Genomic DNA, 72,089 nt, shown 5'->3' with positions numbered 1-72,089 from the left:
GTCCCTTAAGGTTGAGGGCGGCCTTTATTAACATTCATCGAACTGTTTTCACACTAAGGACCTTTTATATCCAAGTAAGTATAGCCTATGTGAGATGGTGTCTAGGAAGGGGACAACGTTCATAACGGGTTCTGGATTCAGAAGTGCTTACAAATGGGTGTAAACCTCAATGAGGGAGTAGCCTATGCCAAAATGGATCCTACCTCTTATGTTCGCCCTCCCCTACCTGGCCATTTCAGTAAGGTTGCCCAAAGGATGTAGGAGGGACTTTGTGTCTAGGCGACTATACTTGGGCCGCACGTCCACTTGATTTACCACTTGGAATTAGATTTGATATCAATAATATTTATTACAAAAGAAAATGTAACAAAATGTTGTGATACACTAAGGTAAAAAAAAAAAAAAAAAACATTTGTGTAAATATTTTTCATGTTTTTTTTTCTCACTTGTGTACCTAACTTGTGTCTTGTGTACAATGTACTTGTTAATTATTTGTAGTTTGTAATTCTTAGTTACTTGTTTTTATACATTGTATTTGTTTGTTAATTATAATCACTAACTTTATTTAATGGAGGTACCGTCTGGCTGAAAGACGTTAAATTTAAGCGCTGCTTGGGAGGCAACCCAATTCAGAAGTAGCTGTGAAGGAGTCTACCTACACAGATTTGCTTTCTCTTTCCCTATTTCTTTTTATTTTTCATTTTTTTTTCTCTTTCGTTTTTCTTTTAGAATTTATTTTCATAAATGCCTTCTATCTATGCTTACTTGTTTCATTGCATGCTTATTCTTGATTACATTGAGGACAATGCAATATTTAAGTGTGGGGGAAGAGATTTATACTTTTGTCTTGAGTCATATATTGAAAAATACAAAAAAAATCAAAAAATGTCAAAAAAAAAAAAAAAAATTTCGTTGCTTTTCTTTTCATTTGAGTCATAGGATGCCCTTTCAACTGTCTAGGATGATTCTATATCTCTGAAATTATGACTAAAAGAGGATCACAACATTGAGATGATTTTAACATGGTATTCTTTGGTTAATTGAGATATATGAAAAATGTATGCATGTGTAGTGGATATGGATTGCATAACCTAGGTACAGAATATGAGCATGTTAAGATGAGTTTTGATTCATAAAGCCCATGTGAGATAATTGAGCCATGTCCCTTTTTCTTGGAGTGAAATGAAAAAAATATATACTCTTAATTTCTTGGCGATGTTTTGATGATCTCATTATTCTTTCATCTTGATTGACTGCTTGCCATAGATTAAATTTAATGGACTAGAGAATGCTAGAATTCGCTCTTGTGCTTGTTGAGACGTGATATCAATACATGGCCCTGATTCTGGAAGGGATGGAGGCACCCTAGGAATTACCACCATTGCCAAATAAACTTGTGTCCCTATTTGTGCCCGTCGTGGGACCCCCCTAGATAAACCCCTTTGAGCCTACATTAAGCCTTTTCGTTCATCACCCTAAAATCCTTAACCATTAAGCTTAGTATAGTTACAACCCTACCCTTTGTCCTAAGAACTTAGTGGAGCTATCTTTTGAGACATACTACATGGGTTTGGTGCTAAGGATGAAAATTGAGAAGAGGTGAAAGTTCAAGTGTGGGGGTAGACTTGTCCATAAAGAAAAAAATATGTGAAAGCCGTGAAAAATGAAAAGAAAAAAAAAATTGTGTACGGCTAGGAAAAAAAAAATATATATGTTCATGGATTTCATTCCCCCATACTTAGTGATCTTGGAGTTTATTTTGAATTGAAGGCCCACTACAGAAAAATTTGGCCTTTGTCCATTTCACTAGAGTTCAAGGGAAAGTTTACAATGAAGATTGGGCCCAACATGAAGACATTAGGCCCTTTTATGGTACCTCTAGGGAAAGTGACGTTTTTGCAATGCCTTGGTGGAATATTTCGAGGTCTCTACATTTATATGAGCTCTGCTAGGTTTTTAGGACACTTTGATAAATCCTTTCCATTCGTTTCTTTAAACCTTGAGCCTTGGCCCCATTACAACCTTTGAGAAGACCTTCTTGATCCTTAAGATGGGACAGTCCTTGATGTGGAGATGAGTTACAAGAGTTGAACCTATGGCAGTCCATTCGTGCAAGTAGTTGATATCCTTCATGAGATCTTTAAAAAGAATAAATATATGTGCTTTCGTTTCTATATATATGTGATACACTTTGTTTATCTTTCACATATACTTGAGTGAATAAGCTTTTAAGCATTGCCATGATCTGAGAGAAGAAAGAGTGGATATACCTTGTGAGGATTTGAATCATACTTGTCTGAAACATGCTAAGCTTAACCCCATCACCATTGTTACAACCAAGTCCTACTTGTGCATGTGCGGATTATATGTTTTAATTAACCCTTGAATGCTTAAACATTGATTCTTGGTTGAGTGCTAATCTTGGTGTTGTGAAAGTAAGAGATTGCTGAGACAAAAAGTTGAAGGGCAATAGAGTCTTTATATTTGTTTGAGTCTTTAAAATTTTCGTTGAGTCTTAGTGTGTGTCTTTGTGTGATTTTGCTAAGGGACTAGCAAAAGCTAAGTGTGGGGGAATTTGATAGGAGCATTTTAATGCGACGTTTTAACTGCATTTCCCTACATTTTCTGCGTTATTTCCTTAATAAAACTCTGTTTAGGAAAGTTTCCATTCTTTGATTGGGAAAGTTCCTATTTGTAGAAAGTTTCTATTTTGTAGTTTCTATTTTTCATTTTTGGAAAGTTTCCATTTTCTGTTTAGGAAAGTTGCCATTTTTGATTTTAGGAAAGTTTCTATTTTTCTTACCAGTTTCTATTTTCAGGTACTTGGAATAAATGAGCTGAAATGAGCTCATAAATGGAAAGAGGAGCTTGCGAACATCAAGACGAACGAATATGAGAGAAAACGGCCCACACAATTGAGCAGAAATGAAGAAATGAAGCTTTCCTGGTCCAACCAGGAAATCCTGTTCGAAAGAGGAAACTGTGTGAAGCAAAACTCTAAAGCCCATTGAGATGTGTGACCGAAATTATGATGGACATGACGTTGGAGACATCAAGGCTTGAAGAGGACGCAAGAAGGCCCAAGAATTATCAAGCAAGATGGACTTTCGGCAAAAGTGGATAAAGCCCATGTAAACTAGGGTTTTGTGATGTCAAGAGAAAAATGTGGAGACTTAAGAGTTTTGCCGTCCAAAGCAAGAGGAAATCAAGGAAGAGTTTTTAAAAAGGAAAATATATTTTCCTTGGGGATTAAATTTGCCGTGTAATACTTAAGGAGAAAAACAAGGTGACAACATGGGAATTAAAGATGATTGATTGAGGATTTCAAGGAGAGATTTTCTTGGGAGACTTTTATGGGAAGGAAATATTGTTGGAGGAATAATTTGGTGTGATTGCCAACGTGAAAATCAGAAATAATCAAGGAGATGACGCCAAGAGAGATTCAAGGGAGAAATAAAAGGAAAGAGAAAAAGGTGGAGACCAAGAAAAGCTGAAAACGTGTCTAGGTGCATCCCTAAATTCCCTAAAGGAATATTAGCCAAAATTCATGAAGAAAATCAGAATAATTCCAAGGAAATTCGGCAATTAAATATTAGGGAGGTATTTTAGAGAATTTTGAATGGTTGGAACACATCACACGGATTACTTGGCATTCTATGATTGGTTGGACTACATCACAAAGCTTACTTGGCGAATTCTCATTGGTGGAAGCTATGTGGAAATTTCTGATTGCTTTGTGAACCCTAGCCGTGCTCCTATATATACCTACCTCTTTGACGTTGAAAGGAGTTCGACATCCCTTAGAAAAATTCAGAAAAATTATATTGTTGTCGTGAGCTTCTCTCATTTTCTCTCCATCCTCTAAAGCAAGCCACGGAGTTCAAGCAAGGCCGATGGGAGAAGAAGGAGCCGTGACTATTCCTCCACCATCCACCATTGAAGACTTGCTTTCAAGCTTCAAGGATCACAACGAAAATCATTCATCCTCATCTTCCATCCACGGTGTAATTCGACCTCTACTTTGTAACCTTTGTTTGAATTTCGTTGGTTTGCTTTAGTTGACATTCATGATTGAACGAAGTTATTATTTCTGGAATTTTTATGATTAATTGAGAATTTTCAGATTCATATATATTGTGATTCGAAAGTTGCTTATGTGAGTTTGGTTAATTAAATTTGCGTTATGGATATCTTTTGTATTTTAATCTTATGTGGTTGCAAACACTTAGGGTTTTCATATGAATGTTGCTAGGTTTAAGAACATGAAATCGACTTTTCGTTTTGTGTAAACTTGAATCAAAGTAGTAAAGGTTTTGTACAAAGATCGAATTTAATTAACGAGGATTGCAATTAGGTGGACTTTTCCATACTAAGTTGTACACTTGAGTTGATAGCCTTTCTCTATGCGTAATGCGTTGAACATGACATGATTGACTAGCTTTCTAGGGCTTGATTACATGTTTGATAGGATTAATCTAGGTGCTTTCGCTTAGGTTAATTAGCATTGAAAAGTAAAAAATGGGAATTCATTTGCTTTTGAATGTTTCACATGATCAACTCCTTTCTCATGACTTAGATGAGCAATATTAGGGTTTGAATCGATTTTAATCATATGTTTCAGTTTTTGATCTTTGTTCTCTCATCCCATTTGTATTTTTATGTTTTTGCATTTTAATTGTTTTAATTACTTAGTTTTATTTTCAAAAACCAAAAACAAAATCCCCCCCTTTAATTTCGTGTAAAATGTATATAATTTGTTTATTTTTGTAAATATTATACTTTGTGTTTTTATTAACTCTTTAATTGTTTGACAATGACAGGTGTACCCTCAATCCCCGGAATAGAACGATCCCTATTTGCTTATACTACTAACGATATTTTCAGGGTTAAATTGCGCGCTTACTTTTAGCGTATCAGGTATATGCCTTGAATAGTGACCAGATACATCCCTTATTCCTCTCCTTTGAATTGCACTAATTTCTTCTTCCAATTGTGCACACAATGAACTCCTATAATCAAAAAAATCAGAAATTAATTAGAGTCTATAATCAATATGAAATAAGATAATTAAGATAATTAGGATAAATATTGAATATAACACTCCCCTTTTATCTACACAAAATAAGAAGAATTTATGTGAATAAAACTCCTTGAATTCGTCCTGATTTATGCAAGTTTTCTTCTCTTTTAAGTTTTCCTTGATTTCATCAATCAAGAGTTCTTAATGGGATGGACTCTCTTTAAAACAAGAAAATCAGAAATAGGAAAGTTCAAATGAAGAAAGTTCCATAAAACAAAATAGGAAATATTTCCTAAAATGAAAGAGGAAAGTTTCTAAAATGACTTGTCCTTAATTTACGCTCATTTCTGCTCTTTTTCACCTCTTTTCTCCATTTCCGACCTTGATGTACCTAAAAACATAAAGTATATTATAATTAGTAATTTTAAGAGAATAACTTAGCCAAATGAGGGAAAATACATATTAAAACGTCACACTTTATGCTCTTATCAGTTCAGCAGTGTGATAGTGGTGCAGCCAGATAGGTCCTCGTGGACCTTTACGATGTTATGTCTTCGAAGGGCAAAGAAGGGTGCATGTGGAGTATGTCAAGCCGAAGCAGCAATGATAATGGATCAAAAGGTAATTGGCAGGGAACTAGGGAACGGGGAATGGACAAGATGACTAGCAAAAGAGGGCTAGAATGATTGATTTTGGGTGGGAATTAATTCATATAGATGAATATTTGGAGTCACCTTCATGGTAAAATACATGGTATGGGATATGTAAGCTTAGTATATTCTGTTATGTGGATTATCGAGATTAGACAATAGTTACATCCATACATTAATGCTATCTCTAATCTTTGTTATTTGAAGAGGTTTTAGCCTCCTATTGGGCTGTTTATGTTCACCCCTTTAAACATTTTGCAGGTGATGAAAATAGTGTGAAGTTAATTTTTCTTCAGAGATGCTATAAATATTGTGATATATGTGTGTGTTGTTGGTCATATTTTGTTTCCTAGAATAAGATTTGGAGTATAGATAGTCTATTTTTGTAACTTTTGGTATAAGACCCTCATGTAATAAAGGTTGTTTTTTAGTTTTGTATTCATGTCAATTATCGTTATTTTCTAAATTTTTTCATACTTTAATTACAGAAATTTTATTTCTATATTTGGAGTATGAGTCACACCTCAAAAAAAAATGCCAAAAATCAAGGTGTGACAAGGCGAAGCAAAGCGAAGGTAGCTTGGTGGTCGATGAGAAGAGCTAGAACCCTTTTTGATAGCGTTGATAGAGAATGGAGATTTTGTAGGTGTGGATGGCAGGTTTTCAGAGGTGTGTTGAATCTGCCTTGGCAACAAATCGAGTCTGGGGTGTGGAAAGGGTGGATGTTGGTGATGGTAAAGGTGGAGATTTTGACTCTGCTCATTGTAGCTCAAGTTTGGGTTGGTCTGGGGTGGTACAAACTAGGGGCAGCAACACCGTGAGTGTTGTTGGTGCGACAGTGATGATGGCGTCGGGTGAAACGGTGGTATTGGTGTTGGGCTTATTGTAGTACCATAGTTGGGCTTATTTTAGTTTCTTATTGGGTTGGGTTGTGGTTCCCGAGTGGTGGGTGTTTGGCTCCAGTCAGGCCAAAATGCTCATTTTGGGTTCAAACAGTGGGCTTGATATCAAACCTTCCCTGGCATTAAAGATGGGTGGGTGGTGGCTCTTGCTTGGAGTGGTGACCGAGTAGATCAGAGAATGGCATAATTGGGCTCTAGATGATGGGCTTGGAACTGGCCTGGCTGCGATCATTTGCTCCATTACTCCATTGGTTTGGCTCTACTACTACTTGAGATTTGACCATGTCTATCTGTTTTGAGTGTTAACTATGCTATACTCCGATCTATCGAACATATCGATAGTTGTATCCTAGTAGTTAGACGCCTAACGAACTACGTACAAGCACTGAGTAGGGGCCAAATTTTGTGTAAAGGACATTGCCAATCTGCAAGCCTCTACTGAATCACAAGATAGTCTTCTTGCAATTACAAGTCCTTTATTTTCATTCACATTTTGTGTGTTGTAATCTATATATTATTGAATAAATTGTCGTTGTACTTACTTATATATCGCTATAAGTATATTTTAACTCATTGATACTTATCCAACATAGAGAGCGACGATTCATCACAGGCAAGTCTATACTTCCAAGCCATGACTAAACTAGAAGCTTTGACATACCCCAGATCCTGACCCTTTGATTGAAAGTCAGTGTTGTGAAGATTTTGAAAATCTATGAATTGAAACTTCAGAGAGAGAGGGAGAGAGAGAGAGAGAGCCAAAAATATCAACAACAAAAAAAATACTTAATTACCCTTCGAAAAATTAAGAATGGCACTGAGAGTTGACGACGTTATTGACGGTATATCCTAGTTTTGATTCGTGAGGTATCAATATTCATAGTGGTTTTTTGTTCAGGTACTGCTTCTGAAATTTTCTCTTATATATATATATATATATATATATATATATATATATATATATATATATATATATTTCTTTTTAGAATTTTATAACTTATAAATTAAGAATATTAAACAAGGATAGAAAGTAAGAACTTATAACTTTTTTGTCATTATCGAAACATAGTTTTAAAGGAGGCCGGTAATGACAATGAGCTAGCAAAAGAAAAAGAACATTCATAGAGGAGTGTTGTAGATGCGGTAACCTATCAAATGGGTTATAGTCTGATGTCAAGAGTGGCCTAGACATGCACATGGAGGCATAACAAAATGTGATGGTGATGTTTTAACTTTTAATCAAAACAAAAATATTCAAACTCCAAAGATTAATGTTATTAAAGAAAAAAAAAAGATTAAAGAAAGGACCGCCACATGAATTCATGAAATTCATAATTTATAACACACATTATATTATATTTGAAGTGCTTTGTCTTGCCTTTGCCTGTAACTTGCTGTAATATTTTCTGGTTGTTTCATGTTAGCTCGATTGCCTACATTCTATGTTGTTCCTTGAAGAAAATGCTTGTTCAGATTCAAAGAGTTTAAAGTCCAAACTGTCTTTAACTAAGGTGTATGATTCATTCTTAAATTGAACATAATATCAATATTGTCCCCACTTAACAACCTTAACATCGATAAGTGTGTAGAATAGCTGTAAATCTTATGTAATTATGATTCTTATTTATTTAGGTTATCATGTAATTATAGGAAAGATTGTTTCCTATTAGGGTTAGACTACTCCTCTTGTCCTTGTATATATACCCCTTTGTGGGATGAATAGAATTATTATTGAAAACCCTAAATCAAAGTATTCTTTTCTACTTGGTATCAGAGCAGGTTCAATCCTTTGAACTTGCCTGCATCCTTTGAATCCTGAATCCTGAATCCCAAAGCACACTACAAACCGCTGCGTACCACCACCATTAAAATCAAGCCATCCCTGGATTTTTTGAAACCCTAGAAAAACCAAACCTGAGAAAAAAAAAAAAAAAAAAAAAAAAACCCCAAGTTCCTCAATGGCCGTTCAACGCCGACCAGGTCCTCCTCCAGGCTTCTCAAGTCCTTCTCCACGCCGTCCTCATGACAAACCAAACCCATACGCAAACAAAAAATGTGTTGTCTGTGGGGAAGTTGGTCATACCAAGGAGCGGTGCTATGAAGTGATTGGCTACCCTGATTGGTGGGACTTCACCAGGAAATCGCGAAAGAATCCGAGCAAGGCGGCTATTGCTACTACAGAGGAAGAGCATCTGACAATGCCTCCGCTAATGTAGCGCAGTCAGGTATGAAGGGTAAGGCTACTTTGAATAATACATGGATAATTGATACAGATGCATCTGACCATATGACCAATGACCCAAGTCTTGTGAAAAACCTTAGACATTCCCCTCAAGACGTTGTCTCTACTGCTGATGGTACTCCAACTCCGGTCACCGGAGAAGGTTCTATTGCTTTATCTGATACCTTAACCCTTGAATCTGTCTTAGTTGTTCCATCACTAGCTTATAATCTCCTGTCTGTTGGTCAAGTTATTTTAGCTCTTGCATGTATTGTGACCTTCTATCCGTCTTTCTGTGTGTTTCAGGACATTCTGACTCGACGGATTCTTGGTTATGGTGTTAGAAGGGGGAAATTATACTATCTGGATCTGACAGAGACTGGAAAGAAACATAAGCATCTTTTGGGACAAGCTAATCAGATCAACGGGGTAGAGAATGCGAAGGAAGCTGTATGGTTATGGCATCGCCGTTTAGGTCATCTATCCTTTCGTTATCTTAAGAAGCTGCAACCTCAATTGTTTTCAGTTGTTAGTGATTTGGATTTCCACTGTGACATCTGTGAACTGGCCAAGAGTCACCGTATTTCATATTCACCAAGTCTTAATAAAAGTCCTGTTCCTTTTATGAAGATTCACTCCGATGTCTGGGGTCCTGCGAAAATTCCTTCTCTTTCTGGAGCTCGGTATTTTGTAACATTTATTGATGATTGCACTCGCATGACATGGGTGTCATTACTGAAGAATAAGAGTGATGTATTTGGAATGTTTACCGAATTTCACAAAATGGTGGCAACTCAGTATCAACAATCCATCAGAGTGTTTCAGTCTGACAATGGTGGAGAGTTTGTGAATGGCCCTATGATTGAGTTTTGCCGGTCACATGGAATTCGTCATCAAACCTCCAATTCTTATACTCCTCAACAGAATGGTTTAGCAGAACGGAAGAACAGGCAGTTGATGGAAGTTGTTCGTGCTTCCTTGTTTGGCATGAATGTACCTCGGTCCTATTAGGGCGAAGCAGTGAAATCAGCAGCATATCTTATCAACCGTACTCCTTCCCGGGTGATTGAGTTTCAGAATCCTCATCAGAAGCTTCATACACTTTTGACCATCCCTTCTATGCCTAATTTGGAGCCCCGGGTGTTTGGGTGCACAACTTATGTTCATATTCCCAAGCCTCAACGTAGCAAACTTGATCCCCGTGCCCGTAAGTGTATATTTGTTGGTTATGCTGACTTCCAGAAGGGTTATCGATGTTATGATCCTCTTACTGGCACTATACATATATCTCTTGATGTCTCATTCCGTGAATCAGAGCCATATTACTCAGGAGGAACTTCTCAGTCTTCCCTTCAAGGGGAGAGAGGTTATGAAGGGAATCCTTGTTCTATTATTGATTTTGATGTCTTTGAAGACTTGGAATATTTGGAGGAACGATTTGAAGGTAGAAATTCCGAAACAAGGAATGCGACTGCCGAACAGAGTGTTGTAAATTCCGAAACAAGGAATGCGACTGCCGAACAGAGTGTTGTAAATTCCGAAACAGAAAATGCGACTGCCGAACGGAGTGTTGTGAATTCCGAAACAAGGAATGCGACTGCCGAACAGAGTGTTGTGAATTCCGAAACAGAGAATGCAACTGCTGAAACTGCTGAACAGAGCGTTGTGAATTCCGAGACAGAAGAGACGACTTTTCTGGATAATTTGAAACAAAATCAAGACGTATCTGAAGCTCACACACAAGATATTCCCCCTTCTGCCTCACCAACTGAAGATCCCAGTCAGAATGATCCACCTCAGGTACCCCTAAACTTTAATGAGTCTTCTGGGTTAGAAAGTGTCGAACCTAGGAAATCACAAAGGGTTACTAAGGGAATTCTTAAGAAACAATATGAACCAGATATCAAAGCCAAAGCTAAATACCCTATAGCTAATTTTATGTCTAACCATAGGATTTCTGGGTCACATGCACTTGTTGTTGATCAATTATCTACTGTATCTATTCCTAGTAACGTACAGGATGCATTGACGAATCCAAAATGGACCAAGGCGATGAATGAAGAATTGGAAGCTCTTCAGAAAAATGCAACATGGGAGCTAGTACCTATGCCGGTTGGAAAGAAGACTGTAGGATGTCGTTGGGTATTTACTGTGAAGCTTAATGCAGATGGAACTATTAATAGATACAAAGCGAGGTTGGTTGCCAAAGGATATACACAACGCTATGGGATTGATTATGAGGAGACTTTTGCACCTGTGGCAAAGATTAGTACTGTCCGGATTCTAATCTCACTTGCAGCAAACAAAGATTGGCCCTTGCACCAGTTTGACGTGAAGAATGCGTTTCTTAATGGGAATTTGGAGGAAGAAGTGTACATGGATATGCCCCTAGGTGTTAAGAATTACCCAAGTGATGTTGGCAAGGTGTGTAAATTGAAGAAGTCTTTGTATGGCCTAAAGCAGTCTCCAAGAGCTTGGTTTGGAAGATTTTCAAAGTCCATGAAAGCCTTTGGATATAGACAGAGCAATTCTGACCATACCTTGTTCATCAAGCGCAAGAATAGTAAGATTACAGCTCTTATTGTGTATGTTGATGACATGATTGTTACAGGGGATGATCCAAAAGAGATGAATGAGTTGCAAACGTATCTGTCAAAGGAGTTTGAAATGAAGGATCTGGGGCAACTGAAGTATTTTCTGGGTATTGAAGTTGCGAGGTCTAAGAAGGGAATTTCACTGTCACAGAGGAAGTATGTTCTTGACTTACTTGCTGAAACGGGGATGTTGGACTGCAGTCCAATTGAGACACCCATTGAGATGAATCATAGACTTGCCATTTATCCTGATCAAGTTCCAACTGATAAAGGAAGGTATCAATGTCTTGTAGGAAGGTTGATTTATCTTTCACATACTAGACCTGATATTGCTTATGCTGTGAGTGTTGTCATTCAGTTTATGCATTGTCCTAGTGAAGAACATATGGATGCAGTTTTTCGGATTTTGAGGTATTTGAAGATGGCGCCAGGTAAAGGATTACTGTTTGAGAAAAAGGATGAATTGGAAGTTGTGGGATACACAGATGCAGATTGGGCTGGTGATAAAACTGACAGGCGTTCTACATCTGGGTACTTCACTTTTGTAGGAGGGAACCTTGTCACTTGGCGTAGCAAGAAACAGAAAGTTGTGGCCAGATCAAGTGCAGAAGCAGAATTTCAAGGTATGGCACATGGAGTCTGTGAAATGTTATGGATTCATAATGTCCTGAAAGATCTAGGTTACAAGCTTAAACAACCTATGGATTTGCATTGTGATAATAAAGCTGCAATTGAGATTGCACATAATCCAGTTCAGCATGATAGGACAAAGCATGTGGAGGTTGACCGTCATTTTATTAAAGAAAATCTTGACAGAAAGGTTATTCGTTTTCCATTTGTAAACTCAGAAGAGCAGTTAGCTGATGTTCTTACTAAAGGAGTGTCCAGGAAGATATTCGACAGCTCAGTTGACAAGTTGGGCATGATAGATATCTATGCACCAACTTGAGGGGGAGTGTAGAATAGCTGTAAATCTTATGTAATTATGATTCTTATTTATTTAGGTTATCATGTAATTATAGGAAAGATTGTTTCCTATTAGGGTTAGACTACTCCTCTTGTCCTTGTATATATACCCCTTTGTGGGATGAATAGAATTATTATTGAAAACCCTAAATCAAAGTATTCTTTTCTACTAAGTGTAAGTGTTTTTTTCAAAGATATCAGTATTATTAGAAAATAATCCAACCACTTTTATCCTTTAAGAAACGGAGGCAATACTCTGAACAAAACCCAGGACCAGGGTCTAATGATAGAAATCGTAACATAAATATATTAGCAGAATGTTATTAGCATACTTATATTATTTTAACAACCAATAGTTGATTGGGAAGAGTGGCCAAGCGGGTCTACGAGGTTAATTAAAGCCATATTTCCACTCAATACCCATCATCTTGGAGCTATCATCATGTCACTATTTGTTTTTAAACTATAAAAACAGAGTCATGTGAAATTTGTATAGTTTGGCTACTTTTATGTATTTGGTTATATCACAATAATCACATTATCAATCATGTAGTTCCCTATTGAGATTACGTCACTACAACAACAGGAATGCAGTGAAGCAAAACGCCTTAGAACTTAGAAGTAGTCTTTTCTCATTTGTTTTTTTTCTTTGGTCAACCTCAGGTTTGTTAGTTAGGTCCAGTATTCCCTCGCAATCAATAAGAAACTTCCCCCTGGCAAGGGAAGGACAGCCAAAATCCAATAAAACACCTATTCAACTTTGGATGACCATATTTTTGAAAATACAAGCAGGTTTTCTCAACGTTCATAATGAATATGGAAACCATTGCATCATTATCATTTATCAAACAGCAGTGAAGATCTCGATAAAAAAATTAAAAAAAAAAACTTTCTTTAGTGAGATTTGTCCATTAATTCATGAAGTTAAGAGTTTTATTTAGTAATTATTAGTCCATTAGTTGGAATTACGGCCCTAAAATTTGTAATAAAGTCGCCCATAATAGCGTAGCTTATCCGCTTTGAATCTACAATTTACAACTTTTGGATTTATAATTGTTTGTATTGTGTAGGGACTAATTTTTACTCACTTAGAATAGATTTTTTTAATAAAGCCACAATACATCCCCTTGATTTTCAATAATGATATTCATCTCGCCGATCAAAGAAAGAATGTCCCCTACTAACTTTGGGTGATCCCTTGAATAACTCTGGCTCTTTTGATTTCTGTCACTATTACCGGGTGGCAGCTTTCTCGTGCACTCAAATTTTGGAACCAAAAAAAGAAGAAGAAGAAAGTAAGAGTTCTATAGTTTCAGCTGAAAACGAGAATCTGTCAAATGAAATGGACTACAATAAGAGATTCCAATTAACTTTCTAGTGCAATATACTTGATATTGGGAGTTTACAAGTAGATAAACTACCTAACCTTTGATGACTATACTAAAACAACTATAGCTTCAGAAATATTTTAAGCCTGGCTACCTGATGGATTAGGAAAGCACGCTTGTGACTTGCAACAACTTGACCGGTCGCAATGGCCATATCCCATAGCTTTGACTAGTATGTGTAGAGCACACACCCGCTGTTGATAAGAGAATACAGCCGAATGGCAACCAACATAACAAATCTACTCAACTTCCATGTTTGATCTGCAATTTTGAAGTTGAATTTTGGCACGGAAAATGTAAGCGATTGTCAATTTTATCCTAGTTTCAAGCCAGGGACTTCTTCCAAGGGAGTGACTGTCCCTGATTCTGTATGGAATTTCAAACACTTGCCTTCATTGTTGGTTTCAGAAATGCTTCATTCCTTCTCTGCAATCACCACAAATACATCCTTCACCGACCACCTCCGTCTCTCACTTTTAGCAGGGGGGTTGATGACAGCTCTCTCAGCATCAGCTAAGCGATAACCAATCATGACCTCTCTCCTTTGTCGGGCACGCAAGAGTACTTCATAGAAGCTTAACTCCTCACCTTCATGGAGATACAGATCTCCTTGCCTTATTTGCAATTCGTTACCCTGAATAAAAGATACGACGTAAGGTTTTGAAATAAGAAACTAGACAAGTACAAAAAGAAATTGAACCATGAATCGGGAATTAAATAGCTATCAATAGCATAGGATTCTTTTATCTGAAGAAACAAATATGAGCGAACAGCAATGAAGATATAACAATGAATAATGGTTGGTTTTTGATCATAAATAATATGCACTTTAACTCCAAAATATGTGAGTCGAACCATTTTTTTCTTTTCCTTTTTTTCTGTTAAAAAAAAAAAAGTCTAGTCTTAAAACAAGACAGAAGTGAAGTCCAACCACTTTTACAAATACTCTAGCTTTCAGGATGGCAAAAACACTTCTTTCAAGAACCTCAACACATGATGACAACCATCTAACAGAATGATCTGCACACGTTCCGGATTATGTAAGGCTGTTGTGTTCCAAATGTCCCAAGATGAATATTGACAATTTCTTAAGTTAGTATAAAAGATGTTGCACCCTTCCCAATTTCCTGAGAGAAAGTTCTATCATGGCATGTAACATTTAGTATTAGAGCAGTGTGTACAACCCAACTCTACTGTGTACAACCCAACTCTACTGGACATAGGTGAGTGAAAGCACCATCAAGGGGAGGAAAGAACAAAAAAAACAAAAAAACAAAAAACACAACAACAACAACAACAATCTAGAAAAGATAAAGGCAAGGCTATCTATCATCAGCAAAGTGCCAGGAGAAGCTGATGATCATTCACCATCTTTTATTGTTCTAATTAAAACCTGGAATTGCTAAGAATATGAGTGCATTATGCATTATGAAAAAACTTTCATCAAAGGGAAGAATACCTCCTCTGCAAACAGCTCTTCCAATACATCATTTATTTGCCGATCCTCTGCTACCATAGCCAGTGCCATGCTGACAAGCTCATTCGATAGCACATAGTCGCTGATCTTTGACATGGATAATAAATTTTTAGTCCTTGGGTCCAGAATTTCACTAATTATAACCGATTTATCTGAAGCTTGCTGCATTTCCCCTATCCATGAACTTTGTGAAAAGCTTCCTCTATCAACATGTGTTACCATAGGGAGACGCTTAGCCTGAAATAATCAAAAATGTATTTTGGTGAAAGTAGATAAGATATGGACCATGGAAAATCAAATCATCTTCACACAGTCCTAGATACATTCATTACTGTGTGGTGAATAAGAAAAAAGCTTGATTAATACGAGGAAGAAGTAAAGTCATTGTTGTTACATGACTACTCATCTACGAAAACTAAAAAGTACAAAAACCAACCATCCATCCTCTACATTAATAACAAGATGAATATACTTAAAATACTCCAGGCTAATAATAAAAGCTGAGTTTTATAGAAAAGCAAATAGGGTGAAACCAGTAAACAATATACAAACCGCAAAAGTAAGAATCTTTGACCAAAATAATGAAAACAGCTTCCTATAGAAAATATATAATGTCCAAGACATTACAGCACAGAAGAATCGTTTATAATAATTCAAGTTCTTCCATACATTCATGGTGTAGTAAAAGGTCAGATTGCAAAGTACCTGAATATCACGAATCAAAAGCAATGTGGCAAGAGATCTTGAATCAGCTTGAATTGCTGAGTCTTCCACAGACTCATCGGCCAAAATTAAGATCTACATATATGAATTGGAGCATGTTTAACCAATGAAGGGGAAGATACATGCTTAATTATCATAAACAACATCCAAAAAACACCCTACAGGCCAACTATCAATGTGAGAGAGAACCTAATCCATTCTTGTCACTAATTGGTCTACCGCATTCTGGATGGTAAAATATAATTCCGGCATGCAGACACGGTACACCAATAAGTTAGTAACAAGCAGCCATCAGGTTCTTTCCCAATACAGGCCTTGTTGATGTTGAATTATTTCACATGCAGCATGGGTCCTTTTCCTGTGTATGATTTTCAATACAGATTTTTGTATAGTGTAGGCCAATTAATTGCTCACCGAATCAAAAGATTGCAAAGGAAGACTTTCTAAATGACGGCGTATGACAGCATTTCCCTCACGGTCAACTAAAGTTATATTTACTAAACGACTGATTTCAAGACCTCCATCAGTGAGCTTCTTTTTCCTCTCATTCTCAGCAACGTCATTGAACATCCAGAGCTCGGAACCTGGGGCCAGAAAGGCATCCAACACCTAAAAATCATAAATGCAAGGACGTAATTTTCTAAAAAGGTAAAACTAATAATCATGTAATCACATCAATGTAGATGCTGCAAGTGGAGCTTCAGAATTTTAAACTAAAGTCCAAAAATGTAATCCAATTTGCAGCTGCAGAGGAAAACAGGATGATTATCATCAGTTAATATGTTGTATACTAGAACTGCACCCCAAGTACTAGGAGCATGATTGCAGACATCGTGTGGCATTACCATAATCATATCCTCCATATCTCGCCGCCAACCACATAAAAGTATCCTTTCTGCAGACTTTGGAACAACAAAGTCTTTGGGTAGACTTCCTCTCCATACCTGCAGCATTGAGGCGAAGAAAAAGAAAAATTAGGGGCATCAATAGAAAGAACTTACCACAAGCATATCATCTATGTCCCTCCTCCATCCACAAAGTAGAATCTTCTGTGGCTTTCTTGCTGTTCGGGAAATTTGAATGAAAGATGCCTCTTTGACCTGAATGATCAAAGTGATTATAGTTTTGTGAGTTTTAATTATGGCATCTTCCCTTCGCTAAAACTCCATGGGCTTCATCCTAATTTGGACTAGAAGAACTTATACTTTAAGAGATTGACCTCTAACCCTATTTCTGCAGCTGTAGTTTTCTTTAATTGCAGTTTCATTTGTTCATTTTCACTTTGATTACACTATCATATGCATAGAGAAAAGATCCTTTTACAGCATTACATATTATGCAATAGTTGCAAGGGAGGTAGGAGAAGGGAAGGGTTGGGGAAGAACAGAAGAAAGCATGTGATTGCATCAAAGGGATGACTTGTGGCAACCGTCAAAAAGAATAGTAACAGCCATACATGTTGACAGCAAACCCTTAACCATCTAAGTGCATAACCGAGGAGATATTTTCTGTGAGACAGTTACAAATTTATAACAAACAGGCATCAAGAATGAGAGTTATGATATTTTAAACTTTGATACTTCTAGTTTTCCAGCTATACAAAAGTAAATTAGATGTTCAAAACACATAGGTAAACCTTAAAGTTATGAACAGTTAACTATGTTGAAGGATTCACGGCAATTCTAATGTTGTGATAGATCTTGATTAACATCTAAAGATTCCATTTGACATGACAAATGGTTCTGAAACTTCCTTATTTAAAGAAAATTTAATTTAAGCACTTTTCAAGCAAATCAATGAAATTATCCACCAACAAATACTGGAAAATAGTCCTTCCTTGATACCTAGGATTCAGCATATACATTGAAATATTCGCTTCTATGCTAAAGAAATAAAAATGAATGGCCCAAGCCCTGATTTGATATTAGAAGATATGGTGTTTCTGCTTGTATTGACTGCTTTAGTATTGTTTTGAGGACTTCTTGTCATCTAATTTTTTCTACTAAAATTCTGTTTCTTCGCCACCCCCACCCAAAAAAAATTAAAAAGGATAATAAATCTAGTCGCCAGAAATTTTTCTTTTTTAATGCAAATTGTTTTGCTATATCTGTCATTTATTTAGTCTTTTGTTTGCTGTCACCCACCTGACTATGTGAGCCTAAATCCCGCATGACTCAGACAAGAAGCAAACAATGTCCCCGAGAACTAATTTACCTTCAATATGCTTCTTTCAGATAACAAGGGATAGAAGCTACTCTTGACCTAGTATGGACAACACAACAAGAAGAGACAAATGTCCCTGAGAACTAATCTCTCTTCAATATGCTTCAATATGCTTCTTTCAGTAAAAAGGATGGAACAAATTGGCAAAAAGACCAAGCAAATATTTTGAAATCTATATGCTTTAGAGAAATTTGAAATCACCATAGGCAATGCTGCAGGAGCATAGGTATCGTCATCCTCTGCTATGACAAGTACTTCATCGCCTTCTTGTAGAACATAAGAGTCATCCGGGTTCAAAATAATTCTACCACCCAATGATGCAACCTTGACTCCACAAGGAATGGCATCAGGAAAACTGATCAGTACATCCTCAAAATGCATGCCATCCAACTGTGGCCATCTTTTGATATAGAACTCGCAATTTTCAAATCCAAGGATATCTTCCCAGATCTGTTATAGCCCATTAATGAAAAGGGATTACCCAATTGACATACAAAAATCAATCAGAGCTTCAAATTAAAAGAAAATCATCAATATGTATAAAACAAGATGCTGTCACCCCCACCCAAACAATGCTAACAGCATAACAGAAATTGACCTGTGCAAGTCCGGGCTGCCTAGCACATTGAATCATCAGACGACCAATTACATCATGAGCCACAACAGTTTCAACAAGATCTCCACCAACAAGTTTAACAAGAACCTCATTGTCAAGATCACTTAGTTCAACTACAATATGTCCCCTCAGCCCCTCTTTCACTCCGGTTAGACTTAAAACAGTTCTCAATGCACGGGCATCACTCTGCACCAACCAACATGTAATGAACAATATAGTATGCTTGTAAGGTACCAAATATTTAAGCAAAATTTGTTAGTGAAGTAGAGCCAAGGGAAATAAGCATAAATACCCCAAATAAATATTCCAAACCCAAAACTTAAACAACACAAAAGCATAAATACAAATTTTGCATTGATTGGTAAAGTATACCTGATCAGCATTTCCGTCTTCAGCAAGGACAATTATTGCACGTGCCTTGGAGACAGATACCTGCAAACGATGGTATAAGAAATCACATGGATAGGCTTACAAAATCCATCTAATAGTGTTAAAACTAGTCATTGGATGCAACAGAAAACATATATATCCTTGTACCTCTGAGATTTGAAGAGATTTTTGGTGCAGAATATAAACATTTGGAAAGATATAAGCATGCATGTAACAAAGTATTAGAGACTCGATACCGGAATCCAGCAAGCCAAGATTACAAAGCTGTAGAACATCTTGGAAATTTATTTCTTTTAAAGATAAAACTTAATAAATAAATAAATAAAAACAATGAAATATATATCTTAATTTGAATTTAACAGAAGATAGAAGAAAATTTGATGCCTAACATTCCAATGAATGAAGCCGGAAAAAAATCAGAGAACTAGAATTGTTAAAATAAATAAATTAATTAATAAAAGAAGAACCGTGTATATGTCACTCGCAAGTTAGATTGCAAAGTGAGCTCCATGAACATCTTCCAATGCTTACAAACACTTAAGAAAGGGAATCCAAATGCTTCAGGAAAGTTAACAAACCTCCCCTATTATTGATGAAAGTATGAGTTAAAAGTAAGAAAACAAGATATTTTTGAGATATCACATGATCAAAAATCTCATTCGGTATCACGTGCCAAGCTATACAAGTCTTTCTAATGTACCACAAATGGAATAAAATGTAGAAAGGTTAGAAACTATGAGATTCACACCAGTAGGGTCCTAAGACTCGCTCTTACAGAGAAATTAAAACAATTCCGGCTTTGCACCAACATTTGGCACCACACCAAAGGTGTATCAGAAATCACTCCAAGTAACCCATGTTCACACACAAGCAGAAACTCATAAGAAATAACTCATAAGAAATTTTCCTCAAGAACTATAGAGTCATACATGAATCACTGACATCCCTCAAACTAATGCACTTAGGAATTGAATGAGTTAATTTTATATAATTTGAACTTGGCTCCCACATCATTTTCTTTATTCTACTATATGTACAGATTAGTCTATTTATTTTTTAGGTAATTTAAGTCTCTTAGGTTACTTAAGCTCAGGCTTATCAAGCCTAATGGTGTTAGGGTTAGTAAAATGTATTTTATTGTTAAGAATTCTAGAATTCATCAGTTTTTGATTTTATAGAGGCAATCGTTATTTATCAGACTTCATGGAAGATTCTGACCAAAAAAAAAAAAACTTCATGAAAGATTAAAACATCCTTACATCAGTCTTCGCGAACACCCCTCTAATATTGTTTTTGTTGTCTCCCTAGTCTGTCTTTTCCTTTGGCCCAACTCTTCTGTTTCTCCTCTCCAAACCTAATTTCCTCTACTCTTCTCAATCACTCTAAAGTATGAATTATATCCCAATTGGTGCTATATCTTCCCATCACATGCACTGCTGCTCCATTTATCTAGACCATTCTAGAATGTTCCTCACCTATAAAAACCCCACATGAAAAGCAAGGCTGCAGTGCCACACATTTCTGTTGACAAACCTAGACACCTCTAGTTGCACCACCGTCATCTCCCAGATCTACACAGCTCATCCAGTTGTGCTGTCCGCCACCATGGGTTGCCTCCCAGTCGTTGTCTTCTACTCAGCCTACCAATTGTAAACATCATAACTGAACTCCCTTATGGTCTTAAATGTACTCTCATATGGGTGTTTCAATTCCTCAGCTCCCTTGCAAGGAGTGGGTTCTTGTCACCCGGGGGATGATACAGTATAGTCAAATTATTATTCAAGTATTTTAGGCTATTTATACTTGGACTTTATTTATTAGGATTTCTAATGCTAGGGTTAGTAAAGGTAATTTGTTGTCAGGGTTCTCGAATAATATTTAGCTTCTTTAAATAGAGGCATTGCTATCATTACTTCTTAGACATCGTGAATGGATATATATATATATATATATATATATATATATATACATACATACATACTTGAATCTCGACTATCTCTCCTGTAATATTGGTCTTGTTGTCTCCCCAGTCTATCCTTCCATTATCCCTAATTCTTCTACTTCTCTTCCTCTCTAAAGTCTGAATGATATCCCAATTAGTGCTACATCAACTACTTAACTAGTCCTTGATGATTTGTGTGCAGTTCCTCGATCTATGAATACTGTAACAGCTTCTTAAGCTGCTTTGCTTTTGGGTCTTTTAGGTCCCATACATAAAAGAAAAAAAGAAAGAAAAAAAAAACTAATTAACTAATTCGTTTCAATGAGCCAACTGAGGTAGATGATAAAAGTCTGGATATATATATTGTGAAGTGCCCTCCTCTCCTGAGGGACGTCCCACACAAATTGTGACGGACATCAAAGAGGAGAACATTCTTCTAAATTTTTATGTTAAAGTAACAAGAAAGCAAACTGTCCTACCTTTTTCAGGTCAGCAAGAATAAGAGGGCTCCCACTTCTGCATATTACAGATGTTCCCTTGAAATCAAACTCCATTTTACCAATGTCAAGTTCCATTTCCTCTTTGTCTCGCTCAGCCATAACTACAACAATCCCTCCACCCAAACTCTCATTAGCTATTGCAATCTGGTTCAATAATGATCCCTGAATTCACAATGGCATTCAGTCAAATCACTTTTCATTAAGAGACACTGTAACCTTACCTCATATATTCGCACAGCAAATGATGAAAGGAAATTAGCAATACAATCAAAAATTACCAATTTATCGCTCCAACCGAGAATTAAAGTATGGTTTTGCTCCACTACCTCACTTCTTCCTTTCCTCAATGAGTCAAACTTCTCCGAAATTGCATCAGAAACAAGTCCAAGCATCATTGCAAATATGAGCATCCCACCAAAGCTAATGGAAACTGAAACAAGCCTTTCGCCAATTTTTTCAGAGTCAGTATGGTTGCCAGAATCAGCTACATACGTCCACGATAACCAAAGACATTCCGCCAAGCTATCATCTTTCACTCCAAACAATGCTAACCCCCCAAGACAAATAAGTAACAGTGTTGCAACCAACAATGCCAGTGGCTTAGAATACGGGTGGACTGATAAAAACAAATCGACACGGTACGCTAGCTGTTTGTTTAGAGATTCTTCTTCAGAGATGTTCTCCGGTGACCGTGATCTCGAGACATAGTCAATGTACTTGAAAACCACAAGAGGGATTGATAAAAACATGAGGGAGACCATAAGCGCTAATCGTTTCAAGCTTCTGTTAGGAAGATCATCATCCTCCAGCCCAGAAGAAGCGATGAGCTCCATAGATTCTAACGAATTGTAGGCTTGTAATCTCAATTCAAGCTTGGAAATATAATCCTGCAACTCATTGACTTGGCTATGTAAACAGAAGTTTTGGTACACCACTGATGACAAAACCGTCATCAAAATCTGATATGCACAAACAAAACTATGAGCTCCAATCACAATCAAGCTATCAAACCCTAGAATTATGAGAGAGAGAGAGGGGTACCGCTACTGAAAAAGCCATTTTCCACCGGAGTTTGAAGCCGAGTCCGGAAAAGCTAATAACCTTCTCGCCGGAGACGGCGGCGGAAGCCTCCGATCGTTTTTTGGAGAGGCCGTCGGGGACGCCGGAAACGGGCTGGTTGACATCGTTTCGCGGAGGCTTCTCCCGCCGACGGGGGAAGTCAACTCTCCGGCGGGGCCTGTCATGGCTGAAAGTTCTCGGAGGGGCGGAGCTGGAGGACGAAACGGCGCGAAACGGCGTCGCCGGACCAAATGGCGGCTGAGAATCGGTTGGGAGGGGTGGGGATGGTCTGGGGTTTGTGGAGAATCTTCGGTGGTATTTTGGGGATTTCGCTGCGTGGATGAAGGGCGGTGAGGGAAAGTACCAGTCTCTGCTGGAGGAAGGGACTGCTGAGTCGGAGTCGAGGGACATGTTGGCGATAATCCTAAAAGTTTAGGTACGTTTTGGGCATTCAAGTGCCTCTTATTTCTGGTAACGTGGGTGGATTAAGAGCTGCTAATGCTGGCAAGTTTGGAATTTGAAAATGGTTGCTGCTTAAGATATATGGGTTAAGGAGTTGATCAGTACCTCTTCCTTAATTAAATTGGGGTCGCGACGAAATGCGTTGACCTGAATATGACAACTTTAATTTGTTTTTATGCACCCTAGAATTATGACTTGGATTCGTCCCTTAAAATGAAGGGTGTAGAATATAGAGACAATTGGATTTCTTATAAGCTCATGTTTGCATTGTTTTACAAAGACTCAAAAGCGTTTTTAAATTAATTAAAAAATTATTTTAAATAATAACAAATTACCACAAGATACATAATCTAGGATATAATGCCCATGTGCAGGCCTTATTTTTTGGAGACCCATGCAGACAATAAATTGGTCCACGCGGAAAGCCCAAATCCATGCGGGCTAATTTCTAATTATTTTTCCAAACTTTCTGTTAATTAGGAAATGACAAGAACACTCCTTAATTAGGAAATGACATATAATTATATAAATATTACAGACAACCTAAGAATTCACGAAACCTAAAATTTCAATGTCCTCAAACTTTTGTTGCATGTGCATTTGGCTAATCAAACCATTTTGTTTAGTCATCAGCTAGCCTTTGTTATGAAAAGTTCTAGATTCCAGGTGTAAGACATGATGATAAAGTGAACTAACAGGTGAACAGGCCTGTTCTGCATCATATGGTTACGAAGTGCATGCTACTAACAAGGCTATCTAAATATACAATACAAACTACGATACCATCTCCATTATAGGAATTTGATGATTTCCATTCACTCTACACTCCAAAATAATAGCAAAAACAAAATTTTCACAATTAACTGATCCATAAACTTCATAAAATCGCTTCTACAATAGAAAAATGCATTACCCAGCTCAATATAGAGTATCAGTGAAAATATCTGAAATTAATAACAACAACAATACATAGCACCTACAATTCTGGGCTAATACTTTATTATCTGAGGCCTTAAATACTTATATTTAGAATTGAATCCATATAAAGAAAACTGATTGGGAGTCCTTCTAATGAGGACCTAGGCCTGGGCATTTTAGCCCGAAAACCCGGACCGGATCGGTTCGGACCATCAAGTCCAGGCTGGGCTTTGAGAGAAAAAATAGACAAAAAAAAAAGCCCTGACCGTTTGAGTTTTAATGGTCCGGTCCCGAGCCCTGATATCCATAACCCCAAAGACCCGAAGAAAAGCCCGATTGAATATGTCTCTTTGACTTTCCACACTTCTACTAGTCTTTGTCTCAAGACTGAAGACTTTCAATCAACATTTAACCCTCAGCCGCAACACTCAAATTGTTTGGCCTAATCATTAGTCAACATTCAAGTGGCCTACATTCAACAACTCTCAAGACCAAAAGAAAAAAATTAGCTAGTGAATCCTTTCTCACTACCTTGAGTACCTGCTCCTTCCAAAGCCGATTCCTAGCAGCCAAATTGTGACTGCAGCTCTGAAGGAAATACATATTTTCTTTCAATTGGGAGGAACCTAGATTTCCTTCGAAGCTCGAAGCGATTGGGAAGAACCGAAGAACCCAGATTCCCTTCAAAGCCCTTAATCCCCTTCGAAGAACAATGATTTCCAGATCTCGAACAAGTAGAAAGAAACCCAGATTTCGAACAAACTCATATTTGTGTACATAGTCTGTTCAATTTTTAGTTCATTTTGTGTAGATCTCATGTCCTTTTGCAATTTCGTTTGACGTAAAAGTTTGCAACGAGTAAGGAAAAAGAGCTTCATCAAGTAATGTTGAAGAACCATTTGAATGTGGTGCTTATGTGCTATTAACCACTTGGTAGCATCACACTTTCAGGAAGCATAAAAACGATTTTATACATTAAAGAAGGCTGATGGGTTGTTGCAGCTTTTGAGGGCATTAGACAGAGACTGGCCAACTCTCTGTTTTTAATTCTCATTTTTATTTTCTGTTGGCCTTGATTTTATTTTATTGGCAAATCTTGGTTATGTTAATGAAATTTTCAGTGTTGTTGTTGGGCCCGAAAAACCCATAGGACAGGCCCGTTTAATAACAATCCGGGCCCTAGTGGTCCTTGAAAATGAAAAACTAAATTTGAGCCCGACCTGAGATATTTGGGCTCGGCCCGTGCCCAGGCCTATGAGGACCTCTTATTTGAGGACTTGTTGAGGACTTTTAATTTCCACCATCTGATTACGTTGATGGTTCATATTTTAAAGAACAAAATAAAACTGACCTCACCTAACCAAACAATCACTTTCACACCTTTTGCTTCTCTCACTGAAATCCACCAAAAATTCCAGCGCCAACCTCTTTGTCAAAGTTTATCTCTTGACTCTCCTCCTTCTAGAGGTCCAGAAACTTTGCAGCATAGCTCCCTCTCCAGGTAAGAAATTATGAATCTCTTTCAATTGTTTTTCTTTTTTTCTTCTGTTTTTCTTTTATCTTGACATGATTTACTACTGTATCATTCTCCTACACCTTTGTGTTTAGATGGAATTGCTTAGGTCTATCTAATACAAGTTTGTTTGCTAACATATTTAATTGCTATTTAGGATATGCTAGTACTGTATGATTTGATTTTGTCCATTATTTCGTGTTTGAAACTCTTATTGTGTATTTAGATTTGGTTGACTAGTATTGAACATATGGGTTGGTGTGAAATTGGCTAATTTTTGTTAATTTGTTATTCAGAGCAATATCCATGTTTTTTGTTGTTGAAATGGATGAGGACGTTGAAATTGGAAATCCTTACGATGCATTCATGGTAGATGCAAATGAAATTGGTTATAACTGTGTTTACACCCCTGAAGTAGCAGAGGAATATGTACCAAAAGTTGACAAGATATTTGAGTCACTTCAAGAAGTATATGACTTCTACAACAACTATGCAAAGATGGTAGGTTTTGGTATTCGGAGTCATTCTCAGAAAAGATATAGAGGTTCAGATGACATCTGTAGAAAAGAATATATGTGTTATAAACAAGGAAAGTTTGAGAAAAAAGTGGATGTTGAAAGTAAAAGGAGTCGAGGGGTAGTACAATGTGAATGTTAGGCTAGAATTGCAGTTTTGCAGGTTGGATAGAGTACAATATACATAATCTCTAACTTTGTGGAGAAGCACAACCATGTCTTGTCAATCCTTGAAGAAGTACATATATTGAGATCACACTGCAAGATTTCTAAAGCTAAAATTATATTGACACAAAAGCTTGGGTTGCTTAATATACCCACACATAAACAATTTAGTATCTTGGAGGTGCAAGCAGGAGGAATACAAAATATTGGTAGTACAAAGGATATGCGGAGAGAGTACAAGGTTCATGATGCAAAGGTGCTGAATGAGCACTTTCTTTGTGAGCAATCAAAAAATGATTCCTTTGTTTTGAAGATGGAGGCAATTGCTAATGATAAACTTACACACTGCTTTTGGGCAGATGCAAAATTAAGACGTGCTTATAAGTTTTATGGTGATGCGGTTGTATTTGATACCACATACAACACTAACGGGTATGATATGACATTCGCACCACTATTAGGGGTTAATAACCATGGTCAAACCATTGTATTTGGTTGTGGTTTCTTAAACAATGAGACCACAGAGTCTTCATTTGGTTGTTCGAGCAATTTTAAAAAGCTATGCCAGTTGATCCGCCAAATTTTTTTATAACTGATCAAGATCCTGCAATCGGAAAGACTATTTCTTAAGTTTTTCATGGTACGTTTCACAGATATTGTTTTTAGCATATTATGAATAAATTATCTGAGAAGATAGGTGTTTGAGGTGTATGGGATTCAGACACCAAGGAAGAGTTTAATGCATGGTGGATGAAGGTGATTGATAGAGGTAGACTAAATAACAATGATTGGTTCTCTTCAATCTATGAAATGCGTTCAAGATGTGTGCCAGCATATGTGAAACATGTATTCTCAGCAAGAATTTCAGCAAGCTCACGAGCTGATGGTAACCATGCATTTTTCAAAACTTATGTTTCAAAAGATAATACATTAATGGATTTCATACTCGATTTAATAGGGGGCTTGCTCACCAGCGTCATGAAGAGTTAATTGCTAACCATGTTGATGTCAACTAGAGAACTATGTTCAAAACGCCAATGATGATGGAGAGGCAAATGGCTAAGATTTATACTAGCAAAATTTTCAAGAAGTTTCAAGTTCAGTTATGGTTATCTTAGGGATGTGTACTTCAAGTTACAATTGATAATAATAGTATGTGTGTTTACAAGGCAACATAGAGGAGAAAAGTGGAAGTTAGAAGGTACGAGAAGTTACATTTGATAAGGTTGTGGATAAGGTTGCATGTAGTTACAAAAAATTTTGAATTTGAAGGAATCTTGTGCAGGCATGTATTGGCATATATGAAATGGAAACAAATAGAGTATTTACCAAATCAATACATTTTAAAGAGGTGAACAAGAGAAACTAATTCAGATTTGGTACTTGAAGAGCATGGTAAGAATATAAGGGCCTGTTTGGATAGGGTGATTTGGACTTGAGGATTTGGATTTCGGAGGCTCAAATACAAATAAGCCCATTTGGCACAAGTTTTTCATTAGGTATTTGGATTTGATGAAATCAGCCCAATGATTTGATTAACAAAATCTGCAGATTCTAAATAACTAGGGTACCCTAGTTATTTGAAATCTCATCCTCTCTCACTTTCGAGACGCCATAGCCCGATTTCAAAGCACGCAGAGCTCGCTTTCTCTCTACTCGTGTTCTCCACAAATCGCAGAGGTTGGGCTAGAGTTGGTGTGAGATTTGGTGAAGGTGGTCTCTCTTTCTTCTCTTAATTTGATCGCTCATCTCCTAATTTGATTGTTCATAGTGATAGTGAAGGTTGGGCTCTATGATGTGCAGCTTGATTTCGTAGTATATGTGAAATTTTACCAAAGAATGTTTGAGTTTGATTTGTAATTTGCTTGATTGAGTTTGATTCGTAATCAAAGTTCTTTGCTCAAATATCTGTAGTCTAGTAACTTTCAGCAGCTTGATTTGGTGTTTACTTGTACATATTTGTGATATCTGATTCATATTCTGTGATATATATATATATATATATATATATATATATATATATATATATATATATAGCTTGATCAACTTCATATAACTTGAGTAGTTATATATATACATATGTTGTATTGAGTAGTGTATGGTTCTCGTAATATAACTTGATCAACTTGGTGATTGATGAAAGAGGATTCATGGAATTGGTAGTAGAGTCCAGGAATTATGGCGTAGATTACATGCATATGTTCATGAAATTTAAACATAACAAAAATAAAAATGACATGGAAAGAGATGGTAGGATATGCTTTCCAATTGGGTTTACTGGGATTATTTGGTGCTTAATTTGCCTTGGTGGTGTTGGGAGGGAAGGGAAGGACTCGGGTTGCAGTGGGATGGAAGAGAGAGTGAGTATATTCATGTTCATTTCTCTGATGAATTAATAATATTAATATTAATTATCAATACTAAGAACTAAACCATAGTTAGCCATGGTTGTGTTTAGTACACATGGAAGCTCCATATATGAGAAACAAGTATTAACAATTTAATCAATCCACTCAAATAAATCAATCCACATGGTTGCAGGTTTTCATTTATTGGTTTTCTATGCTGGGTTGTTCTCTGTTTTCTAAATGGAGAAAAAATCAGTTTTTGTTTTTGTAGTTTCCACCAGTTGTTTTGTTTTGGTTTGAATTTCATGTGATACCCTCCTTTGAGAATTGATGGTTGAGGCTTTTGTCTGTCTTGTGCTCATTTGAGAATTGATCAACCCTTTGTTTTAAAAGCAACCATTGCCAATGAACAGAGAGTATTTGTTTTGTCAATTGAATTTTGATATGGGTTTGGACTCCTTCTCCTTTTCTCATATTATTATTTTGTTTGTTTGTTTGTAGCATTATGAATAAGGATGTGAGAGACTTGATGGTTCAAAGTAACCATGAAAGGAAAAGGGATAAGTTACGTAAGAAAAAATTAATGCATATTGTTGTATTGGTTATTGGATTTTTGATGTTGGTCATGGGTGCTCAAAGGCGACGCAAAAGGTTTATGAGAAAACAGCCTTCAAGAAGTGAAGTTGATGAAAAGACTTATAGAAGGATGCTTTGGATGAGAGTCTTAGAACATGAGTCTACTTGTTTTGAACAGTTACGAATGAAACCTGCTGCATTTGAGAAGCTTTGTGCACTCTTACGAGATAGAGGGGGGTTGGTGGTTACAAGGAATGTCACAATTAAAGAAGTTGTGGCGTCATTTTTGCATATGCTATGACATAATCTAAAAAATAGTACTATCAAATCTATATATGCTCGTTTAGAAGAAACCATAAGTAGGCAATTTCATCATGTTTTGCGATCAGTAGTCAAGCTTGGAAAGTTATACTTGAAGCAACATGAGTTAGTTCTCAATGAGCGGGACTTTGAGAAGTGGAGATGATTTCAGGTATTAAAATCTGATGGTATATGTTTTACTTACAAAATCAGAGTTTATATTACAAGTTTAATGAGATTTATTATGCATATTATGGGGCACTTGGAGCACTTGATGAGACATTTATTGATCTAACGGTTCCTACTGAAGATAAACCAAGATATCGAAATAGGAAGGGTGACATTAGTACAAATGTCTTAGGTGTTTGTGATGCTAATATGAAGTTCATCTATGTCCTATCTGGTTGGGAAGGATCTACAGCAGATTCTAGAGTTTTACGTGATGCTTTGACTAGGCGCAATGGCTTAAAAATCCAATCAAGTAGGCATTTTTCACTGACTTAGTTTTTTAGTTGTATTTTGCCTAATGTTTGATTTCATATAATTAATACTTTTTTGCTGTAGACAAATACTATCTTGTGGATGTCGGATACACAAATGGACCAGGGTTTCTAGCTCCTTATCGTGGGACTAGGTATCATCTTAATTTGTGAAGAGGAAACACCCCAAGGAATCACAAGGAGCTATTCAATCTTCGGCACTCATAAATAAGAAATACAATTGAAAGAGCATTTGGATTATTGAAGAAGCGATGGGCAATACTACGCACAACTAGCTTTTTTGATGTGAAAACATAAGTTACGATTATTAATGTTTGCTGCATCATTCATAATTTTCTTCGAGATGAAATGCCCAATGATCAGTTGTTGGATGATGTGGATCGAGACTTAGAAAATGCATCTGAGATGGATGATGAGAATATTAGAGTTATCAAAGTAACTCAAGAGTGGACAGCATTTAGAGATGCGTTAGCTATGGAAATGTTTGCAGAATATCAAACTATTAGAAGAGCTCAAGATTTTTGAATTTTTATTATGTTTTGTAATGGTTATACTATAATCGTACTGAGTTTTATATTTATTGAATGAGAATTACATTATTAGACTTTTAGTCATGCGCTAGCTATGATGCATTAACTATCAATCATGCTATTTGTACTTTGTTTCAATTTTTATGCGATTTCCTAAATGCAGGTATGAAGAGTAAGGGAAAGGAAAAGTCTCAAAGTCTTGTACATGTGTCCAATTTCAACTTAAAGGGCAAGGTCAAAGGAACATGTACATCTAGGGCATATCTTTCCTGGAACAAAGAAATGGATAATGTGCTTGCTAAAGTACTTTATGATCAAATGAATGCAGGTACAATTTATCACTTCTACTGCACTATAATTTATCTCTCTGTATCTTTCTGGTCTGTTCGCTTTTTTTATCTTTTATTTTTACCATTTGATTTGGGATTGTGGGAAAAATTGGTGGCATTATTAGTGGTTTATCGGACCTGCTATTGTTTCAAGTCTTTTTTTTTTTTTTTTCAAGTCTCCATTTCGTGTGCCCTGTTCTCTTTTGAAACTAAGTGCTTGATTATAGTTCTGGTTCTTCTTCAGCTTCTTGATCATGAGAGAGTTTCAAAACCAGAAAAAGCTCTTCTTATTTTCCTTGCCACAGCTCTCTGCACTCCAAGAATGTAAAGTGGGTGGTACTCAAAACTGTCAAATGTTGTGTATTCTTTTTGGTAGAATGACACAGATTTTATGTAGAAGCAAATGAAAAAAACTTTTTTTTTTGTTTTTCTGGCACAGAAATGGGCTTGTATAGAATGGGAAATTAAAACCATATAAGCTGGAGGACATATGTTGCATAATTAGCTATTAACAGTCTCTAGAAACTGTCGACATGTTTGATGTAGGGCTTATTATCATTCTGTCACATTTGGTAATGGAGCTGCGAACAGCAGATTGTTTACTATTGTCATTGAGAAGTAGTTTGTTTACTATTGTCATTAAAATGATTGATTAAGGCCTAGTTAACCAAATTTAAGGCTCTAGTGATTTTTGTTTTACTTTTTACCACTCACAAGAAGACACATTCTTTACAACTTGTTATAAAGAATTAGATGATAGAGAACACACAGGTCAGAGGATTAGATGATAGAGAACACACAGGTCAAAGCATCCTTAGGTTCTAATATTAGTTACAGAGAACACATATTGGATTTAATGTATTATCATAATTGCAGGACACAAAGCTGATGGAGACTGGAAACCGCAAGCTTATCAAGCAGTAGTGGATAAGTTGAATACTACATGGCAACTTGGTCTCACAAAACTTAACGTCACGAATAGACTCAAGGCTTGGAAGAGGCATTATGCTATTATCACTGACATCAGAAGTCAAAGTGGGCTTGTTTGGGATGAAGAAAAAAAGATGGTTCCAATCACTGCAGAAAACCTGGAAATTTGGAATGCTTATGTTGAGGTATGATTGAAACATTGAATAAATTATTTGTTGTATATGTTGCTTTAGCATGATACATTGTCATATTTTTGCAGTCACATCCTAGTGCTAAAGGATATCAAAATAAGTCAATAGAAAACTGGGATGATATCGCTATGCTATGTGGGAAGGATAAAACTACTGGTGAAGGAGCAGAAGACGTTGGAGATGCTGAAGAAACTATGGAATTTGAAGCAGAAGATGAAAGTGATGTGACTCCCAATTCACATGCCTCAACACATGCAGCAACTTCAAATTGTGATCCACATCCTCCAAATAAGACAAAGAAAAAGGATCCACTAGCACAAGCAATTGGAGATGTGGCCAACACCTTGAAAGAATTTATGGCAGCTCAAGTGTCCCCACAACTCAAAGGAGAGGATGTACATGAAGTGGTTTCTAAAGTACCAAATCTCAGCAAATTACAAGTTTTCAAAGCTGTACGCATATTGATGAGTGGTAACCTCGAAGAATTCTCTCTATTGAAGTCTATTAATGATGCTGAAAAGAATGAGTGGATAAGAATGCTTATATGGCAATATGAAGGTATGCTTGTTCACACTTTTTTTCATGTTTTAGCTATTGAATCTGCTCATATGTTCTTTGATTGTTTGGAAAAGACTATTAGTGCATGCATGACGTTGCTCTTTATGGTATGGTTGATGTTACCTTGCTCTTGCTGATGACATTCTCTTCAGGGTTTGGAATCTCTTCCTCAATGCTTTTTTGGGTATCGATTTTTGTTTCTGTTGTTGGGTTTTTGATATATGATATATGTTCTATAACAGAAATATATTGTTAATGGTCATATAGTATTCTTTGTTGATTGTTTTCAGGGCAATCAAGGAATAAAGAGTGAGTATGACAATTTGGATTTTCATGGGATGGAATTATGGAGATGAAACACCTATTAATATTATTATTGTTATGTTTTTTTGAGAATATTAGATGAAACACTTTAGATTTGTATAATCAATATGAGATGGAACACGTATTATTATTATTATTTTTTTTTTTTTTGAGAATATGAGATGAAACACTTTGGATTTATATTACTTTTGGAATTATGGAGCATGACAATTACCTTCATAAAAATTAATTGCTAAAGAAAATCTTCATTAAATTAGTATTTACATAAGTAGCTTTCTTAATTAGTTTTGAATTCTTAAATTCAAATCTTCATGATTCAATTGTTACCCAAACAGATGAATTTGAAATCTTAGGATTTCAATTACTCAGATTTGAAATACTTAAGATTTGAAATCAAAATCAAAATCCAAATCCCATTTCCAAAAGGGGCCTAAATGATTTTGGTGATGATTCATTGCTAATGAGGCAAAGTTGCTTATGAGTTGATTGATGGGGCCTTGGTAAATAAAGAGACATGTAAACTCTTGGAAGAGAATTTTGAGAGCATGAGTAAAAAGATAAAATCTGTGGTGGATAATAGTACCAACGTTAGAGGTAGTGTGTCACGCCCAGATTTTCAAGCACAATTAATAAACAAATACAAATATACAGGATGTGATGGTTCAGACATCAACACTAAATACCTGTAACATTTTTCTTCTTAAAACAAGTACAAGATAATGATGGGTTATTCCTCCTTTAGTGGAGGATAATTAAAGAATATTAACAAACTAAGAATAACTAATTGTTTAATTAGTTAATTGTTTGATTGGTTATGCATTGATTAAGGAAGGCCAAGAAATAAATAACCTCCACCGGTTATAAAAGGTCTCTCATGCATGTTAATCATGATAGAGTGAAAAGTGAAAAAGGGAGAAAAGAATAAGACAATCCTTACTTTAGAGAGAAAGTAAGAGAGTCAGGAAAAACCTCCATATAGAGAGAGATATCCACTTCGGTGAGATTTGTATTTGTAATTCCCATTATTTTCATAGTGGAAGATATGTTTCTTTTGTTATCTCATTGTAATTACACAAAGTGTGGGAAAAGTAAGATCCTGGGATAACCAATTATCCATTGACCTTGTATTAGGCGGTCTTATTTGCCATCTTTCCCAACAGGTGGTATCAAAGCTTCGGCTTATTTCACGATTTAACTTGTGTAATTCACAATGGAAGAGTCAACCTCGATGTCATCAGCAATGATGGTTAAGTTAACCTCTTCAAACTACTCCATTTGGAAGCCTAGGATGGAGGACATTATCTAATGCAAAGATTTATATCAACCTTTGCAAAATGAAGGGCAGAAACCAGAGGATAAGTCTGATGCCGATTGGAATTTGCTGAATAGGAAAACTGTTTGACAGATCCGACAATGGATAGACCAAAGTGTCTTTCATCATGTGGCTTAAGAAACAGTTGCATACACGTTATGGACGAAACTAGAGTCCATGTATGAAAGAAAGACAGCCCAGAATAAGGCATCCACGATCCGGCGGCTAGTGAACCTCAAGTATAAGGAGACTCGAAGCGTTTCCGAACACTTGAGTGACTTTCAAGGATTGGTGAATCAACTCACCAATATGAGGATGGTGCTTGACAACGAATTGCAAGCATTATTACTTCTCAGCTCCTTGCCAGACAATTGGGACACGCTTGTGGTTTTATTGAGTAATTCAGCACCACAAGGTGTTCTAACATTGAACATAGTGAAAGATAGCATGTTCAATGAAGAGTCAAGAAGGAGGGAACAAGGGATGCCGACAGAATCTGAGGTGCTTGTCACTGAACATCGTGGAAGAAGCAACAACAGGAGACTCCACAACAGAGACAAGTCTAGAGGCAGGTCAAGGGACAAATTCAGTGGTAGGTCGAGGACAAGAAGAGATGTAGAATGTTACTATTGTGGCGAGATAGGCCACATGAAGAGAGAATGCAGGAAGTTCAAAAGCGAGAAACAAGAGAATGGTGATGCGAGTAATGTAGCCGCTACCATTTTTCATGGAGATGAGGTAATCTTCGTTTGTGATGCTGGTCATGTTAATTTGACATCACAAGATACATGTTGGGTTGTGGATTCTGGTGCATCAATCTATGTAACCTCACGGAGGGATTTCTTTACCTCCTATACAAGTGATGATTTTGGTCATGTGAGGATGGGGAATGATAATAAATCCAAGATTGTGGGAAGAGGAGATGTTTCCCTACAAACAAACACTGGTTGTCGCCTAACATTAAAAGATGAGAGACATGTTCCTGACATGCGTCTCAATCTAATATCCACAGGACTACTAGACGAAGAAGCTATACAAGTATGTTTGGGGATAAGAAATGGAAGCTAACGCGAAGTTCCCTGGTGATAGCTCGAGGCAAGAAAGTAAACACCCTTTATGTGATAGAAGCCAAAGTCAATAATGGGTATGTTAATGCTCTCAAAGGAGAGTCCTCAATCGAACTATGGCATAAATGGCTCGGACATATGAGTGAGAAGGGGCTTTAAATTCTAGCCAAAAGAGAGACATTGGCAGGGTTGAAAGGAAAAGGTATGCCTCTTAAACCGTGTACGCACTGCTTGGCTAGAAAGCAACATAGAGCTTCTTTCCATTACAAGGCCCCACATAGAAGACCCAATGTTTTGGATTGGGTGCATTCTGATGTTTATGGTCCAATGACCACTAGTACTCATGGAGGTGCAAGGTATTTTGTTACCTTTATTGATGATCACTCCAAGAAGGTTTGGGCGTATGCCCTAAAAACAAAAGATCAGGTGTTTGAAGTATTCAAACAGTTTCATGCTAGTGTTGAACGAGAAACTGGTAGAAAGTTAAAGTGTGTTCGCACTAATGTGAATAAGGTTCGTGACCTGGACAGTGACTTTTCCAGTGACTTGGGCAGTGAGTTAGCCAATTACATGGAATCGTGAATAGGGTGCAGAACCACCAACAAAATTCTGGGGGTTTATCTCTTTATTCCATCTATAAAAATGCACTTGAGATACAAAAGTATTACTTGACTCCATTGTTGTCTTGAACAATTACTTGGCCAGTGGCTTCATTTGGCTAGCTATTGGGCCAGTGACTTGGTCAATTACATGTCCAATGACTTGGCCAGTGACTTTACTTGGCCGGTGACTTCTCCAGTTACATGGCCAGTGACAATTAATTTTAAACTGAATTTTAAGTTAATTGGAATATTACCCTGATGGTGCATTTCTATGTCTCCTGGTCCATATGCTTGTACACTTTGCTCTTCCCCAGTTTACGACCTCAACGTGGCTCTGTTGTGTTTGTGACCCGACTCATCATTGCCGCTCATGTGTTGCATTTGCTCCTCAGCCTCCAACTTTTCTATCAGTTCCATAGTCTCCACTGGAACCATCTCCTTCAGAGTCTTCTGTGCTTTCTGCTCTTCTTCTTTACTAACGACATAACTGCTAGCAGATAGGAAAGACATGGTAACACAAGAGAAGTGCTTCATAAATTTAGTGTTGACCTGCCAAATTTTGTTTCACCCGAATGTTTCAGCCAATAGAGTGATGAACGAAGAGTTGTGTACTTGACATTAGCATTTTCAGTTTTTTTTTGGATTAATTGATTAAAAAAAATTGATTCTTTTAATTTTTAATTTTTTTGGATTAATTAAATTAGCATCTTTAATCAAATAAATGTGTAAGCCCAAGTCATAGTACAAGCATGATTTTTTCATTTTTAGTTTTTTTTTATTGATTAAAATTAGCATATTTCACCAAACAAATAAAAAGTATAAAAAAATAAAAAATTATTAGACAACCAAGGTCACCTTCGTGCCACGTTTGGGCTGACACATTTATTAGGCTGGTTTCACCACTTCAGTCACCCCTCCCAACTTCACCCTTAATTTCAAAACCCCTAGTTCCTTCTTCTTCATCTTCCAATTTCAATTTCGATCATCCTTCTAGGGTTTAAGCCTCTGCAGAGTACTGCCAATCTAAAGGTTTGCTCTTTCAATCGCCAACTCTCTTTCACCCAACTTCGCTTGGAATTGGTTACTTGTTCAATGAATGTGTTGCTTTGATTATATACAACCCGAGTTGGTCCAATAAATGACACGAATATATATATATATATATATCGACCTTTTCTGCACTGATTATGCAGAACCAATTTTATGAGTTTAGCTTCTCATATAGTCATTGAGATAAAAAAAAAAATTTGTGGATGATCAATTCTGGGTTTACATTTTAAATTGTCTTTTTTTTTTTTGAATTTGTCCCAATCGTCTTTTATATTTTCCATTTAAATCATTTCATTTCAAGTTTTCTTTGCAGAATGATTTGGGCTTGGAAAAATTATCTTTATTGAGAATAATTTATAATGTCACTGGTCATGTTTACTACTTTTATAGATATTTTGAATTAAAGCGATCAATTTTCTTTTCGGTTGTAGATACTCTGATTTTGATCATTTTATATTCAACTTAGACTCATCGGATGTATAACTTTATTTCTTGAGAATCTGAAACCGGGATAGTCATCTATTTTTTATGGAGTATATTTTATAAACTGGAATGCATTGTTAATCCTTCCTTCAATTGTGAATGCGTTGTTTCTGATATTTGGTCTCTATTCTTAACTTATCACTTCTGCTGGCTTTCATTCCCATACGTTTTTGTAGTTGTTTCTATGCATTTCGTTAAAGCTTTCCCTAAATTGTACTAAATTCTTTTATATTTTATTGTTTGATACATAGATGAGAACTATTTCTTGTGAAAGTTCTTCTGAAAGGGATCAACATGATGTCAATATTGATAGGGTTCCGTATGTTGTAATGGTGGAAAACCTTGAGAAGTGGATATCACCATATACGATTATGGATTTTATTTATCAGCTAGTTTCAATCTCATGTCAAGTAATTGTTTCTCCATCTTTGTCGTTGGAGGCATATACAAGAGGAACCATCACTGTGAACAGCAGGAAGAATCTAGACAAGTTGTCTGAGTTTTTGGAGAATCCAAATCACATCATCATTTCCTCAAGGGGAAGGTAGTTAGTCTGTCAAGTTATTTTGGATTTCTGAATTATTAGGTTTATTTATTGATTCGTTAAATAATTGTCTATTTGTAATTCTCTGCAGGCCTTAGGTAGTTACTAAGAAAAGGCCAGCATTAGCTCCAATTCAAGTCTGCATGGCTAACTATCAGTATCAGGTTAGTTGTGTAAAATATTTTCAATTTATCTGCATTTATGGCTATAAACTTATGAAATGTAGTTCCATATGTTAGAAAATGGAAATGTCCTACCTTGGACAGAATTTTAAATAGTCAGCATAAAACATCAACTCTCCACTAAAACTACTATTTTTTTCAATTAATGTTGAGACTATGTTACAGAGTAGAAGAACTGAAACTAACAACGAGTTGAAGGTTGTCCATTCTGGAAGTGAAGAATACGATAGAGCTAAGCTGCTGAAGGATTTAATTTGGGAATTTATTAGTCATCAAGCTCGACTTCACTAGAGGTTACTTGCTGAAGAGGCAAAGATCTATCAGCGATTCAATGTAGAAGAGTGTGATGTTTCTGAAGCCTAGTTAGTTATGATGACTGATAAGTGATAAGTTATGTTGCCTTTCTTCTTTTCCTTTTTTTTTTTTTTTTTTTTTTGAGAATGAAGTTGTGTTGCCTAAACAGTGAGCCTCCATGAAAAGCTAGTTATATTTCGTGTGTGTACTTGGAACTTGCTTATCATTACTAGAGTTGCTGTTTGCTGTTTTGGTACTTTTTACATTCTTGTATGTTTAGCTATGATATTGTGATGTTTGTCATACAGTCATTTTATATCTAACTAAACCAAAAATTTTCCCCCCATTAGGGTCACAATCAATTTACATTGCCTATGAGAAGGAATTTTGGTCAACTTTATCCTAACTTGTTTCTAGAAGTGTGTACTTATATATGCTAATCTGCCAATGGCTAGCTGTATGTATCTGCAATAACTAACTCTTCCCTGTCTATAATAAAATTTATGGGTTGTAGACAAGACAATACAAGGTCTCTCCTGCTTTCTAATCAGACAAGCTCTAGAAAGCCTTTCAGATTGCATTCACAAGTCATAGAGATTTTCGATAGGTAGGCGATTCTTTATCCTTATCAAGCTTCATTTTTCATCTGTGGTACATGTTGTATAACTCCTTATACAGTGTACATCTGTATGACATCACTGTACAATTCTAGTACATCATGTATTACTCGTAGTTATCATTTTTTTCCGAAATGTGAATTTGAGTTTGAATAGCTACAACCCAAATGTGATTATTACTGGTTGGCTGTCCACTTTTCCTAGTGTAATTATCTATAATAATGAAAGAGATCTTAAAAGATACATCCATCTATATAAGTACAAAGCTAACCCAAAGAGGACTTCATTTATGTGGAAATTCCAAATGAATAAAATATGAAGGAAAAGTAATGATCAAGTGAGCATGAATACACTGCTCAATGGCACAACCAGTAAACAACATTGTTAAAAATTGATAAAAAGTAGTCCAGTACTATTATTTGTATCATTTGGTTCCAAGAAACACTTTGCTATAATATTGAAGTGAGAGATTTCAAGAAAATTTTAGGAGTGCAAGCTTTGGACAACTATTTTTCTATTCTGGTTTTTGTACTATTAAGCTAATGTAGTTTACCGCAAATAGTACATTCACGTACGGTCTAGATATGGACATCATTATGTTAATGTAATTTTTTTTTTTTTTTTTGCATCTATTCCTTCACCTTCATTATCCACAACACAGGTGAAGGAATATGTAAAATAATTTCATCAGCACACCCAGCTGACTCCAGTATTGTAGGAAATACATTCTCAATTGTTCCTTGCTAGTGTCGAATCATTCAGCTCTCAATTGTAGAATCTCCTTGGCTGTCTTCAATCGAAAGTATGGGATGTCATCCTGCAAGGAAAGACAATCAATTGATAGCTGTATTTTAACTCAAAGAGAAATGGTTCCTGTACTACCAGAACAAGAAAGATGGTCGGCATACTTAAGTCCTCATTTTTAATGGTTTGAGTATAAGTTTGGGAAAATAAATCAATAATACCAGAGAAAGGTAAGTGCTTTAGTGAGAGACAAGCATATCCATTTACATTTTGGCAAGCCACACAAAGAATCTTAAAGTGCCTTACCTGGTTGAAACACAGCTCAGAGCCCCTGCTGTAATGATCAGCATACTTGATCATAAACACGCCACAATCAAACTTGTTAAAATCCCTTTATTGATTAGGAAGAAAAACCTTTCTACCAGTGACTTTTAAAAGGATATAATGCTCAAGAGATAGGTGCCTACAAATTCTTTTGCTCGGGAAGGTCTTTAACAAATTCATGTTTCCAAAAACTCACATCAGTTACTTCCCCACTCTTGTCCTTCAGTTCATCAACATAGTATTTGGCCTGCTAAACATTACCAAATGAGATATAAAAAGAATAATAAATAAATAAACCATGTTTTTGACATAATGGCCTCATTTTAGTAAGAAATGAAGCTTACTGTGTCTTTGGCAATTATTTCACCTATAAACTGCCATAATAGTTACTTTTTCTAGAAACCAGAAGATATGAAGCTACGAATATACTGTTTATGCAAGGAGGGCATTTCTTCCCAAATTCTATATGCAAAGACCGACATAAAGGTTTCTATATCGATGTTCATGTGCTCGCACGTCACACACACCAAAAACGAGGTTGTTAAGGACCAACATGGGGTGTTACATAGTTTCTCATCAAAAGCTAAATAAAAGATGGCTACAAATCATACCAGTACTTCCATCACTTTGTTGTCCTCTCCTTTGAGTGAATCAAGATACTGGAACTTCTGTTCTACCTTATTGATGACCGCTAAGCACCAATGATCTTCTTTGTGGATAGGGATGAATATTTGAGAAAAACCAATTTAGGCATAAATGTAACTCCAGCTAAACTATATATATATATATATATGTGTGTGTGTGTGTGTGTGTGTGTGTGTGTGTGTGTGTGTGTGTGTGTGCAAGGAAGAGACTCCAAAATGAATTACTTTGTCACAATCGAGGAGGCTGTATCCCAGATTACGTTTACTAGTCCATATTCGAACAGAGTTATAGCCCCCATTGATTAACTGCAATATAAAGTCCACAAGAAGTTATAGTAAAATGTCTATGCATAGAGCCACTGGAGAGAGAACCATGTGTGGTATATAAACAGGCTACTGAATTGAGTGATAAATGAGATTACATGATGAAGAAGAGAAGAGAAAAAAAAAAGAGGCAGGGTGTTCCAAACCTTGTTGTAGAAAAATGTGGAAAAGAAATGACATTTCAAAAACTTGGGATCTCTTCTCTCTCTCTCTTTCAGCAACTGAAAGTAGACATTTATGACCTAGAGAAAAGAAGTGTACATGGATCAACTAATATCACCAGCTGTTAAAGTACCTAACCACCATCAAGAAAAAAATGTGCTGAAGAAAGACACGTCTTTGTCATTATTAATAATAATAATCCATAGTAATCTGATAGATTGTAATCTAAAATCACCTCATCGCCCAACCATCTACGCGGTTTAAGGCACCGCAAATCTTTAACAGTGATTTCTACGTTTAAGTGCTTATCAGTTACCAGGACCTCACTGCATGGAGGAACCCATCGAATATTAGAGTTTCAAATATACTAGCTTACCAGGGAACAACATAGGCATTACTACATACTCATTCGCTGAAGAAAATGCTTTCTGAACTGCAGTATGTTCCTCCTCATTAAGAGGAGTATTATACTTGTCAGCTTGAGTCCAATACTTCACGACATTTGCATCCTTTTCTGTTTCACTTTCTTTCACTTCATTTGCACCTTTTTCTGTTTCACCATTTTCCACTTCCAGTTTTCTGAAGTTCTCACTCAATGCTTGCACTTCCGCTTCCAAACTTTTGTTTTTTGCATCATTTCCTTTCTTCTTCATTACGGGCAGCCTAGATAAGAAACATGAGAAATTAGATCAAAGTGTCATGACTACAGTTTTCAGCTACTTGAACGCCAAAAGTTCAGTGATGCAATGCCAGTTGAAATCGCTCACATCATATCAAAAAATAAGGATAAAAGAGATCAGGGAGAACAACTTAGATCCTGAAAAGAAAAGAAAAATCAGAAAGACTTAGATATCTGAGAGAGTTGGTCTAACAACCAGAGGCTGCTTCTTTTCCTTCTGAAGTAAAAGGAAAGAAAACTATCTGAATTAATCTCAGTCTATAGCAAAACAATCACTGCCTAAACTTCCATATCATTTTCAATCCATATCATTCATCATGGCGACACATTTTGGAAGGAGCGTGTGTATAGACAAGGAAACATAAAGGGAAAAGCAAAAGCCAAAAAAAGAAATGGAAACTGTATTCTTCTTTAAGCTCATTCATTACCTGCAAGAATCCAAAACTAACAGACACCCAAAACCAACAATTCCAAAGTTTTCCTCCAATTCTCCAAATTGACCACTTGAAGCCTTCAGCTCTAGATTTGAACAATTCAACAAAACAAACTTTAATTAATTGATGCCTTTGAAACAACCAAAAATTAACTTCAAACTAGTCTGCATTCATTCATTCATTCAAGTAGAACACTAAAACAGTAAACCTCCATTTACAATAGAACACAAAATGCAAAGATCACAAATTCAGTAATTCACCATTACCAAGAGTTCAAACATAAGCCATAGAACTCAAATTCGAATTTTTTTGGAAAAAAAAAAAAATCCAGGATCAAGCATTATCACCCAAAAGTGAGTGACTGTTAATCAGAATTGTTATAGTCTGAATACTCACAACCTTGTTATTAAAGGAAGCAAAGGTCACAACTTTACCAAATCCATAGACTTATGAGTTTGATTTAAGGCAGGCGTGTCATGCTAAGCATCATGTATGTGATATCAAGCACGAAATGAATGAGAAGAAAAGCTCTGATTCAATTCAGACTCAGAATCTGTATTTGTAAATGATTAAAAAGAAGAGAGAAAATAAACTCAAATTGAAATGCAGCAGAATTGGAAACCAATAGCACCATTGAAGAGTTAAAGGAACAGTACCTTAGCTTGAACCCGAAACCAGTCGCTGAGAAACTGTCGAAGTGGGAGGGAGGGGAGAGAGAACCGGGCCGGGGGGGGGGGGGGGGGGGGTGTACCATAAAATTAACTAATATTTAAGTTGCACTTTTTGAAATGCTTGAAAGTTGAAAATTTCAACGTTCCAACGTTCAACTTTCAACTCACAATTATTTCCCCCTTTCCCAAGAAAAAACTGAAAGTAATTGATTTTCCTCTTACTCGTTCATCAAATTCAAACTCATAAGGCAAACTCAATATGAGTCTGTTACTTGTCGAATAATTTTTCAACTTGCCTATATTTTTTTCCAAGCCCTTTTGTCAATGACATGGGGAGTCACACAAGTATAACAATAACATGGCCAGTGACATAGCCAAAGACATCAGGATAACAGTAACATGGTCAATGACATGCAATGTGACTTGGCCAATGACATGTGAATGACAGTGACGTGGCCAACACAAATGGCGTCGACCACCATTCATGGAAGTTAGTTAAAAATGTTATTGCAGTGACTAACAATATACATGCCTACTATGAACTTAGATTCTTCATATATTTGACTATGAGTCTCACTTGTTTAAAAATTGTTATATAAGAAATTATGATGCTTCTCAAGGTTATTAATGTATGGATTTACAAAATAACAACCTTATTGTTGCAGCGAAGTTTATTTATGCCGTGGATAATGAAGGTGAAGGAATAGATGCGAAAAATCGTACATTAACAGAATAATGTCCATACATAGGCCGTGATTGAGTTTAGGGATGTGATATCGTTTATTATTGCGGTGACAAAATCTTGAATCAGCTCTCCACCCTAATGACAAAAAATGGATGTGAGCTTATGTAAGTGTTTTGTGGAGTCTCATCATGGCTTATATTTTTATGGCTTTAACTCATTTAACTTCCATATTCATTTTCGGTGAGGTATAAGCTACTCTCTCTTCTCTTCAATTTCTAGTCTTCATTTTCTGTTATGGACGTTACTCTGAGCATCAGATGCAAGTGCCTTTAGTGATTACAAATGTACAATATTACAAAGCAATATGGGAATTCTAACAAAATTAATTAACAACCATTCCTAGGAGCCTCAAGCTTTCTCAAAACCGCCAGCACTCCGGAGAAGGCATCTCAATTTTTTGGGTTCACACACAATCTTCGTCACGCTAAAACCCATTCCAAAAGTGATAAAGTTGAAAGAAGGGATTTACATAGCTAAAAGAAAGGATGAAATGCTTCAGATATACATAGGCTAAACCAGAAAACATAACTTTTGATTGATGTCACTGACCAAGTTATTGGCTTGGTCACATTGCATTTCACTAACTATGTCACTGTCATGCCCATGTCACTGATGAAGTCATTGGCCATGTCACAGGCCTGGTTCCCATGTTTGTGGTCAGCGGCCATGTTTGTAGATCTAATGCAATTTCTTGGTTAATGCAGCCACAAGCCAAGTCACTGTTACCGTGAAGTCACTGACTATGCCATTGTCAATCCCTATTGTATAGTCTAAGCGCCAGACTAAAAACATCTTCTAAGCAATTCTGACCTCTAACAAAGTCACATGTCACTTGCCAAGTCACTGTTATATCCTTGTCAGTGGTCAGGTCGCATTACATGTCGTTGACTATGTCACTCTTATCCATATGTCACGGACCAAGTTGTTGGCCAGCTCACATTACATGTCACTAACCATGTTACTGTTACACACATGTCATTGATGAAGTCATTGGCCAGGTCCATAGTTAGTGAAGTCTTTGGCCAAGTCACTGTTATCGTCAAGTCAATGACTATGTCATTGTCAATCCCTATAGTATACTCTAACCGCCAGACTAAAAACGTCTTCGAAGAACTTCTGACCTAATGTTGGACAACTACTTCAAGGCATATGTTCTAACGGCTGCATTGCATTCATTATACATGAAAAAAAAATCACATGTTACCTGCCAAGTCACTGTTATATCCTTGTCACTAGTCAGGTTACATTAACTATTGCAGACCATGTCATGATTGAGTTGGTAGCCAGGTCACATTGCATATCACTGACCATGTCACTGATAAAGTCATTGGCCATGTCACAGGCCAGGTCCTTAGTTAGTGAAGTCACAGGCCAGGTCCCTAGTCGGTGATTATTGTTAGGAGAGGGTAATTGGGGGCCAGTCACACCTTTTCCGGTCTTGACATGGCCAGTGACACCCCAGTCTTGACAACTCTGCTCAGCAATCAATATTTATCTTCGATGCTTCCAAAGCTAATTAGTAATTAGTTACTTATCAAACGTCAAACAAAATAGAAGAATGTAATTTTTGTACAGGATATCGATATCACCGACGATATCTTTAAATAATTGATGGAGACGATATCTTTGAATAATTGCATTTACAATGATATCGGCAACTATATATATAGATCTAGAAACCGAATCTCCAATTGCAGTTACTGGGACTTTGGCTCTTGTTCTTCCTTCCGACGGTCTACCTGTCTTCTTCTTCAGAGTGACAAGAGGCACATCATTGTCATCCTCGATCAAAGGTTTGTCAAGTAGAAAAGATTGGGAGGACCTGCACATAGTACCACAACAAATCTGTCCCAGAGCAGGGGCGCTACCTCCCGCTTTGTGACGGCATCTATGGAGGCCATGGAGAAGAGGAAGCGATAACAAGAGGCTAGAGGCTGGGGCACCGTAGAAGAGTAGGTTGACAGAAATACTCTCCTAGGACTTTTTTTCTTGACTGATCATTTGGTTAGCTTGTGGAACCTCTGATATATTAGATTTTCATTGTGGGAACAACTATGTTATTTTTTGTAAATTATATCGCCGCCGATATATTTGAATAATTACCTCTAGTGCTTGACTGGTCATTTGGTTGGCTTGTCGAACCTCTGATATAGTTGGATTTCATTGTTGAGAACCAAGTATGTAAGTGATAGAAACCGCTGGTATACCACTAACATGTACCTTATCATTTGCTTTTAATACGGAAGTGTCAGGGACTTTGAACAAAATATACAAGGATATCAACGACGATATATTTGAATAATTGCATTTTCATGTTTCACTTATCATTTGGATTTTTTTTTTTTTTTTTTTTTTTGAGAAAATAGATAACTTCATTACTTATTCATGGCCAGAAGGCAATTATTAATGATATCGCCGCCAATATCTTTGAATAATTGTTCTTGGTGATTGATTGTTCAATTGGTTGGCTTGTCGAACCTCTGATATAGTTGGATTTCGTTGTGAGAACCGCTGGTATACCACTAACATGTACCTTATCATTTTCCTTTAATATGGAAGTGTGTCAAGGATTTTGAACAAAATATACAATGATATCGGCGAGGATATATTTGAATAATTCCATTTTCGTGTTTCACTGATCATTTGGATTTTTTTTTTTTTTCTAGAAAATAGATAACTTCATTACTTATCCATAGCCAGAAGGCAATTATAAAGGATATCGCCGCGGATATCTTTGAATGATTGCCTCTGGTTAGAGGTGGCAAACGGGCCTTGTCGTGCTTCGTGCCATTTATTATCGTGCCGGGTTCGGGCCGGCCCATTTACTTAATCATTAAGCCCGGTCCGGCCCCTGGCCCGAGCCCATATCGTGCCGGGCCGTGCTCGTGCGTACCCATTATAAAGCACGATTTTAAAATCTTAATTTGAATAAATAAAAATTAATTTTATTTAACTATTTAGAAAATTAAAATAAATTAAGTTCTACACTGCTTTTTTTAATCTTAGCTTTTTAAGATTAGTTTTCTAATATTTTTTATATTCCACTACAAGAAAGAAAGAAAGAAAAAAATAACTCAAAATATATTGCTATTAGTATATTATTATGAGATTAATCTTTATTAATATAATGAAGATTTAGTATCATATTATTCTTTCCTTCATTCTATAGTTGTATTATTATGAGATTAGAAAAAATACTTTATGTCAAAACAAAGGTATAATGTTTTATTTCACTATTTATACAATATAAAGAAATAGCATTGGTGGAATTGTCTTGAGATTTTAAATAAAGAGGTCTAATATTCAAATCTCATCATTGTGGTTTTTCAATATTTTTAAAAACAAAATGAAATTTTGTGTTTGTAACGGGCCGGCTCACAATATGTCGTGCTCGGGCCGGGCCGGGCCGGGCCAATGGGCCAATATTCCTAGGCCCAACCCGGCCCGTTATTCTAACGTGCTCGGGTCGTGCTGAGCCTCTTCTAAGCGTGCCGGGCCCGTGCCGTGCTCGTGCTAAGCGGCCCGTTTGCCACCTCTATCTCTGGTACTTGACTGGTCAATTGGCTTGTTGAACCTCTGATATAGTTGGATTTCGTTGTAAGCAATGATAAACTGTAATTGAGAATAAAAAAAAAGGCAAAACCGTCAGTTTACTGTTCACTCAAATGAACAGTCCTTATGAACAGGGCTTTCAGCTTTAGATGTATGTATAAAAAGTAAGTAAATGTGAATCGAATACACCCTCCTTAAACTCATAAACTCCTAGCTTCTCTCTTCTTGTAGGTGGGGGCAAAAAAAAAGGTTGAACAAATAAATATAAAAGACTACGATGAATGAAACATAATTTTTCAACTTCGAAGCACATCATCATATAGTTTAGTTTGATATTGTACCAGAATGCATTCTTGATGTAATCAACTTTGATCACAGGCACCTCCATTGAGGTAGCTCTTAATGAAATTCTTCTCTTTGATTTCAAAAAAAAAAAAAAAAAAAGACAAATTCCCATCAAAATTAGGAGAGAAACGTCCTAAACCCTAGTTGTAATAACTGAACCGGTAGTTTTATTTAACATGGGTTAAATATTTGTCAGTTAGGCTCGATTTAATTTGTCGATTCTTTGATTAAAAAAAAAAAACCCAACCCTACTTCTGATTTGGTCAACTTGTACGAAGCAAAGTTAAAAGACCAAGATTCTCTGTTCTCTGCAGCTTTATGTCAACTGTTTAACAACTCTTACCAGTTGTCCGATTCACACAGAGAATCAATTCTCTATTCTTTGCAGCTTTATGTCACTTGTTTATACTACTCGAATTTTGTTCATATACCTCGGTTCTTGGCCGATGTTGGATTTCGTCGTGAGAACCAAGTATGTAAGTGATAGAAACTGCTGGTATCTTTGAATAAATGTTCTTAGTGATTGATTGGTCAATTGTTTGGCTTGTCAAACCTCTGATATAGTTGGATTTCATTGTGAGAACAATAGATAACTTCAATATTTTGATCAAAATATACAATGATATCGGCGACGATAGGTTTGAATAATTGCATTTTCTCGTTCCACTGATCATTTGGATTTTTTTTTTGAGAAAATAAATAACTTTATTACTTATCCATGGCCAGATGGCACATACATCAACAATTCTAAAGGATATCGCCGCCGAGATGTTTGAATAATTGTTCTTGGTGATTGATTGGTCAATTGGTTGGCTTGTCGAACCTCTGATATAGCTGGATTTCGTCGTGAGAACAAGTATGTAAGTGATAGAACCCGCTGGTACACCTCTAACATGTATCTTATCATTTGCCTTTAATACGGAAGTGTCATAGATTTTGATCAAAATATACAAAGATATCGGCGACGATATGTTTCAATAAATACATTTTCGTGTTTCACTTGTCATTTGGATTTTTTTTTGTTGAGAAAATAGATAACTTCAATATTTTGATCAAAATATACAATGATATCGGCGACGATAGGTTTGAATAATTGCATTTTCTCGTTTCACTGATCATTTGGATTTTTTTTTTTTTGAGAAAATAAATAACTTCATTACTTATCCATGGCCAGATGGCACGTACATCCACAATTCTAAAGGATATTCGCCGCCGATATCTTTGAATAATTGTTCTTGGTGATTGATTGGTCAATTGGTTGGCTTGTCGAACCTCTGATATAGCTGGATTTCGTCGTGAGAACAAATATGTAAGTGATAGAACCCGCTGGTACACCTCTAACATGTATCTTATCATTTGCCTTTAATACGGAAGTGTCATAGTTTTAGATCAAGATATACACTGATATCGGCGACAATATGTTTCAATAATTACATTTTCGTGTTACACTTATCATTTGGATTTTTTTTTTTTTAGAAAATAGTTAACTTCCATATTTTGATCAAAATATACAATGATATCGGCGACGATATATTTGAATAAATACATTTTCGTGTTTCACTAATCATTTGGATTTTTTTTTGTTCAGAAAATAGATAACAATATTTTGATTAAAATATACCAAGATATCGGCGACGATATGTTTGAATTATTTAATTTTCTATTTCACTGATATTTGGATTTTTTTGAGAAAATAGTTAACTTCCATATTTTGATCAAAATATACAAAGTTCTGATCCATGATCTACAGTAATGTTCTTTTTAACTTTTGATCAAGAGTATTTGGTTAAAGTGGAAAGACGTGGTAGTAGCTTCTAGCATATGGATGAAAATTGGCTGCATCTGAATTCCTCTCTTCTGATCTGATCTCATGCATATAAGCATTAGCTTTCATTTCTTTCTTACTTTGCACAAGAGAAAACTGAGAATTGATACGTCACTCCTCATTTTTAGAAATGCAGTTTTAATGAGGGAAATCTGATGATCATCCCGGTTAATGATCAAATATCAATAACTGGTGTTAAGCAAAGTTTTTATCTTCTTGCTTTATAAACCAGAGTTTCTTTGTTGATGGAACTAGATCAATTGAAAGGTACTGAATTTGGCTGTTGATATGTCATATTTATATCTTTGTTGTAGTCGCAAACTATAGGAGGAACTCAAATGTCATTGTTCTAAATTTATTGTTGTCCACTTTATTAAAGGCGTTTGTCCTTCTTTAATAGTGTGATTGATATTTAGCAATTCATGTCTGTAACAGATGCTTCTGTTATTTAATGTTGGAATTGATGTTAAGGAAATGAATTATGGGTGCTGTTATCAATTTATTTAATATCAATGTGATTTTTACTAATTGTTTGTTATATTTATAGCTTAGGTGATGGGGAATTATAACTACTATGTTATTTGGGTTGGAAAAAGGCCAGGCATCGTTTGTACTTGGAAAGAATGCATGGACCTCACAAAGGGGGTGAGCAATGCTACATTCAAGAAATATAATACCGTTGCGGAAGCTGTGGATGCTATTAGAAAACCGCCACCCCATGACCCTACGGTAAACCCACCATCTTGGTCATATGATGTTCCCTTCGAAGCCAAATTGTTAATGTTTGGAGAAGCATCGGGATCTTCTTTCAGTGAAGGATCAGGATCTTCTTACCGACACACAAATGCTAATGACTTGAAAGCAACAATTGACTTGAATGATCATAAAGTGATAGTTGAGGGAGATGTTGATGCAATGTCCAATCTCATGTCTAATCTACTTTTGAAATATCTTTTTATGTTAATATGTTTTAATTAGAACTTTTCTACATAATGAATGTTCCATTAATTACTTTTCTACAATATGTCTTTGCGCATTCCATTGACTGTAGCTATCGACTGTCCGATCTCACTGCCTATCTTTTCTGCTGCTATTTCCAATCAAAACTCGTTTCAAAGAGACAAGGTAGCCTTCGAAAAGCCCTTCCATCGATTGCTTATTTTGATTCAAATCACTACCGTTTTCATTATTATCGGGTTCAAATAGTTTTTATTTTTCGGATTGTTCTCATTTGCTACGGCTTTATCTTCAATCTGTTTTGAGGGATTTGATTGTGTGTGGACTCTGTTTGGTTAGTGGCTAAGTGAAGGAATAAGAAAAATGAAATCTTGATTATGGGTTTTGATTTAATTCCGATGATATGTAGTAGAGGAATCAAAGTGTTAGCTACCCAAACCAAGTTTGCTCCTTTTCCATGATAAACTTGGAGGATTGAACTAGCTTATTTGCTTTTGGTTGTCGAGCTACCAAACTGGTCTTTAGGGTTCAGTCTTCTCTTCGATCATTTGTACTTCTGGGTTTTTATTATTTTGGAATTTTTTAATTCTATGTTACCTAAAACTATCTCTCATTTTTGTGAAATTTTCAGGCTGTTTCAGTTTATTCATGTTAAGCAAGTTGTTGTTGTTGTTCTATGAAATTGGTTATTGAAATTTTGATGTGCCATGGTCTATAATTGCTTAGAATTGCCCATCATGTGTTTGCTAAAATGGTTTAATTAAAAAGCACCTGCATATGCAAAGTGTATAGAGGAGTTAACTTGATTGTTTCGGGATTGTTAAGCGCATTATTTTATTTTGTGGAAGATACTTTTGTTGCTAGACTGCTGACACATTTTGTGACATTGATTACCTTAAGTTTATAAGTACTATATAGGGGAATGGTTTTGTTTATAAGTACATTTTGTGACATTGAACTTAGCTTAAGGTTTTAGGTTTTGGTTTTGTTTTGCTGGGGTATTCGTTTGATTTAGGTACTTTGCTAAAACATAAATTAGTTAGTCTTAGTATGAGACCGGTTTAATGTGTCATTGTGATTAATGTGTCATTGTGATTCGATTCCTGTTCTGATTAGTGTTTTCATGTAGATGTGGTGAATGGGGGTTCTGTATATCACGTATATCTCTTACTTTCATGATTTTGTTTATTTACATCCTGATTTTGGATGCTGGTGGTTGTCTTCCAGGTTATGGACCATCAGATATCAATGACTCAAATCCTAAACCCTTCATTTTCAGTTTCATTATTTATATCAGAGTCAAATATATTGTCTCCTTTACTTATAATTTACACCTTTCAAATACCAAACTTCATTTTGTGTTTAAATTTCAATGTGAATATACAGATCCTAATCTTTTATTATTGCTTTACCAGAAACTATGGCTTTTATTGTCAACTGTTTTCTTTGAAGGTGCAAACTTTGATTTCATGTCCTTACTAGGTTCTTTGATTAGAAAGCCCTAGAAATCTGGGATTGCTCTCTGTCATTTAGGCAATTTATTCAATATTGTTCAGGATTCAGCTCAATATAGTGTCATCAATGATTCTATTTCGCATTGTATTTTTTCAATTTCACTATCGACATGTCTGATTTACGGTCTTTGCTTATCAAATTGGATGGTTCATGTTTTCGCATCGAAAACCTTGAAATCATAGGATGGGTGTTTGTAGGATCACTTAATTTTTTATGTGATTTTATTCATGGAATTACAAGGCTAAATATTATAGGTCTTTTTTTGAGTTCGGATCAATGGACACTAATAAATTTGACACAAATTTTAACACACCTTGTGAGCCATTAGATTTTAAAATGATGTTTGTCATATAGCCATTAGTTGTTATATGATCTAATGATCTAGAATCATAGTATAATTTTAACTATAATTTAGGTAACCATGGATCCGCCCCCATATTCTAGGTACCTTCTAAAGTAAGTAGCTAAGTCACTGACCAAGTAATTGTAACACTCAAATAACTGCCCAAGTCACTGCCAAATTCACTGGCCAAGTCATTGCTAAAATGGTCTTTGTAAATATATTTACAGCGTGCCGCTGCACCGCAACGGCAGCGTTCCATTGCCCAATAAAAAAACAAAGTCTTTTCAGTACATGAATGTCACTGGCCAAGAAACTTTACATTTCAAGTCACTGGTCAAGTTAGTGTAAGACTCAAGTCACTGCCCAAGTAACTGACCAAGTCAGTGGCAAGTCACCAAGTCATTGGCAAAGTCACTGGACAAGTTAGTGAAAGACTCAAGTCACTGCCCAAGCAACTAACCAAGTCACAGGCCCAGTCACCAAGTCATTGGCAAAGTCACTGCCCTAGTCAGCAAGTAACTAGCGAAGTCACTGCCAAAATAGTCATTTTATTTTTATTTGCAGCACTCCGCTATAATATTCACAAAATCAATCTCTAGGAACCTTAGCTCAAGAAACTCAACAAGTCACTAGCCATGATTTGGAAAAATAACTGCAAAGATTAATGTCATGAGCCAATGTACTTATGATTTCTTTTTCCATCATTCTTAATGCTAATTAATTTTGATGTTTTATAATGATCAATATACACATTACACCTGCAGTTTTCAGTAAATGAGCACCAAAACAATCTTGCTATTTTTGCAACTGTTTCATTCAGTTCATGGGTTTTGAATTTTGCACTGTGATTTAACAGAACACATTCCATTGCTGTTACCATTCCGCTCCTGTTGAAGAATATGGTTCTAATAAGCTTGATATAAATTGGTAATCGAATTCCTCAAACCTAAGCTCTCGAGTTAGCATGCCAATATGGATTGCGTGATGCTAACTATTTTTCAAGTATTTCATTTTTCTTTTTCTGAACCTTAGCATCATTGTACCAATATTAAAAATCCGAATAAAAACAAGCAGTAGATCCTAATTCATTCTGTACAAATATATTACAAATCCGAATAAAAACAAATAAATGAAAACAAACTTAAAAGCATCATTGTTCCGAATAAAATCAAACCAAAGAAAAAACAAACTTAAACTCATAGCTTCTAGCTGCTCAGTCAATAGCACATAGGTCCTAGCTGCTCTAGCTGCTCTCTTGTTCTCCATGAATCTTCTGCCAAAAAAGAGTACAAAATTAGAACATTAAAATACATGTCACTCACAAAATTAAAACAAACATTCTAAAATCATTGTTCCGAATATCTGCCAAACAGCAAAAGTACATAAAAGAAACCAAATCAAATTTCAATACAAAACCCAAATACAATGCATGTCAAATTTTAATTCAAAACCCAAACACAAGGTTTATTCTTCATCGGAGCCACCCAAACACAAATTCACAAAACACTCAAACACCCAAACCAAGACATGTCAAATTTCATTTCAAAACCCAAAAACAAATCTTCTTCTTCATCGGAGCCACCAAACGCAAATTCACAAAACACCCAAAACCAAGACATGTCAAATTTCAATTCAAAACCTAAACACAAATCTTCTTCTTCATCGGAGCCACCCAAACACAAATTCACAAAACACCGAAACACCCAAAACCAGGAACGGAGCTTACCATTTGCATGAGTCGCTGCTGGATGAGTTCCAGATTAGCGATTTGCAGATTCTGCACCTTTAGTCTTCGGTCTGCATCCTCGTTGATCCTCAACATCGCCGCTTCGTGCCGGGCCTGTTGCTCTTCATGAAGTCTGCCTGTTTCCTGCAGAACTTCAAGCTGAACCTGCACCCGACGAAACTGTGGGACAATCTCAGTTAGGGGAAGTTCTCGTAATACAATATGCACTGGGTGATGTTGGAAACAGTCGGAACACTCTTGAGTAATTTGGATCGACATGAGGTGTTAATGCAGAAGCAAAAGAAGAAGCCATAAGATGAAGTTTAGAAGATAGAGGAGAATACCTCAAATGATATGGTGGGAAAGGAGAAATAGCTGAATGAAGGGATAGAAGGTAGCAGCAGAACGAGGGAAGCCATTAGATCTTCTGGAGATTTTCCCATAAAGTTTGTTGCAGTTGCGTTAGAAGAGGATTTCATTTAACGTTTTGATTTGAAGGGACTGGTTAGGTCTGAGAGAAGATGGAGAAGTAAATAAAGAGGAGTAAATTTTTTGATGATGATAAGAACCTTTATTAGGAGGGTAAGGAGAGGATTTCAACAAAAAAGAAACAAAAATCTTAGTAACCAGGCCTATTTTTTTTTATTCTTTTATTGATTAAAAATAAAAATAAAATAAAAAAATGAAAAATGAATGATTTTGGGAAACGAGACGGTTTACAATCGAAAAATTGTCAAAATTTCGGCAAAAATTTGTAATTGTTCAATAGATCCAATCCATTTCAAGTTTTGACAATCAGATAAAAAAAAATTTTAACAAAAAAATGAATTTTTAATTTTTAATTGCAGATTATTGTACTCTGACTAACGACATAGCTACTTCATAAATTAAGTGTTAACCTGCCAAATTTGGTTTTCAGTCGAATGTTTCCGAATGCTTCAGCCAATAGAGAGATGAACGCAGAGTTGTGCGCTTGGCACAGAGTTGTGTGCTTGGCATTAGCATTTTTAGATTTTTGGATTAATTGATTAAAAAATATTGATTATTTTAATTTTTGGATTAATTAAATTAGCATCTTTAATCAAATAAGTGTAAGCGCAAGTCATAGCACAACCCAACCATTATTTTTTTTTCATTTTTATTTTTTTATTGATTAAAATTAGTGTATTTAGCCAAATAAATAAAAAATAAAAAAATTATTAGGATTCAATTAGGGGTGGCTGCTTTGCCCGCCATGAAGCTTGATAAGCTCTACAACAAAGCATTCATCTGCAAAGCCATTCTCAGGTCTCCAACTTGTTTCTTCTACGCAAATTTCAGTCCCTGTTCCGTTAATTTGAGCTTGGATTTTTGTAGCATTGAATGCATTGGATTATCTAGGGTTTTCGTTTAGCATATAGTTGAGAATTAGAACAGATTTATGTTCAATGGAGTAGCTACATTAATGGTATAGTTTGTTTCTAATTTAAAATGAAATTTTGGAAATTAGGTCTCTGCCACCACTGGCTAATAATTATGTTTTGCAAATACTATGCGTCTTGAGTATTACATTCTTTTACTACGATTTCATCACACCACATTACATTCTTCAATTTCCCAACTACACTAAGTCTCTACCTCTAATTTGATTGTTTTCGTAGATATAAGAGATTATCCTAAGCCAAAGTATGATAAAATAACATACAACTGGGGTTGAACCGTTGCGCTAAGTGATAATTATTTGTCTTACCATTGTGAATTTAGGTACGGATTTTAATAGAAGCCGAAACTTTATTTTAGATCGTTGGGTTTATTATATCCACATGTCATTGTCTAGTGAAAAGTTTAGGTGGCTTGCTGCAGAGGATCACTCTCCCTCCCTTGGGAAACAGCTTCCAATTTATTTCTGCCAATCAATGTAGTCTCCACCCTCCCTCCCTTGGGAAACAGCTTCCAAATTATTTCTGCCAATCAATGTAGTCTCCACCAAATAAAGCAGACCACCTCTCACCTATATCGACAGACCTCCAGACCTCTCTAATCTTTCAAATCCCAGCAGAGATGCTCACCTCTTCCAAGGCCAAGGCCACAGTGATGAGATCTTTAGAAGATATCATGGCTTAGATCTGTTTCTGTTCTCTATATTCTCCAAACTTTTACTATTCAACATTCTTTGTCCTTCATGTAATAGAACAATGAGCAGATTTCTATTGATTTGCCATCTTTGCTATTTTAGTATTTTTAATTGAAACTTATAGGTGTTATTGATTTCTGACAGACTCAGAGGCGGATGGCGCGGGTGCGGGGCTGGGGACGAGATGTGAATGATGTGATTGAATGACTTTTTGATTATGTATTTTAATTTCTCTGTTTTATTTGGTTGGATCAATTTACTGGAATTGTTTGAAGATTACATGGAAGATTCAAGATTGTTCTCTACTTCATAAGGAATATTTTGATTGGTTGAATGACATCCATGAAGTAGATTTTGACCTTGATACTTTGGGTAACTGTGCACATATAAAGGAACCTTTGTGAGACGTTTCAACATACCACAAAATTCAGAATCAAAACACACAATTTGTTCCTCTTCTTCTCTCAATATTTCGGTAGTCATTCCATTCTTCAAAGTTCAAGACCGTGAAGCATCTCCATCCACATTCAAGCATCATTGCCATGATCCTTATCCATTCCACCACATTTGAAGCTTCTTGCATCCTTGAAGATTTCAAAAGTGTAACGATGGCCACCTTTTTATGTTTTCAGTTTTGTTACGTTGTAAAACTATTTTCGGATTTGATTTTGGTTTTAATGAATTGGTTGTTTCGATTTCATGTTAGATTGAAGTTTTGATTTTAGATATGTTTTCGAATACTATGAAGCATGTTTTAGGTTTTAGGTTTGCAAAGTGTGATATGCAATTTCAATATTGTTATGCTTGATTGTTGGTTTTGTGCGAATAACCCATCGTTTATGTGTTTATTGATCTTTGGATGCATATTTTGATTGATGAGCATGTAATTGAATCCATATTAAGATATGCTAGCGTTTTAGGTTTTAATAATTTAAGTGGAAAACCTATAGTTCTTTAGGTAAATCAACAATGAGTTTTGCATGATAAGATTAGCGTTTTAACTTGTTATCTTTGCTTAAATTGATCAAACTTTCTTATGTGAATGCGTTGATTGTGTTCTTGTTAGTGATTAGGTACCACGAGTAATTACATGCTTAATAGAGTTAACTATGGTGCGTTCATCTAGTTAATTTAATTAAGGAAAGTAAAAAGGACTTTATATGCGTTCATCTCTGTTCTTGGTTGATTCCTTGCTATAACATGTTTTGATTCGTGATTGAATCTTTGAAACCTTGCCAACGTGCTAATAGTAGTTAACTCTAACTAATTTTGTTCCATTCATCTTAATCTATTTGATTATGTATGTGTTTTGATGTGTCACATGTATATAATTACTTGTTAATTTAGGAATAAAATCCCAAAACCCCTTCTCTTGTATTTTCGTAAATATTATGTTTATGTATACTTTGTTTTGTTTTATCTAACGTTTTCTTTTTGCAGGAATAAATACCCCTAATTCACGGTTAAGAATGATGCCCTACTAACTCTTACTACATTAATAGATCATTCAAAAAGCATAAATCTACCTTCATCGCTTAAATGAAAAGACTGAATTTATTGACCAATAAATTTCAGACGCCTTCCCCAGACGACCTACCACAATCTGATAAAGGTAATACATCTGAAACGTTGATGAATTACCTCTCTAACGCCAGATAGCAAAACCAAAAACTCATCCCTCCTTCCCAACCCATAACCCTAGATAACTTCACATCCCTAATCAATATACTGAGTCTACAAATCTTCCCATCCAATCCACTAATCAAGGCTGCAAATGGCGAGCGTACTTGATCTCAACAAACCCTACTTCTCGGTGATCGTTGAATACCCAGAAAAGAATGTCTTCAAAAATGGATTTAACTACATTGTTGAATACCCGGAAAAGATGATGATTTTTCTAGTAGTGAATTTAACTGTTTTACCTAAATGATACCACATTGTGATAACATTTGTAAATTGGTTCAAAAAGCAATAATAACCAGTTGTACGTGAAACAGTTACTACATCTAAAACAAAGATTATCTATTTTTAGATTAATTGTTGTAGAATGCATATAAAAAGAATTATATTTGGTTAAGAAAACTACTAATGATATAATTAATTAGTAATAAAGACTATTTAACTAATAGTAATTCGGTGAGTCTAGGTTAGAAGGTTTTCTTTTTAAAAAAAAAATGAAACAATATAATTGTCAATTGATAATCAAACATTAATTGGCTAATGATTTAATGAATTAGTAATGAAGACTATTTCACTAATAGAAGAAACAAGGCTAAGGATTAAATCGATTACCAAATTTTAAATATTTTGAACCATTGGATATATTACTAATCCAATAGTCCAAAATATTCAACAAAATGGGTGTATGTTAAACACCCAGATGCCTAAGAAAATTCCAATATTCAAAATACAATTGAGTTGAATAAAAGAACTCTCATCAGTAGGTATCAATGCTTTTTTTTTTTTTTCTCTAGTATGGATCGTCTTTAAATTTTTAACACACACACACACACATATATATATATATATATCATTGATGTTTAAAATTATTAACATATATATATCATTGATATTCAAAATTTTGTAAAACAAGAATCGATACTTTCAGGTAAAAATAATGATGAATATACTACTAGGTTGTTCATCAATCATGCCTTACAACATACTTCTTTTGAGGGTCAAATCAAGTATGTGTAGTAGATGTTATAATACCTACTATACATACACTTGAATTGATATGCAAGCTATGTTGCATCATATATCTAGCATGTATGAAGAAGAAGATCATTTGGTACCAACAAGGCCTACTGAAGGTCCATTATTGCCTCATGGTCCTAGTCCTGATGTATAAATATGCTGCTGACTTCTAGAAGATGCTGACTGAATCGTACCCTAGTGCAAGGAAGAAGATGTTTGATTTCTTGATAAAGTTGTATCAGTTTTTTTTTTCTTTCTTCTTTTTAGAATAAAAGTTGTATCAGTTAAAAGCATTGGATGGTTAGAGTTGTGTGTCGTTCACACAGTTGCTTGACTTGTTGAAGACATATTTGCCTCCGAGAGACACCATTCCTACTACCTTTTATTTAACAAAATTTTTTTATTAAAGATCTTGGGCTGACATATCAAAACATCAACCCATGTCCTAATAGTTATATGTTATATATGATAATGCTTCAAACACAGTGTGTTATGTATGTGATACTAGTTGCTGCTAAAAGAACGACTTTACCGACACAACATCCACTAAGAAGACACCTGCCATGGTTTTCCATTACTTTCCACTAGGTCCAAGACTTCAAAGGTTGTACATGTCTTGTCATCTAGATACGTCTTGCTTGGGCAGAATTAGACAAAATTGACTATGATTTTGGCTACGAGGGTCAAAATGTTTGTTTGGGTCTAGCTAGTGACGGATTCAACCTTTTTGGTACGACAAGCTTTTGCCATAGTACCAGGCCTGTTATAATTACTGTTTACAATCTCCCTCCTTGGTTATGCATGTAAAGACCATACATAGATGTGAACTTGCAACCATTGGTATACGAATTACATATAACACATTTGAGAAAGAGGTTTTCCAAATGAGAGGGACATTATTGACTATAAATTATTTCCCTACATATGTTATGTTGTATGGATATAGCACAAGGGAGTCTAAACCTTGCCCGACGTGTAGTGAGAAGATTGATTATTTGAAATTGCATTATGAAAAAGAAAAAAGCTACATGGGGAATTTAAAGTGGCTTCCAAATGACCATATTCTTCATACATGGCGCAATAAATTCAATAAATCAACTGAGTATCGTAAACCGCCTAAACTGATGAAAGGGTCAGATTACTTGGAGACAACCAGTATATTGATGTTCCAACTTTGAAAGGGAAAGAAAAAAGGGTCCACTAGTAAAAAAAAATACGAGTTCAAATAATAATAACACAAATTACACGGAGTCGTGGAAGAAACAAAGTACTTTTTTTAGCTGCCTTATTGGAAGAACTTAATATTGCATCATAATTTCGATGTCATGCATGTTGAGAAGAATGTTACAGATAGTCTCATTGGGACTTTATTAGGAATTGATGGAAAAAACAAAAAAAACTTAAAGGCTCGCCTTGAAAATGTACTAATGGGTATTAAGCATTCACTCCATCCCTAACCACGTGGTGGCTGAACATGGTTGTCTCCAGTGAAATACACTTTATAGAATGATGAAAATACATCAATATACAAAATAACTGCATCGGTTCGGGCTTCTGATGGATTTTCATCAAATATTCGTAGATATGTAAAAGTCAATAAAAGAAAATTATTGTCCTAAAAGTCATGATTTTTTAGATAATCATGCCGTATCTACTTCTAGTGGTTATTCTTCATGCTCTACAACCAGACATAACAAAGGTGTTATTGGAGCTTAGTGCATTTTTCAGGCAATTATGCACTAAAGTTTGTACAACAGACTATGTTCATGATTTGTCCAATCGGGTTGCTGAAACATTTTGCAAATTAGGAATGTTAATGCCACGATCTTCTTTTGACATCACGGTACACCTAATACACTTGGCAGATGAAGCAGCAATTGTAGGACTTGTACAATTTCGATGGATGTCTCCAATTGAAAGATACGTCTAGTATTTTATGTGAGAAAATTAATTAAATTTATTTATTTATTTATTGTTTGTTTGTTTGCAAAGAGTCATTTAATTATTTCAGTAAACATTCTGATCGCTACATGTCTTATGATATTGTCGATGCTTCTTTGCCAAAGAAAACTATTTCATAATTATGTCATTGATATTTTTTCGAAGTTATATTCATAATATGGTTGTATAGGTACAACAATCACATTAAGATTAATCAATAACAGTTATTATTTTTTCAGTCAGGTACCTACATGATAGGAGCATTTTAATGCGACGTTTTAAGTGTTATTTTTACTTAGTTATTCTTTTAGGAAAGTTTCTATTTTCTATTTTTAGGAAGTTTCCTATTTTTATTTGTAGAAAGTTTCTATTTCTCATTTTTAGAAAGTTTCCATTTTAGTTTAGGAAAGTTGCCATTTCTTGTTTTAGGAAAGTTTCTATTTTTGGTAACAGTTTCTATTTTCAAGACTTTGGAATAAATGAGCTGAATTAAGCTCATGAAAGGAAAGAGGAGCTAGAGAATGATGGAGAGGATCAAGACAAGGCAAGAAGGCTGCGAAAATAAGTATAAATGAAGCTTTCCTGTTTCAACCAGGAAACCCTGTCCAGAAGAGGAAACCCTGTCAAAACGAGACGTTTTAGTCAACCAAGAAAGGAAATCAGAAAAATGAAGTGTCATGGCTTTGAAAGAAGCTTCTTGAAGACATTAGAATATGACATGGCTTGAAGGTGACGCATAAAGGCCCAAGAACTCTCAAGAGACTTTGGCTTTTCGGCAAAATGGATCAAGGCCCATGGAATTAGGGTTTGTGACGCATAAGAGAAGAATTATATGTTTTTGCCGTGATATGCTAAGAGAGAAACAAGGAGATGGCGTGAAAATAAAGAGGAGAATAAAAGATTAGGCCAAGAGATTTTCTAGGGAGAGTTTTAAGGAAGGAAATATTCTTGGAGGAGTTAATTGTGTTGATTGCCGTGAAAAAGGAGAGAGAACAACGTGGAAATCAAAGAAAATATCAAGAGAAGACATTGGAGAGTTTCAAGGGGGAAGTTTAAGGAAAGAGAAGAAGTGTGGACAACAAGAAAAAGATCAAAATGTGTCTAGATACATTCCCTACTTTCTCTAAAGAGTTTTGGCCGAAATTGAAGTATAAAATCAGAAAATATCTTGTATATTTCGGCAACTAAATATTAGGGGATTATTCTAGAGAATTTTGATTGGTTTGATGACACACTAGGGCTTACTTGGCAACTTATCATTGGTGGAAGTTATGTGGAATTATTAAATTAATTCCGTGGAAAATAAAGGAGGAGTAAACGGCTTGGAGACCAAGTTTGCCATTCTCTATATATATTCTCCTCTATTCTTGACGCCGAGGGTTATACTTTGCACTCCCATAATTCAGAAAATACACATAGAAGCCGTGAAGTTCTCTCTCCCTCTCTCCATCCTCTAGTGCATCCCACGGATTTCAAGCAAGGCCGAAGAAGAGAAGAAGGAGCCGTGAGCAATTCATCCATCAACCACCATTGAAGACTTGCTTTCAAGCTTCAACCTCCATCTCCATCCCACGGTGTAATTCGACCTCTTTCTTTGTAACCTTGTTTGATTTCCGTTGGATTTGTTTCTAGTTGACATTGATGTTTGAAAAAAGTTTAATTCTGAAATTTTTATGATTGAATGAGAATTTTGATTCCTATATTGTGATTCCAAAGTTGCTTTTGTGAGATTGTTCAATTAAATTTGTTTGATTGAAATCCTTTATGTGTTTATCTTATGTGGTTCGAAACATATAGGGTTAATATATAATTGTTGCTAGATTTAAGAACATGATTCACCTAATCGTTTTGTGAACTTGAATCAAAAGCAGTAAAGGTTTTGGACGAAAACCGAATTTAATTGAAAATGATTGCAATTAGATGAACTTTTTCATACTAAGTTGCACACTTGAGTTGATATCCTTTCTTGTGTTCTTCAGGCGTTAAACATGTGTTGATGATCTAGCTTTCTAGAATTTGATTGCATGTTTGATATGATTAATCTTTGTGTGGGAAATCATTTGCTTTGAATGTTTCACATGATCAATTCCTTCTCATGACTTAGATGAACAATATTAGGGTTGGATCGAATTTGACCATGACTTTGGTTTTGATCTTTGTTTCTTTCATTTCATTCTTGTACTTATGTTTTTGCGTTTTCTTTACTTTGTTTAATTTCGGAAACCTAAATCCAAAAACCCCCTCCTTAATTCGTAAATATGTGTATACTTTATTTTATTTTTGTAAATAATTTATTTTGTGTCTTAATTAATTGTTTAATTGTTTTAAAATGACAGGTGTACCCTCAATCCCCGGATTAGATCGATCCTTACTTGCTTATACTATTGATGATATTTTTAGGGTTAAATTATATTCTTGCTTTTAGCATATCACTACATGAATGAAGAAAGTATGTATGTAATCGGAGTCAGTTGAGGGAAGCATTGTAGTAGGTTACATAATTAACGATCTCTATCATTTTGTCCTATGCATTTGTCAGATGGAGTTGAGTCAAATCGAACAAGGATTGGTCATAATGCTGATGACCCAAAGGTTGTTTCCCATGAAGGGTTATCATCATTTGTTGAAAGAGGATAGTCATTAAAATCTAGACTTGATTTTAAACTCCCTGTTACTAAATGGAAACGTATCTACATGCATGTGTTGATTAATTCCTCTAAGATCAAGTAATATTTACAGTAAGTCATTTTCATTCTTGTGATAATGTCACTAATTAAATTTCTTTCATGTATTACTAATGGACGATGTATGTGTGACATTGTTAGAGATCATATAGCAGACACTCAACGAACTAGGCATAAACATACATCTTTGATGGAGGCCGAAAAACAAGAGAGTGGATCATTTTGGAAATATTTTCAAGACTTGGTAAGATTTTGTCCAATTAATATATCACTTTTTTCATGTATTACACCTAAAGCATCATATGTCTGATACAAATAAAGGTAAAAGTACAACGAAAAGAAGACATCGATCCAAACACTCGAGCCTTGGCTATAGGACCAAATAAAGATGTAAGGCGATTTAACAAGTATATCATGAACAATTTTCGTTATTTTGTCAAATTCACTGACACCCAATTAGGTTAGTAACTATGCTAGAGCAAGAGATCGCAGATTGTTAATGCTCATAATACCGCCAATTTGGTGTTGACTTCCGTTAATGCAGACAGGGGTCTGGATCTTCAAAAATCTTGAGAGGATTGCAAACTGTCACCACCTGTCAAATGAATACACCGGCATCAAGAAGTGAAACTGCGGTTGGCGGTCTTCGCTCCTCCGATGCTCAAGTCAGTCAATGTATTTATATTGACAGAGTAATGATAGGTAAGTATTTAATGCATAATTAATGAATGGAGGAAATTAGACCTTTTATAGGTGAGGAGGGATCTGACCTCAGTCTTGTTTTCGATGTGGGATTGATATGCTTCAGTCTGATGCTTTCGGGCCTCCCTAAAAGGTCAACTTTAGGCGGCGCGTGGCGACCCATCAAAAGACATTTCAGCCTGAGGCATAGTTAAGGCGGAAAATTGGCTTGCAGTGTTCCCATGGGTCACGCTTGATCCGTCATTCAGACAATTGGAGGTTGACTCCAGTAGGTGTTGATTATGGATAATAATGTCATATAAGTACAAATCCCCCAAGTCCCCAGTCAAGGAGGGATATCTAATGAAACAATGACTATTAGGATGAATTACTTGATTGAGTGTGGAGATGATTACGAGGAAAATATTGAGTATGACGATAGTGAGACCAAAGATGTATGTAGTATGTTTCATCAGTAAAAAAATATTTCCCAACAACGACAATCGTTCATTAGAGACTTATGATAATAAATAGACTAAGAGGTCCAAAAAAAAAAATTGGGCATTGGAGGGACCAGAAAAACGATTATTTTGGAACCGCTTTGGGTTTCCTAAGGGTCCACTAAAAATAGTGGCAAGATTTTTAGGCATTTTGGTATAAAATTGTTCACTATTTCCAATTAGCGAACTTGAGTTTCGCAAGTTCAAAAAAAAGTAATAACCATGAAGAGCTTGGGATCGTCTAAAGGTAAATGTTAAATCTTTCAATTTTTTCCATTCCACTGCACACTTATGCATTAATCAACTTAGTTCTACTATATTCTCATGATGTTGGAGAAATTATTGTAAGCTATTTTTGTAGAAAACTCTTGACTTTATGCACCCACAAGTTGCTTGTTTGGAAAGTAAAATCAAGGAAAAGGTCAGGAGTAGGTTGAATGAATGGTGGAAGCATTGGTAGTCTCAATTGCAAAAGAAATGGTATAAACCATTCGTGAACATTTCCCTTAGGTTCCACAAACCTGATGATGATAGTGTTGATGAAGGCCAATGGAAAGTGTTTGTTGCAATCAATAACAAAAACAATCATCAGTGGTGAAAAATTATTTCACCTTATTGAATGTCTTTACTTCTACTTAATGATTTTCACTTATGAAACATACGGTGGATGACAGCCATCAACAAAAGAAACTGATATCAAAAGATAATGAACCAATCAACAGGGACAAGAACCTATGCTAATGCGGCTCATGAATATGTGGGTAAATCTATACTTTTAGTTACTTTCCAATTTACTGACTAAAAATATTTGATGTGTCATCTTTTTATAATCTATTATGACCTTTATATATATTACATTTTCCAGTGGAACTTTTGCGTAAGACTGGGCGTGGGCTCGGTTCGAGTAATGTTTTGCAGAAACCGAACCCGACCTGAAGTTTTCGGACCTGGCTGTCATGTTTTTCGAATCCAATACACAGTTTTGAATTTTTGATTTTCTGACAAGATTGAAAGTTTTGCTAGTTATAGTTTAACTAGCAACCTATTCTGGACTTGAAGTTATGAAATTCATAAAGCAAATTACAATTCAATTCATCACAATAATCAATGCAACAATTTAAATATTCAAGGCTTCAAGTCACAATAATTACTTAATCAGTTTAAGGCTTCAAGCTAGGATTCATTTTTTCCTCAGTTCATCACCACTTAAAAGTTCATAGTACAAATAGTCTCAAATCAACAAGTTTCATTGTTCCAAAGTCTAGACCAAATGATAAAGCAAAGACAATAAGTTCGAGATTAAAATTTAAAAGAGACAAACTTCATTCCACAAATTCCATGCTTCCAGCTGCTTCAACTGCTTCATTTCAGGCTTCCAGTAGCTTCATTCAAACATCAGCAAGTTTCAATGGAGCGTACAAGTTGCTGTAAAGCAATGTTTTTGAAAAACAATGAATGCATAAAGTACAGAAGTACACTAGCTGACTAGCACAGAAAATGAAGTACCAAATTAAGCCAAAGCAATGTTGCTATAAAGTTTACAATAAACTTAAGTACAATACCATAGAGAATAAATCGGGCACAATAGCACAAATAAACCATAAACTTAAGCACATTAGCAGTTAGTACAGATAAATTTCAGCACATTAGCAGCATTACAAACATTACCACACTAGCAGTTTAGCACATCAACTAAATGAAGCATTATTCCAGCCACTGAAAACATTAACAAACGTTGACAAAGATTATTGCAACCATTGAAAACATTACCAAACATTATTGCAGCCACTAAAATAACATTTCTAGAACACTTCCACAAACATTATCAAACCAAAATCTGGATAGAGCACTAACCTTATTTTGTGCCTTCAGTTTTCTTTGATATTTTTTGAAGACTTTGCAGTTTTATGTGCAGATTGTTTCCCTATTTTGGTGCTCTGCATATTCTGTTGAGAATTAATATATAAGGTGTGGGGTTGGTCAATTATTGTAGACCCATAATTAGGACAATTAACTCAATCATTAATACAACGGTAAATATTGGCCATAAAAGCGACAATGATTACTGTTATAAATACGCTAATAACTGTGCGCAATGATTAACCGTAAAAAATGCTTGGTGATTAACTACCATAAGTGTAGCGATGATTGTCATCATAAGTCCATAAGTAAATACAGCCATAAAAGCAGTGGTAATGATTACTTGTCGCCCAAGTATGTTATCGCCTATACAAAAGAGACTCGACATTCTGGTGAGGAATTTGATTCTGATTCAGTTTACTAAACCTAACTGAGAAACGTACTAACTTAGGCATCAAATAGTTTTGTACAGGTACCTTTCTCCTCCTCAAATCTACAGTTAGAGGAAGCTCCCCAATTCGTCATCGTCCATGTCAACGATGAATAGACACCCACCAGCTCAACATCGTTAGTCAGCGATGAAGGGAAGCCTTCGGCTCCTCGTCGTCAGGTCATCGACGAAGAAAAGTCTTCAGCTCATTATTGTCAGGTCAGTGACGAATAGAAGCTTCTTGATTATTCCTGGTCAGTTCCCACCCCAGTTCGTATTTATTGGTGAGTCAAAATCCTCTTGAAAAATTTTTGTCACCAACACAAGGACAATAGCTTCAAATGACATTAGAAACATTGAAAACAAAGAAAAAATGTGCAAACCAATACCTATCTCTGTTTGCTTATAAAATTTTATCTCTTCAATAGTCGGAAAGTATCCAATGGAAGCTTGATCTTCAGATTTGATCCAATCCTACAAGCATATTAATGCTTCAATAGCCTATCTCCTTCTCTGAAAACTGCAAATGATGAGAATCCTATCGATAAAGAAGAGGCATAAGCATCGCCTCTTGATCCAATCTGTCTTCCCTGCCCCCCCCACCCCCACCCAAAAAAAAAAAAAAAAACAAAAACACACTCTTGATATGCTAAAGCAGATTTCTGATGCTACTGTTGATACTTGAATTGTAAAAACATCTCTTGCAATAGCTACTAAGTTTGGATATTTCCCACCATTGAGCTTCCAACACAATAAGATATGGAATTCAGAAGACTTTAGAGGCTTTTCAATTCACCTCACTCTTGACAACCACTTCACAACTATCTTCGAGCTTCCTCTCCCAATCAGCAAGCATTTCAGCCATCTATCCAGTCATTGACTTTGATGTTGAGGAGCGGGTCCCACTGCTTGTAGTAGCAGCACTGTTGCACTTTTTTTTTAGAAGCTCGAGAAGAAGCAAAGGAGCTTGCATACAAATCTGTCAACTTACCAAAAGCTCCTTCAGCTGCTTGGTCTTTTCCTCCACTTCTTGGTCGATCAGCGAAATGTAGCATTCGATGACACACATGACTGAAGTTCCTAAGCTTGTATTTGGGGTCCAGAACAAAAGTCACTAAAAGGAACTTATTTAAATGATCGAGTTTACCAAAGTACTTCTTGAACTTGGACCTCATCTTCACAGCCATGGCTACCAAAATCTTCTCAGCTTTACTACCCTCAGCAATTCAGGTCTTATAAAGAGAGAATTTATCTCTGCCTCTGTAGTCACAATGTCATGAAATGCCCTTTGGGTAGTTGGCTTTGTCAATGCACTAATCCTGAGGGTTACATCGTAAAATACCAAAAGAAATTGCACAAAGTCTGCTGCCCTCTCCCAATCAATTTCAGTAAGTGGCTAAATTATCTTCCTAGACTTGTTGTTCTTTTACACCCTAAACTTGGGATATGACTCAAGGGGTTTTTAAGTGAGAGAAAATGAGAGTACGAACAAGATTAACACAATCTTGGCCTTAAATAAAATGAATAACTACTTTGGAATGGAATCTGATTTAAAGCAAAGTAAGTATCATCAACTAAATGACAACTAGATGTTAATCAAGCAACAAAGAGGTTTCATTTGAACTTGAATCGTGCAGTGAAAGAACTTAAAATGATTCAACAGAATTGTAAATGACGAAAGGGAGACATAAGAGAACTCGAATGTTAAGGCATGAACAACTTAGATTTGGGAATTTATTAAAAACTCATTTTTATAGCCATGAATTTGAAATCTTTCAGACTGATAGTAAACATATTAAGGAAGCACATATTGAAATTTCGTACAATTTAGAGTTTGGGAAGCAAGGAAAAAGATCAACACAATCTGATTGAAGTCACTAAACTGTTATGTTTTATAAAAAATATAAAAATATAAAAACTTTTAGCCGCATCGTCAACTTAGAAAATTCACTAAAAATTTATTGTAAGTCCAAATGACAAGAATCTATTTTGAAACAAGCATTGGGATGTCCCAAGTTTTGGATTCTTCTTCAGTTAGAACAATTTCTCTTATTAACATTCCTTACTGTCATGTTAATGATGAGTTTGTTTGGGGTCCTGCGCCAAATGGAAAGTTTTCCATTAAATCGGCTACTTGGACTGAATACTACTTGATTATGTGTTGGCAAATCTGGAAAAATCAAAACAATGTTGTCTTCAGGGGTGCCAACTTTTCTTCGGTCTCTATTGTGTATGTTGCGGCTTCCTTCGGTGTTGCTTATAGAGTTCACAATGTTCAAGTTTCTTCTCCTCCTAGAGCCATTTTGGGAAGCTATCAAGTGGCATCCTCCTCCTCAGAGCCTCTTCAAACTCAACGTTGATGGCTCGATGTCTGCTTCTGGTATGGCTTCTTGTGGCTCTGCTATCAGAAACCACTTTGGTAACCAGTTATTGCCAGTTCTCGGAATATTGGTTATGCTTCCATTGTTGTGGCTGAATGTACTGCTCTCAAGGATGGTTTGTTGGCTGCTTTGAGATTCAACCATACTAGAATTCTTGTTGAAGGAGATTCTGCTCTAATCATTAATTGCATCCTGTGTCGATCCCATTGTCTGTGGTCTGTTAATTCTCTGGTCTGGGACATCTTCTCCCTTGCAAAGTCCTTTGACAGTATTTCTTTTTCCCATGTGTTCCGAGAAGCAAACTTCCTCGCTGATGCTGTCACTATTGTTGGGTACAATCTCTCTTCCCCCAAAATTTGGATCTATAGCCTCCCTGCTGCTGCTGTTGTTCCGACCTTAAATTGGGATTAGTTTAGTTTTGGTTGCCCTAGAGGCTTCTCGTTGTAATTTTCCTTTCCTTTTCAAAAAAATAAATAAATAAAATAAAATAAAGATTTAAGATGATTAAACCAATAACTATATATATACCTGTGTGTGTCTATGCCTTTCAACTCAGAAAGAATTATTCTACATATGTATAGTATGACTTTGCCTGAATTATTTTTTATTGTTTTCGGTTACAGGTTCTTTGGATTATATTTTCGCTATGTTCTTCATCCTTTGTCTTTCTCTCATCATAAACTCTATCTTTCGGTTTTGATTCCAGGTAAGGCTTCTTTTTTTGTTATATTGTTGTCAATGATAATATTTGGGTGCAAATGTAGTGAAAAGTTATGCACTTAGTCTTTATCCTTTGCATTTTGTTTTTGACTGATATGTTAAGGTTCTGATAGAAATTCTAAAAGTCTTATTATTATTTTTATTACTCAGTCTCTTTTACAAAGTAATGAGTCTCCCTAATCTTGCATGCATGTGTGTTATCAATTTGCATATATCTGTGCACTTTGGACTAATTAGATTTTAAATTAATATACGTACATATTGTATAATCTGAGCTTTCATTAATGAAAATTTTTTTTTTTTAATTATTATTTCTTCTTGATGTGACCTTGTTCATTTAATGTTAGAGATATATTTTTAGTACTGTTGGTTTATATCTTCATACTTAGCTAATCATTTTACTCTTTTTCTAATTGACATAGATATCGGGGAAGGGAAAAAAATGAACAAGTCATGGATTGCTTGGGCAGATTGGTGTTTAAAGCCATATCGTGCGAAGTTATAAGTTTTCTTGAACTTCGCATATGTCAACCAGGATCTAAGTTCAAGGATTTATTATCCTTGTAGAAAATGTGAAAACCGTAAATTCTTTGAGAAAGTAATTATGCGACAGCATCTTTGTGATATTGGATATTGGAAGAAGTATAAGAAATGGGATAAACATGGTGAGTCCAAGGATGGTGATGATTCATTGCTTAGAGATGAGATGTTAATGCGGTCAGGTGATTATATGGAAGAAAATATGGCTAGACTAGTCCAAGAAGCTATAGGAACTGCAAATGTTGTTAGACCACATGATGAAAATGTGGAGAAAATTCAAATCCACTTGTTGGGCCAAACAAGTCTACTAAGCAATTCTTAAAGTTGATGAAAGGTGTAAACCTCCCATTATATTCCGGTTCTAAGAAACATATAGCCTTGTCATTCATTGTTAGGCTTCTACAAAGTGTTACATGAATGGATGGACAAATCTTTCAAAGACTTGCTTGATATATGTGATGAGTCTATGCCAGAAGATGTAAACCTTCCTAATTATTATTATGAAGATCAAACGTTAGCTGAAGTTTAGGCTTCACGTATAAAACAGTGGATGCTTCCCCTAATAGTTGTATGCTATTCAGAAATGAAGACATAAATCTTGATCAATGTTTGATATCCAAGGCATCTCAATGGAAAGATAATGGTGGTGATTCAACTTCTGATTTGGGACCTGGGAAATGAAAGGCAGCAAAACAAGCAAGATATTTTCCTTTGAAACCAAGATCACAGAGGTTGTTTATGGCCTCTAAAATGGCAACGCTTAATGAACTGCTGATGATGTGTTTAGGCATCTTGCCGACTCTCTTGCATGGAAGGATTTTGATAATAAACACCCAAGTTTCTCTAGAGACATTTGCAATGTAAGGCTTGGGTTTGCCTCAAATGGATTTAATCTATTCTGGACTATGAATATAGTTCATAGTACTTAGCCTATCATACTAATTCCATACAACTTACCACCAATGATGTTGATGAAGCAACCTTTTATCTATCTATCTGTTCTTATTGATGGCCTAAAAGGATCTAATGATAAGATCGATTTTTACATGCAACCACACATTAAAGAGTTGTAGAAATTGTGGGATGAGGGCGTAGCAGCTTTTGATGCATTAAGTAATCAAATGTTTCAAATGCATGCTGATTACACGCATTTTTATGCGCGTAATTGTACTCTAAATACTAGAATTAAGCTAATCTTTAAGTCAATTATTATGTAATTAATCCATTTTTATTTATTTGTAGGTAATAAGCGGAGTTACGGAAATTGAGAGAAAATAGTGCAAATTGGAGCAAATTAGAGTCAACTCTGACTAAATGACGAAAAGTCAACTGGTTGACCACCGGATCAACCAAGTCAACTTGGCCCGATAGCATGAAGTCCAAGGCCCAAGACCAAAGAAGCACAAGTGAAAACTCAAGCCCATTTATATTACATCTTTGTATTCAAATTTCAAATTCAAAATGGATGTAATGACAATAATAATAGTGGACCACACCTCACACACATCACACATGTGGATGAGATATTTATCTGTGTTCATACTAGACACACACTCACTTACGCTTTTACC

At 35.8% G+C, this 72,089-nt stretch overlaps 3 protein-coding genes and 1 long non-coding RNA gene across 5 annotated transcripts; 2 read left to right on the top strand and 2 right to left on the bottom strand.

Annotated features, from left to right (window-relative positions):
- Positions 1 to 13,635: 13,635 nt before the first annotated feature.
- LOC133708611 (ion channel CASTOR-like) lies at positions 13,636 to 23,201 on the bottom strand. 2 transcript variants are annotated; one of them, XM_062134076.1, is made up of 11 exons: positions 22,654 to 23,201; positions 21,891 to 22,571; positions 21,592 to 21,774; positions 19,153 to 19,212; positions 18,763 to 18,966; positions 18,366 to 18,614; positions 16,943 to 17,041; positions 16,356 to 16,550; positions 15,924 to 16,016; positions 15,201 to 15,455; positions 13,636 to 14,375 (listed from the first exon to the last, which is right to left on the bottom strand). In XM_062134076.1, exons 1-11 carry the CDS (start codon positions 23,080 to 23,082, stop codon positions 14,157 to 14,159), a joined length of 2,667 nt encoding a protein of 888 aa, XP_061990060.1. In that variant the 5' UTR covers positions 23,083 to 23,201; the 3' UTR covers positions 13,636 to 14,156. The 2 variants fall into 2 exon arrangements, with proteins under 2 accessions (XP_061990060.1, XP_061990059.1); XM_062134075.1 differs by lacking the exon at positions 16,943 to 17,041 and adding an exon at positions 16,787 to 16,885 and having other exon boundaries at positions 22,654 to 23,200.
- A 2,281-nt stretch (positions 23,202 to 25,482) lies between these two features.
- LOC133713067 (uncharacterized) lies at positions 25,483 to 30,241 on the top strand. The gene is made up of 3 exons (XR_009847752.1): positions 25,483 to 25,552; positions 29,094 to 29,949; positions 30,033 to 30,241. It is a non-coding gene; the product is annotated as an uncharacterized LOC133713067 (long non-coding RNA).
- Positions 30,242 to 30,663: 422 nt separating this feature from the next.
- On the top strand, positions 30,664 to 32,862 carry LOC133711584 (uncharacterized). The gene is made up of 5 exons (XM_062137688.1): positions 30,664 to 30,826; positions 31,704 to 31,942; positions 32,017 to 32,506; positions 32,659 to 32,690; positions 32,797 to 32,862. Exons 1-5 carry the CDS (start codon positions 30,664 to 30,666, stop codon positions 32,860 to 32,862), a joined length of 990 nt encoding a protein of 329 aa, XP_061993672.1.
- Positions 32,863 to 39,486: 6,624 nt separating this feature from the next.
- Positions 39,487 to 41,832, bottom strand: LOC133711583 (ubiquitin-like-specific protease 1A). The gene is made up of 8 exons (XM_062137687.1): positions 41,585 to 41,832; positions 41,415 to 41,505; positions 41,164 to 41,259; positions 40,923 to 40,999; positions 40,661 to 40,784; positions 40,193 to 40,299; positions 40,032 to 40,116; positions 39,487 to 39,798 (listed from the first exon to the last, which is right to left on the bottom strand). The coding sequence occupies exons 1-8, from the start codon at positions 41,830 to 41,832 to the stop codon at positions 39,736 to 39,738; spliced, it is 891 nt and encodes a 296-aa protein (XP_061993671.1). The 3' UTR covers positions 39,487 to 39,735.
- Positions 41,833 to 72,089: the final 30,257 nt, after the last annotated feature.

The sequence above is a fragment of the Rosa rugosa genome, chromosome 5, assembly GCF_958449725.1.
Source record: "Rosa rugosa chromosome 5, drRosRugo1.1, whole genome shotgun sequence".
Taxonomy (NCBI): Eukaryota; Viridiplantae; Streptophyta; class Magnoliopsida; order Rosales; family Rosaceae; genus Rosa; species Rosa rugosa.
This window is presented reverse-complemented; position numbering and strand designations above follow the sequence as displayed.

Coding starts and splice junctions, on each gene's coding strand:
- LOC133708611 (XM_062134076.1), bottom strand. CDS start 23,082: ATGTCCCTCGACTCCGACTCAGCAGTCCCTTCCTCCAGCAGAGACTGG. Junction 17,042..18,365: donor CTCCTGCAGCATTGCCTATG/GTGATTTCAAAT, acceptor TTGATCATTCAG/GTCAAAGAGGCATCTTTCAT. Junction 16,551..16,942: donor ACATAGATGATATGCTTGTG/GTAAGTTCTTTC, acceptor TATGATTTTTAG/GTGTTGGATGCCTTTCTGGC.
- LOC133711584 (XM_062137688.1), top strand. CDS start 30,664: ATGAAGAGTAAGGGAAAGGAAAAGTCTCAAAGTCTTGTACATGTGTCC. Junction 32,507..32,658: donor GCTTATATGGCAATATGAAG/GTATGCTTGTTC, acceptor CATTCTCTTCAG/GGTTTGGAATCTCTTCCTCA. Junction 32,691..32,796: donor CTTCCTCAATGCTTTTTTGG/GTATCGATTTTT, acceptor GATTGTTTTCAG/GGCAATCAAGGAATAAAGAG.
- LOC133711583 (XM_062137687.1), bottom strand. CDS start 41,832: ATGAAGAAGAAAGGAAATGATGCAAAAAACAAAAGTTTGGAAGCGGAA. Junction 41,506..41,584: donor GCATTTTCTTCAGCGAATGA/GTATGTAGTAAT, acceptor TCCTCCATGCAG/TGAGGTCCTGGTAACTGATA. Junction 40,785..40,922: donor TACAGCCTCCTCGATTGTGA/CAAAGTAATTCA, acceptor AATTGGTTTTTC/TCAAATATTCATCCCTATCC.